Genomic DNA, 72,089 nt, shown 5'->3' with positions numbered 1-72,089 from the left:
CACTGCAGTGATCCGGTAGCCTGAATTTTAGTGTGATGTGAAGTGCCTCGCGGAATACTCCTCCACAAACCTTTCTTCTAACTTCGAACTGTCCACTTCTGCCTTGGTGGAATGTGAGTGGATAATGTTGGACTAAGCGAGGGTGTACGTTGACCACTTATTAATAACCGGTTACTAATGACCACTTTGAACTTCTTGGACAATTCTAGCTGCCTTTCCATCTTGTCGTGAACTGTCAAGCACGGTAAGGTCAGGATTGATCCCAGAATCGTTACATGTCCTATAAGATTGCCTTCTTTGTGATGGAATAGATTACCATTCCTGGTCCGGGCCGGTTCGCATTGCTCCCATTACTTAGTTTGGTCTACGTTTGGCCTCTATACCAGTGAGGAATAGGTGATCATTGGCACTATTATTATCTTATAAGACCATGCAATCATCTTTGTCCGTAGACCCCATGTTTTAACGTGAAGCCTTTGGCATACGTATATTGCTCTCAAGGCTTTATTTGTCATGTAGGATAACTGATTTTTCCAGGTCGAGGTTTTATCAAGGAATACTCTGAGGTATTTCATGTCCCCAGATAGAGTTAAGTCGGAGTCCCCTAGTTTACGGGCCCTAGAATTAATTCCCTTCTTCGGGTGAAGGGTACCACTCATGTTTTGTTCGAATTTAACGAACGTCTTTTCCCCCGACACCAGTTTTGCGCAATGTCGAGAGTTAGTTGCATGCGATCAGTTATAGAAGAGTGAAATTTGTCTCTAACCATGATGACTACATCGTCAGGATCAATAGCTAAAGCAGCGGTGATAAAACGCCTCCTTGGTGACATCCTTTGGTTGATTTGCCACATAATCTTTTTGGCCCAGTTTCAAAGATTGTCCTTCTATACCTCAGCATATTGAGAACCGACCTTATAATTAGTCTACCTTATCTCCTTCCTAACCATACATTGAGTACATGCAATTTATCTTTGTTGCTTCATGCAATTTTTTCGCGCAGTGTATAACTGAAATGCTAGCATAAGAAAAAGTTTACATTTTAATGAATGCTAAGCAATTCTTGCCTTGAATAATGTAAAGCAAAGAAACTGATTTTCATTATCATTTATTAACAACTCCTTAGCAAACTGACAGTAAAGCGACAAACAAGTTGTTTACAATCTCCTTTTTGGACAATTAAGAATTGTGTAAGATTTTTTTGTAAGACTTACGGCTGCGACATAGAAATACAAGGCCCTAAAATTTCTATTGTACTCGCAGAATTTTTTTTAAGTTTCTCTTTTTCTAAAGCGAAATAAAAACGAAAATTATTTAAATCATTCCACAGGCTTTCAACATTTTCCAGTCAAAATCAATTCACGCCAACATTTGAAAAAGTTAAAATCACTTTTCCTTACATTCAACACAACACCGTTGGGCAATTTTAGCGGTGATTTTGCCTTTTTCGTGTTTTTTTTAATTTTCTGTAAATTTTATTTCTTTATTTTCTTCTTCTTCTTTTTTGGTTTCTACTCAGTTTTGTCAGCAAGGCAGTTTCTATTGTGTCTTTGTGGCGCCGCATTCGGCGGCTGATAGCTGATGGCCAACAGTAAAACACACCAGTCACAAAGATGACGGCAAAAATTTCCACAAAGCGCACGGTTAAGAAAACCAACAAAAACGTAAATGTGGACACAAGAGAAACGCACACAAATGGAACGATAAAAACGTCAGACGGTAGTGTAAAAACAAGTGATACAAATGCGAAGCTGAATGAAAAGTTTTACATTAGACGAAATGAAAAGGCCAAGTTGGAGGCGACGGTTCATTGAAGCAAATCTCCACTTGACTTGCAGCAACATTTTCGACATTTTCTCAATCGGCCAACAGACTTTGTTCATTGGGAACAAATTTGTAGAAACCACCAAAAATGCTTGAAAATTGTATGACGTTAGATGCAAGTGAATAGCTTAACGTGCGGTTGAGTAGTAAATTGTAGCTTTTGTGGAACCGATAGCCAGTATGTATGTGTTGGGCATGAAATCCCGTGATAGCAATAATGTGGGATCCCAAACATTTCGGGATAAGTAGATTAGAGTGCTAAGTGTGCTCAAATGTGAGCCAGTTTATATTTTCAGGAGTGCTCGCAGCAGAACCATCTGAAGCGAAATAATTAAAATACGATGTTTAAAAGTTTGCTAAATGAGATATATCCCGCCAATTATATGCTGGCGTCCTGCAGGGTGTCGCGGCGTCTTGAATCACAGATCGAAGTTAACAACTATAAATTCGATGTGGTCAAGGACTTGATCTATCTTGATTCCGCTATTACCAGCAACAACGATATTAGGCATGAAATCAAACGAAGGATAACTCTTACCGGCAGATGTTACTTTGAGCTAAGTGCGCTATCGAGTGCGCTACCTTCATCGTCCTGTTGCCATAGAGAAGCGTTGAAACTTGGACTATCAAACAATCAGATGCAGCCGCTCTTGCAGTTTTCGAGGGGAAAGTACTTCACAAGATTTTTGGTCCTGCCCGCGTAGATGACAGTAACCGCATTCGAATGAACTATGAGCTGTATGAGTTTTGCGGGGATATTGACATAGTTAAATGCGCCACACTACAGCGACTAAGGTGGCTGGGTCATCTCGTCCGTAAGGAAGGAACTGCGCCGGCGAGGAAGGTGCTTGAGGCGGCAGTTGCCGGTTGACGGCAAAGAGGACGTTGTCGTGTCGAAAGACCTAATTGAAGATAACCTGGCTTCTCTTGGCTTAAGAAACTGTAATAGTTAAAGTCGAGTAGGTATAGAAACCCGGCCTAGAGCAATGAAAGCTCAAATATTCATAACTTCGTCAATTTTACTACAATTTGCTCTACTTGAGATTTCGATTAAATATTCCTAAGACACTTAGCATTCATGTACAAAAATAAAAGCAAAATGCAATAAATTTAAATACGGAAATCAGCCTCTTAAATTTTCAGAAAAATTGATGTATTATTTAAACAATTGTGTGCCGGGATCGGCTTAATAAGTCGACGTAAGCAAATAGTGACAGCCACAGCGAAAGCGAGGCCTGATCCAAGCACAAGTAAAGGTGCACTAGCCCGGCAGTCAACTGCGGATGCACAGCTACTGCTAGCTCCGGTGCCGAAGGATGGCCGCTCGTGAGGGTGGTAGACCCAGCGAAAGCGAGCTACGCCGCAAGGCTCCTAAGAAGGGTGTACGAAACTCCCCCAAATGAAAGCGAACTGGCGCAGGAGTTGAAAGAAACGATTGGAAGAGCGAAAGCGATCATTCCTGATTTCAACCCCGACTTTAAACCAGTACAATCTGCTCCAAAACGATAACGGTTCTTGGAAGAAAATAAGCCTAACGCAAAAAGGCACAAAACAATTAGCGTGACGTCCAGAAAATCATTTGCGGAGGTTGCAAAAGACCGCATTATTATAGGAGCTCTGGACGAAACCCATCCTGAAGATATGATCCTCAAGGCCCAAGGGAAATCTCAGGATTAGTTGATAGGAATTACTTTAAAGTGAATTAGTAGAAATACGCGTGGAGGTTTGACATTGTCTGCCTTAAAGCGACTGATATCAGAAAAGAATTTGTCTATCATTTGGTTTTTCGTGCCCGTGTTTTCGAACCCGACCACTTCCAAGTTGCGCACCAACCTATTCGACTACGGCGACCGCTTGAAATGTATTTATTATACTTTACCTGCAGAAACATTCTTCTTATCGACTGAATTTAAAAAGTTAAATACCGGTATGAGTCCCGAAAATTCCTGGATTGAACTAAAAATATCCCGAATTTCCGGGATCAATAGTGCAGCGAATATTATTATCCCTACTAAGCACGAGAAATGTTTCGTATTGGCCACATCACTCATACGCACCGTTTCACCATCAGGTTGCCAAAAAAGCTGTTGGACTGCGGTGCGCCGTCAAACAAGCCACATGTGGTATGTGCAAAGGAAAATAGTTCGAATAGTTTGAGCTGAGTTTAGAGTATGCTTCCACACACACACACGTGCACTTCGAAAATTGACATACTCACAGCATTCATATCAATTGATAGGGTCAATAGCAAGCGATTACACTCAAAACACAGCAAATGGGGAACTATTTACCAAAATGGCAAATGTTAATTGGCCCCAACGCTTGACTGCGATGTGGTATAGTCTAGGAAAAAGTACAAACCACAAAAAGCTTGAGCTGCAAAAAGGCAAACCGAGGCAAAGAAAATACTTAAATTGTAATTGGGTAAAAATAAAGATATTTTGCACTAAAATTGACTTTTAGAGGAGGATTTTCCATTGTGGCGAAATGACTTAACAAAATTACCCAAAGGGCACTATTGCATTATTTTGGGTACAATTTTGGTACGGGAATAGCAGAAGTATACAAAGAGTTAATGAAAAAATATGTCGTCATATATTTTTTAAATCTTTGCTATTAAAAAACGTGTAAGGATACTTTTTAAATTTTTTGGTTTGGTGAAAAATTGCACGCAATCAGGTCTTAAATTTGAACAAAGCGCCCTTTGTACGCACTCACGCAATTTCTGATTAGTTGAAATTGAAAGCTCGGCGTTTCTATTTTTAACTTTTCATTCGAATGCACAGAAAAAATTGAAAAGAATTTTTTAAGAGCGAAATTTCTCATTATACTTGAGCCTTGGAAAAGAGGTAAATGAGGATAGCGAAGAATAAATATAAGAAAATTTGTTTCATTGCATTGAACTAATCAACTTCCGAGGACTTCTTAACATTTACATCTTGGAAGTTTACAAATTGAAAATTTCACTGATCCACTCTCCCCACATCTGTACGAGAAAGCATTAAATAAGTCATCAAATATTTTTTGTCTAATTTTTTGCGCTAAATCCCCTCAATTATAGTCACCCCCATTACTAACAGGGTCCAGCATTCGAAGTATAACCTACTAAAAAGGCCATAAATTCAGTTTTAATTTAGGAAAATTACTTTTATTCAATTCAAAGTAAAAAATATGTGAAAATAATACAAAAATAAAAATCAATATAATTTTGCTCGATATGACCACCTTTGGACTTGACTATGGCTTTGAGATGGTCCAGCAATGAATCGCCAGCTGCTCGAATATGACTTGCCGGTATTTTGGCCCAGTCGCGGACAATGGTTTTTTTCAGCGTCTCGAGACTGGGCAATCTTTTAGTTCAGACCTTACTCTCCAAAATAGCTCAAAGAGAATAATCCATCGGATTTGTGTCTGGTGATTCTGAGAGCCATTCCGTGGACGTTATGAAGTTCGGAATGTTGTTTTTTAGCCATTCTTGGTTCATTCGAGAGAATTTGTGAGACGGTGCCGAGTTCTATTAAAACGTCCATGGTCTGCCGCCGAAATGCTTGCTTGCCCACGACATCGAAGCAACCTCCAAAGTAATGTTCCGATAATATTTCGCATTTACTTTGACGCCAGGCTCAATGAAAATGATTCGAGAGCACCCATCTGCGGTTACAGCAAGCCAAACCGTTACCTGCGGCGGATGCTGCCTCCTGGTGGCCAATCGATGACTCAAATTTTCGTATGAACAGTCGGTCAAATAAATTCTATCGTTTTGGGAGCTTACGAATTGCTCAATTTGAAGAATTTTCTTTTCAGAAAACACAATGCTCGGAAATTAACCGCTTTCGGCCAAGCAAAGCAACTCCTTCGCTCTTTCAAGTCTGACTTGTTGCTGCTTTTGTGTGAGATCATGCGCCTTTCGGATATTTCGACGCTTAACTTTGAGACTCTTTTTCAGTATGCGACGGATGATACGGTCAGGTACTTTCAGTACTTTCGCCATTTGATTGGCACTTCGTCGGGGACTGCGCTCAAGTCGCTTCTTTGCTTTTAGAGCCATTTCACATGACGTTGCAGTCTTTTAATGACCACCTCCATAGCGTTTCGCGATGCTAACAGTACCATTGTAACGAGTAATGGTGCGATAAATAAACACTTTTTAAACTTAAGGTGCTCGAGCTCACGAACAATCGCTGGTTGTGATTTTCCAGCCGAATATAATGCAATCACAGTTTTACATTTGAAATCCATTACTGATTTTCTTTTTTCGTGTTTACTCTCGGCAAAATTCTTCCGCGCGCTTGTAAACAATGCTCTGGACTGCCATTTAGCCAACTAACAAACAGCTATTGGCCGTGCAGCAGCTGCGCAGGCGGTCTGAAGTTGATTACACTTCGAGTGCCGGACCCTGTAGACTCATATCTGCATACAAAAATATAGCACAATGGCCTTTCTCGATGGCTTTTTTCTGTGTTCAAAAAGTAACGCGAATTTTGCTGTTTTTCAAAAATTATTTATTTATTCATTAATATCTATTTTGTCCCCTTCAAAGTAATCCCCTTGAGTTATTATGCACTTGTGCCAACGTTTTTCCTATCTGCGAAGCACTTCAAAAACTCATTCTTTTTATTTTCTTCAGCTCCTCCTTCGATGCCGTCTTCATCTCGTCAATCGTAGCGTAGCGTCATCCTTTCACGGGCCTCTTTAGTTTCGGGAGCAAGAAAAAGTTACAGGGGGCCAGATCTGGGAAATACGGTGGCTGTGGCATCAGTAGTGTGTTGTGAGCTGTGAGCAGGGGCGTTATCGTGGTGCAAGAGCCAATTTTTGTTCTTCCACAAATTCGGTTTCTGGGGGATTGCTTCGCGCAAATTGCGTATAACTTGGAGATAATATTCCTTATTGGCCGTTTTACCCTGTGGCAAGAACTCATGATGCACAACGCCCCTGCAATCGAAGAAAACGGTAAGCAAAACTTTTACATTCGACCGAACTTGGCGCACTTTCTTCGGTCTTGGTTCGTGCGGCAGCTTCCATTGAGATGATTGAGCTTTGGTTTCCACGTCATAACCATAAACCCACGATTCGTCACCAATTATGACCCTCTGGAGCATTTTGGGTCGTCGAGGACAGAGTCCAACATCTCATTAGCAATGTTCATGCGATGCTGCTTTTGGTCAAAATTGAGCAGTTTTAGTACGAATTTTGCGTCGACACGTCTCATGCCCAAATCATTGGAACAAATCGAATGGCACGAGCCAATCCATATGTCTAGGTCCTCAGCAACTTCTCTAACGGGAGTTCGACGATTGGCCAATACCATTTTCTTCACTTCATCAATTTTGAAGTGAAGTTCACATCTTCTCGGCCTTCTGAGAACATTTTGTACCACCGATACACGTTGATTTGGTCCAAAGTAGCTTCTCCGTATGACACAGTCAACATTCGAAATGCATCCGTGCACTTTATTTCCTTTTTCACACAAAATTTGAGGTTCTTTGATCCATCTTTTTAAATAGGTACAAATCGAAGACGAGCCGAAACACGTGCAAGCAAAGCAGCTGTCGACAATTAACTGAACATTCAAAATGGCCGAACTCGTCGGAATGAGTGAGAGACGTGAGTACCAACATATTGTCACAAAAAAAGTGAAACTCGAGTATACGTAACCGGCGAAAATTCAAAATTCGTGATACTTTTTGAACACAACGTGTATCTCAAGCCTTTGACTGCATGGCTTTGGCATGATGGCTTACTCTATAGCAATAAAAGATACTCTTTCAATAAATGATTACATATTTATTAAGTCCTACCTCGGAAATCAATATCGCTTTAGAAAAATCCAGAAGGCAGAGGAGTGTTCGATTACCATTACCAGAGGCAGAGAAGTGTTCAATTATCATTACCAAATTGTGTCCTAGTGTCGTCACTTACTTTCAACAGCGCTGTAGAGCATCCGTATTTAGGGCTAAACCCCGATGGTGATGCAGGCAGAAGCTCACATACTTTAGAAAATAATCATATATGTATAATGACTGAGATCAGAAGCATTATTCTTGGAACTGGAAAAATGGCAGCCTTTTTCCACTGTCCTATAAAATGTGCGATTGTAAAAATACACTGGTACACATATGGCTCGAATACGGCATAAAGGTGCAGGAATATATGGCCCCGGGATAGTCCGGGTCGATTTGTGGGGGGCAAAAAAATCGCCCATTGCTCTGTGAAAATCATATTCTAGGGATCAAAATAAGAAACTTTGCCGAAGGAACTATACCTCTAAAACGAATTCTGATGTCCCCCAATTTGGGTCGAACTTTTTAGTTTCTTTTCTCATGTAAAGGCCAAAAACGGTGATATTTTGAAATGATTGTATGGGGAACCCCCCAGGGGAGTTCCAGGGGGTGTGCCACTGACATGGGTGGATCGACCGTCCAAAGTTAGTGGGGGTCGGTCATACATTCGGACTCAATTGGAGCACTCTAAATAGGTCAAAGTGGGATTTTTCGTTCGACCCAAATTGGGGAACATCAGAATTCGTTTTGGAGGTATGGTTCCTTCGGCAAAGTTTTTTAAATCGACTCCGCGACCAAGCGATCTGTGTCAATGCGCAGTTTTCTCACGCATCTTCCAAGGGGCGATGCGTGGCATCTGTCTATATACAGAGATCAACTTGTACAGGAATTTCCAGAACAACCGCATTGCCAGTCTAAGCGACGCATAAATTACAATACTTGGAATATTTAATCATACAACAAAAACAAATAACCAAAGGAATTGCCAAGGCTTCGTCCTTGTGGCTTAATGAAAAATTAACAGTTCCTTAAAGAAAAATCCGAATGCACACACGCACATAAACACGCAGGCATGCACACCACAGTCCTTAGCAGCAGGCAGTGCCTCCAAAAGTTGCTGGTTTTATGGCAACCAACAAAAATTGCACTCAACGCAGCTTGCGGCAATAATAGGGAAAATGAAGAAGCGGAATGGTGCGCCGCAATTTTAATGAGTTAAACTGAAATTAAATTTTTAATTTACTATTTTCGATAAAGCAAATCAGCAGCAGCGCATTTAAATGCGCACAACAGCTTACAGACAAGCAGTAATAGGGCGTTGGAAGGTAGCGTAGTGGCGCATGGACTAGCTGGTTGTGCTTCTAGTTAAGTGTTGCAAATGCGGCAGCAGACCAACGCCTGCCACCGCCAACTGAGTGGGGTGTCCGAAGCACCAAAATTTCCATTTATATTAAAATCTTAATATTTTTATACATTTTTTTCTTTGCTTTCGCTCTCGCCAGCGCAAGCACTTAAGCACTTGAGTACGACGCTTGCTGCATTCCATCGAATCACAGCGATTCTATCAATTTTATGGTGCTGCCGCGGAAGAAGAAGAAGAAGCAGAAACAACAATAACATTTTGCATTTTTACGCTATCATAAAGTTTTTCAGGCATCTTGCCTTTTTTTTAGTTTTTCTTATTTTTTCTTGCTAAACGGGCGAAAGTCAACATGCACTTTTTTGGTCTACATAAAATTGTTCCTAACAATTTATGCGCTCCTCTCCATATTATTTAATGCCTCATATACTTAGTTTACTCTCTTTTAATATTCTTCTTGTTCCTCGTGTTTCGCCTTTGTGCACTAACAGCTCAACATGTTGTTAATTTTATGACCAGCCATCAACACAAACTTTCTTCACGAGTCAATTTTTTATGTTCTACGCGCACAACACAAAATGCATTCTTTCGTTGCACTTCCCCTCAAGCAATCGCGTATGTGTGTGCGTTATAGCTGTGTTAGTTGCGTTTTACACTTGGATTATAAAGGCAACGGTTTACATGCAACATTTTGTTCGACACTCATTTTCAATATTTTTTTTCACTTTTTTTTGATAATAATTGGCCCTTAAAGTAGTAGCGATCGTAAATTTCATACTGATGGCAATAAAGTTCAGAAACGTTTAACTTAATTTTCATGTGCAGTTAAGACAGCTACTTTGGCAAATAGGAAGCGATGAGGGACTCAAAAGGGGACGGAAACCGCGGCAAAAATGCTAATTGTGAGCGATTGATTACCATCCGTATATGAGGCGTGCATGTAAGTGCAAATAAGTTTTGAGCAGATTTGCAAAAGAAGGTGGAACTAGCATTAAATCGTATCGTACCATCTTTTTAAACATACATTTTTCTCCACCATTATTTATTGCTTCTGTGAACTGACTTATGCGACTGCATTCAGCTATTCGACCGCCAACAAAAGTCTGAGCTCAATAGAATAATTCGAGCGGGGTTTTTCTTTTTGCTGTCTTGTTTAATTCTTTTTTTTTTTAATTGAAACTTCTTAGGCGTCGATGGACGAGCGAGAATGGAGAGTAAAATTTCAAGGACATGCAACATTTTGGGCATTTTCGTTCCGCGAGAGAGAAAAAAGATTTAACATAGAGGAAAAGGAGACAGAGAGCTATACCTTATATATATCTTAGATACACTTTAGGCTATGTTTCCTGAGTTTTTCCTTGTGGTTGCTAATTTCTAGTGAGAAATAACACTGCCTACTTTTTGGCGCTTATTTGCTGGTGCAGACTTGTAGGAAGTATATTTTTGGCGCCTACTTTTTGGCGTTATAGTTCCTTGGTGCCTACTATTTGGAGCGTTTTTTTGGGCGCAATTTTTTTGGTGCCTACGTTTTGGCGCTTATTTTCGTTTCCTGGCTAGTGCTTATGCGTACTATAAAGTGCTATCTGTTCCGGCGTCGGATTTATTTGTATTGCCTTGGGGTAATTTGTGCCGTTGCTGCGGTCCTGGAACCGCTGCGTTTGTGCGTTTTTTGGAAATTTTGTCTATTTGTATTCTCTGCAAATGTTGTGAATTTATTTAGATATATATTCTTTCTCTCTATATCTCTCTCTCTCTCATTCTCTCTCGGGTCTGCCTTGAAAGTTTCACTTCTGTTATGTGTACGACGCTACACGCACTTTTTTTTTTTGTTTTTCATTTACGACGCGTAAAAGCAATCGAAAGTATTTGGCAGTGAGGGACTTTAACGCCACTAAAACCGCCGCAAGTGCGAAGGTTCTGCCTACAGAGATACCGATTTGGAAAGTACGTCTGGAGGAGCAATAAGCGCAATCGTCAGTTATATTCGTTTGCTGTACTTTTTGTTGAATTTTATTAATTTTCTCACAGCTGCGCTCGTTTGGCATCATTCCTTCGCCTCCAATCAATGTTGCGAAGTTGAACGATCATTCGAGTTGCAAAAGCTTGTACTGCCCTTCACTTTTCATCCAATTCAACCATTTGTGGGACTAGATTATTGGGCGTTAGAAACACACCAGTTTAGTTTGCTAGGTCATTGCGTTCTTTAGCGATTCGGCTGCAATAAAAACCCACATGTTCGACACTCCCCGCCTTGTCCACGCATTTTGGGCAATAAGGACGACCAGCCAAGTCGAGGTGATGTATATTAGATATTTTTGGAAACATCCATGTCCGCTTAAAAGATGCGTCAGAAAAAAATCAAGGTGTCCGTGTTTTTGACAGATCCTCTTGTTAATCCCTAGAATGAACCTATGTGACCACCGGCCTTTTGGTGGCTGGTCCCATTTCGATTGCCTGGTGAACCTGTGCGCGGATGGCTCGAAGTTAAAAGGAAGGTTTGGCCGAGGAGTTCCTCATCTGGCCTAAATTCAGCTTACCGAACCACTGCAGTGTGTCCTAAGCAGGGGTAGGCGAGCTATCGAGGTGAAACGTTATGCTTGTTTGAGTTCCTCTGTTAGCTTGGAACCTTGCGAACAGTACAACTCTTCTGTTAAATTGCCGGATGTTTATAGGTATTTTGCAAGTTATGACGCAAAGGGCATCGTCCGTTATCGGCCTACAGGTGCATGCGGTCCTCAACGCACTTGTTCTACTGACCTGCAGTACTTCTTGACTTCTTATTCACATTCCCCTCTTTGTATTTCACTACCAAATCCAGAAGATCACTTCGGCTTCTGCCTTAAAATCTTCGTATTTTTGTTACTTTTGTTGGACTCATCCCCCTATTGACAGATCAATGGATACCCTCACTTAGTCCAAGTTCCATCAAGGAGAAGTGAAAGGCGGCTACACTTGGAGACAGGGCCTAGTGAAAGTGTTCATGGATGACTCAAAGTTGGAAGGAAGATTTGGCGGAAGAGTTTTCTCCGAGGAGCTCCCCATCAGACTCAAATTCAAGTTACCGGAGCACTGCAGTGTGTTCCAAGCAGAGGTGGCCGCAATCAATGAGCAGCTGATTGGCTACTTACTTGCAAAATAACTGTTAAGAAGGTAAACATTTACTCCGATAGCCAAGCGACAATTCGGGAACTCACTCAATGATGGCATATACCAAACTGGTTAGGGAATGTCAGGCTTCGCTTTCAATTGCTTCCGAATTTTTCACATAAGACTCATCTGGATTTCTGGTCACAGCGACTTTGCGGGAAACTGTGAAGTGGATAAGCTGACCAAACAAGGGACTTATGAGGTGATTTCCCACTAAAGGAGAAGATTAGGGTCCCCTCGGTCACCTGCGGTATGCACTTAAAAAGATGGACTTTGCGCCAACTCAGCCAACGCTGGGCAATAACACTTGTAAGATTGCGAAATTCACCTGACTATGGGGAAATCGGAGGCATTTGATACAGCCCGCAATAAAAAGCCACCTCAACAGTTTGTCCAGTTTTTACTATTTTGCTTTCTTCTTCTTAATTGGCGCGATAACCGCTTACGCGATTTTGGCCGAGTTTGACAAAGCCCATCAGAATGTTTCTTTCTCGTGCTAACCCGTGCCAGTTGGACACATCGATTGAAGCCAAGTCCTTCTCCACCTGATCTTTATAACGCAAAGGAGGCCTTCCTCTTTCTCTACTACCACCAGCTGGTACCGCTTCGAATACTTTCAGAGCCGAAGCGTTAGTTTCATTCGGACGACATGACCCAGACAACGTAGCCGCTGGATCTTTATTTACTGCGCTATATCTATGACGTCGTAAAGCTCATAACTTTCACTAATTTTGAATGAAAAAGTAGCTCAATAATTAATATTAAAATATAGAGAAGCTATAGTTTGTTCTGCAAGTAGAAAAGAATGGTCGTAAAAAAGAACAAAACTTATGAGAATACAAACAACAAACACACCTCCTCTTGAACTTACTACCAACGAAAGCGCCATCATTATCGGAAACCTGGATGAGTTTTGCTACCTCGGTAACCAAATCCCAAAAGATGGTGGCGCAGTTGCAAATGTGGCAGCTCCCATTTGTGCTGCAGCTCGAAGTGCGTTTCATAAGCTTGGTAGACTGTGGCTATCCCGCAACTATCCAACAACTAAAATAGTTTGTTCGCAGGCTGTATTTCACTCAACTTTTATTGCGGCTACTACCTTGAGTTTTAATCGCAACTTGAGGTGTTAAAACGCCACATTTCCACTTATATTGGAGTTGTAATCACTCGCCACTACAAGCAATCAACCTGGTCAACCAGCTGGCTGCTGCGATTATTTTAACCTTCGGAAGTTTATTCAATGGTAGTTCCATTTGGTTTTATTGCGTAGCAGTTTTAAAATTGTGATAAATTACAGTTCAGTTAGCTGGCAATATTTAACTAGTCCCTGATGCGAAAGCTGCTTCACCGTTCGCATTTTTTAAATTGTCTTTGCTGCATGAAATAATTATTAGAATTAAAAACTTTTTGTTTTTTGTAACCATTGCCCCAACTTCAGTGATTTGCTTGTTTTCAAATGCATTAGGGCATACAATTTATGTGTCTTTGGGACAGCAGCAGCAAATGGAAACTATATCACGAAAAACGAAACACACTCTTTACAAATATATGTGTTGCAAATGGAGGGGCCTACAGTTTTCAGCCGACTCCGAACGACAATAGGTTTTTTATGAGGAGCTGTTACATGGCAGAAACTCACTCGGAAGGGTATTCTGCTTGTTTAGACAGGCGACCGCTATTAAAGAAAAACATCTCCTATCATTTTTGGGTTTCTCGAACGGAGACTCGAACCCACGCACTTCTGAATGGTAGTTAGTGGAATAAAATATGAAACGAAAGTGCATTCTCCCCAAAACTAGAAGTAAAAATATACTCCATTTGACATGATTTCAGATCAATAAACGCATTTTTTACATTTTTCTACTTCAATATTACCAAGTCTGATTTATATACAGGGCATTAGTTTATTATGCTCTTCTTCTTGAAATAGTTCCAAGGAAAAAGTTATCTTAAAGAATTTTTGCTATTCAACATGTTCAGGCCCCTTTCCAGTAAGTCATACCTCTCGATGAGTACGTCGCCTGAGTTGAACTTGCTAAGTCATGTACGTGTGGCATTACGCTTTTTATTTTAAAACTATTTGATAGTCCAATGTTTGCTGATGTTAGTTGAGAGTTACAGCCCTCCAAAATGGAAGTAAAAAAAAATTATTTATACTCTTCAATAAAACTAACACTTAAGTGAAAAATCGTCACATGTGGCGTAAAAATATGTTCTATAGTAAGGGTTTTCCAATAACAGGTATTATTTCCGTAAAATACCAATGATTTCGTTGCTTGTGTGGCACGTAGCGCCGTCTTGTTGAAAATAAACGCTGTCCAGATCAATACCATCCAATTCCGGCCATTAAAAATTATTAGTTATCTCTCGATAGTGCAATCCATTCACCGTAACTGTTGCTTCAGCTTCATTTTCGAAAAAGTAAGGTCCGCCGGACAATAAACCGTACCAAGCAGTCACGCATTGAGGATAGCGAGGCTTTTCATAAATAACTTTTGGATCTTCTGGGCCCCAGATCCCACAATTTTTCTTGTTGACGAAGCCACCGAGGTGGAAATGGGCAACATCACTCAAGATGATTTTTCGATGGAATTCCGGATGATTTTCATGCATTTCAAGGACGCAATCAGCAAGAACACGACGTTGTTGGTAATCGGTCGGCTTGAGTTCTTGTGTTAACTGGACTATATAAACCTTAAGGCCCAAATCTTTCTGCAAAATGCGGTGTAATGACGTTTGTGGAATGCCTAATTCCAAAGAACGACGAGGAATGGACAAACCGGGTTTTCTTCAACACTTTCGGCTACAACAGCAATATTTTCGGCTAGGGTTTTATTCTTCACATCACTAACCTGTCCCAACATCTCAAATTTGTTTACCAATTTCTGTATTGCGGTCCGACAAGGTGCTTCACGATGACCCAATAATGTTCGAGTTTTATGAACGGTCTCTGCCAAATTCTCACCATTTTTATAGTGAATTTTAATAATTTCAATGCGTTGCTTAAGCGAGGATCGTTCCACATTTATTATTGGCGTAGTTTCTATTTGTCAAATATCAAAAAAAGACAGCTTCAAATGTTACATCTACCGAAATAGCGCGATATTCAAAATAACACCTGTTATTGGAAACCCCCTATTTATGGCGTTCCATTCTGGTAGCATAGACTTCGAAGATGAAACGTACGGTGCATAAAATTAGTATCAAGAAGAAACTCGATGTAAGGGTACTTTGCGAATTGACGAAAAATCGCCTTTTCAACTGAATTAATGTTGATTGTCCTTTGCTGAAAGGTAAAGAAGTCGATTCATATCTGAAATGGATAGTAACTGCCGTTGCCGAATAGGTTGGTGCATGATTAACAATCGAAAGTGCGCAGGTTAGAATCTCCGTGCGTGAAACGTCAAATGAAAAAGCTTTGTTGGCGATCATCAATCGGCAGGCAATGACAAACCTTCGAGTTTATTTCTGCCACGTAAAAAAACGTCATAAAAACCATTTGCTCTTCGGAGCCGGCTCAAAGCTGTAGGTCCCTCTATTTGTAGAGTGGGTGTAACGCCAATTTGTATACTTACGAAAATAATAATCGAAAAAATGTATAGTCAAATAGTGACGAGTAGACACGATCACCAAGCTCATATTAACGACCAAGAACATTTTAAAGTGTTTTTGATTCGATGGGAATGCGCTACAACCATCGATCTACAAACTCAATTCAGGCCTTTACTGTCAACAGCAGACCAAATTAAAGCAGACCATCAACCAGAATTGGCGCATGAAAAGTAATATGTGTCTCGACAAGACAACAACAGGCCACAAACACCTCTAACACAGACAGAATCTCAAGAACTTGGAAAACATTTTCTTTATAAGTAATCTATAACACATGACGTTTAGATCACAGACAGAGATCAATGGTTAAGTCCAGAGAACCTATTAACGAGATATCAGCACATTTTGTACACCGACGGAGCCAACAAGACAGATTGCCACGGTACTCCTTACCGAAGTCTGTTCCATCTTGAATGTGGCGTACTGGCTAATTGAGAAAAAGTGACGGGGCAACAGTATTGGAATTTGTAGTGACAGTCAAGCAGCATGGAAAGCCCTTGCTAACCCACGCTGCTCTTTGAAGTTATTCGGTGAATGTACGACAAAACTGAACAGTGTTGCAAAACACAATAAAGTTAGTCTTATTTGGGTGCCTGGACATTGTGGTATTGCAGGGAACGAATTAGCTGATAAATTGGCAAATGAAGGCTCTGCAAGTATGCCACTAGGCCCTGAACCTTTTCTAGGTGTCAATTCCGCATCGATTCAATGAATTGACGACTTCTTGAAGTCTACTAACAGAGGTCGTTGGTCTGAGTTGAACTCGTGCACAGTAGCCAAGTGCTTTGTGAAAGAACTAAACAGGAAAACAGCGACCTTTCTCCTAAAACTCAGCAGGAAGGACCTGAGAGTACTGGTGGGTGTAATCACAGGGCACAACGTCTGTGCAATTTCTCTGTAGCTGTCCTGCATTTTCCAGAATAAGACTTAGGATATTGGGTTGCGAAACACTGAGTATAGACAAAGTTCATACACTTCCTCTTCCAGTTCTCTTCAAATCCATCAATGAATCCAAGATATTTGTGGAAGAGTGACCTCAAACTAATTTATCCGTTTTTACCATCCACCTTTTATCTTTCCTATCTCTATTCTTTCTACTGATATCTATCCGGGTGTAGTACAATGGTCTACTGACTGGACTGTTCCAACCCCCCAAAAATCTAATCTAATCTAATCTAATCTATAACACAGGCTAAACAATTTTCACCTATTCAAGCATTGCAAAACTTTCTTGATGGCAAAAAGCTGGCCTCAGGAGAAATCCGTGAGAGCCAGTCAAAATGTTTAACAGCTAAGAGGAAGACATCTTCAACTGGCAAAACGGTCCATATTTGATCGGGAAGATTGTTTAAATCTCGCCCTCATTAAGGGATTGCATGAAAATAATGGGTGATAGAGGAGTTTAAAATTTATGAATTTTAAATCAACTAATTGCCTGAGAAACCAAAATTTTTCCCAAAGCGCATTCATTGAAGGTGATGGCACTCATCCAACAACAATGTTTTATAGAAGAAAAAGAAAAAGAAAAAGAAAAAGAAAAAGAAAAAGAAAAAGAAAAAGAAAAAGAAAAAGAAAAAGAAAAGAACAAAAAACGTTGAACTGCCGAAACGCAGTTGGAGTTAAAAGCAAACCTCGATAGTGCGAATGGATTGGCTAGCATCTTAATATAGGTCAATATCAAGTAAAATCTTTGAACTCCCTGTGCATGTGACTTGATTTTTAAGTCACTAAAAAAACTATGAGGTGTGCAACTAAGTTCCCGCTGTTTGTCAATGGATCCCTCCAGCAGTGTGTGCTAGTCGATTCTAACATAACTTAAACGTCATAAACCAAGCTTAGACATATGGTAAACAAACTGCTTCGACATATTAGAGAATTTGGTTTGGTATCAAACGAGTATACTTTTCGTTTTGTGAAAATGTCTGATTTTGTGGCGAATAATCGTCATTTGCGGGAAGTGTTGATTTTGAATTTATTCGAAAACTGATTTGAATATAATTCTTCCAACCAGTTTTTCAGGTTTTCTTGTAACATATCACTATGAAGGATTACTTTTTCCGACCAGTTTTTCAGATTGTGTTGTAGCTTTCACGTGAGAAAAATTGTTTGAGGATGTGCGCGCATGTTGTTGGTAGTTTTTTGAGGGTATCAACTAATAAATAAAGCTGTACACCGCGAAAGAAGAGAAAAACAAATCAGCTGGTTTGGTGATATCACCAAAATAGCTAAACCATTCCACGCACTGCCAGAGAAGATGTCTGGCCGACTCGTTTTTCTTATCTTTTATTCTTTGTTGGGACAATTAGCAATTTTTTGTCAACTTTTTTTTAATTTCCTTTAAATCTACTCGACCTCCAAAGAAATCTGAGTAGATCTTTTGGTGTCAAGGAGCCAAGGTACTCGCTTCGTAACATATCAGTGCCAAAGACCTCAAAACTGATTCGAGAGAAGACGGGGCAGACGCACAGCAAGTGGTCTGTCGTCTCATCCTCCTCTTCATAAGCTGGGCAGAGTGTATTGCCTGAGATCCTAACCTTCCCATGTGCTTAGCCCATAGAAAGTGGCCCGTCATCAGTCCAGCCAGCTGCCTACAGCCCCTTATGCTTAATAACAGGAGAATCGGCGATTATCGGTCAGACATGACTGACAACATCAGTTTTGTCCATCTCTTCCAGACTCTTCCTCCTACTCATCCTTGAAGTGGCCTGTTTTTCCTTGACCGCACCTTTCAGCGGCCGACGTCTCATTTTGGTCACATATTTCGTGCTGGCGGAAGTGATTATGTTACTTGTGCTTCAACTTACATTCCGGGACTATATTTGAAGAGGTACGAGCCGTTTGACTGTGTTTAACTTTACTTACTTTTTTACTTTACCTTACTTACTTTAAACTTCTATAATAAATAATAAAATAAATAAATAATAAAAGTCCGCCTTACTTTGGAGATCCCCTTTTATGTATTCACTTTCCATTTCCTCGTGCACTTTGCTGGCCATTTATGTGCACTTACCGCAATTCTTTAAGAATTCCACCCACAATGCACTTTCACCTGTGCATGGCTCTTTCATGGTTTTTTCATGGCAAATTTCTCTACTTACCAGTGCACTCATGCGCACGCACATTCCCACACAAATCGTTCGCTTCACTTGCGGAAATGGCACGCACTTGCCTTGGGCCACTTAGCCTCACCAATAGCAGTCAACCAGATAGCAGCAAATGGATACGCTAATCAGCTTAAATGTAAATGTCCTTCGTCCAAAAAACAGCAACTCGTTCCCGCAACTTAGTCTTTTGCTGACCTGCATCCCTTGACGGAGGCAGCTTAGCCGCAATTATTCTTGCCCCACTAACTGGTATTGCGCGCAGCTTGCTGGTTTTTGTAACTTTGTTTTTGTTTTTTTTTTTTGTTTTTGGTACCAGGGTGTAGAACATGGACGGTCGTGTTATCGTTTATCCAAGCAGCTCTGACGGCTATTCATCATAGTCAGTGCGTGGGTGGCGCGCAAAGCCATTACTGGTTAGGCTGGGCTACAAATACAACAATGTTGGGTTGCTATTATTGCAAGATTGTTGTTGTTGTAACTGACTTTTGTTGCTCCGTTGTTGTTTTTTTTTTTTTTGGTTCATCTCGTTTTCATATCGCTGACCACCATCATCAGCATCAGCATTAGCAACAACATCAGCATCAGCATTCCAATTACCGTTACCACTGTCATCTCGGCAGCCTGCTTTGTTGTTGCTTAGCTTTGCTGTCGTCGCCACCATCATAATGAATAATTTCTGAAATTGAAAATGCTTCGTAATGGTAGGGTTCGCCAGCCATTGTGTCGACCTGCATACGAAATTGCCAGCAAAACGAAAACATTCTGCCGCTTTTGCTCAAATCTACATACAAATAAACGAGTATTTTCTGTTCTTGGCCTCTACTGCCGCCGTGACATCTCTTCTTCTTAGCTGGTGACAATGGCGTTTTTTTGCCTTCGCCACTTCACGCTTTGGCGGCAGGCATTCGACTTCTTATTGCTGGTATAGCAAAGATGGGCTTCGCAACGTAATTCAGCAAAGCAAAATAAATCGTTTTAGGTTTTTCTTATTCTGAATTAATTTTGGTGTAAGAAAAATGCTTTCAGCGAATAAATAGCGGATGAAATGACTAAGGGAGATAAGATAAATCAGCGATTGATAGTTGCGCACAGGTATTATGGTATGATGGCTGGCAAATTGAGCAGGCATTCTGCAAAAACAGTTATATTTTATTTACATTGATTTATAATAGCATTCAATTATTTCTGAAATATCTCCAATAAAAACAAGGTAGGTGCCGAAATATTAAGACAAATTTGATCTTTCATTATTCTGAGTCACCTGAATCACCTGAGCTCCAACCACTATTTCATTGCACCGAGCACTGCAGGATGGTAGTAGATCAGAGAAATGAAGAGGTTACAGAGTTGTGCGCTTTTAATTATATTTTAATGAGCGGTATAAATTGGATTCCATACCAAATCCGCCTATTCGAGCTTAGAATAAACTGTGTAATTTTTTGACGCGATAACGTCTTATAATTCGATTTAACAGGCTGCACGCACGAAAAAATGTGTCGTTACCGTGCTCATTAGTGTTACCTTGCTCATTTGTCGTTACCTTGCTCATTTGTCTGTCCTACTTGAGTGAGCATATATATGTATGTATATGCGCATATGTAGGTACATATATAAATTCACATACTTACATTTGCATATGCCTTTTTCCTGTGTGCATGGTAATGAACCATTTCTCTGTTGAGAATAGGACGATGATAGAAAAAGTAGGAAATGAAAGGGAGTGTTTCGAGTGTAAAGTGTCTTGAAAAAGGCAAATCGATGATGGTGCCTCTTAGTGTTGTTGATTTACTAACGTCTGATGCACAATCGAAATTGAAGATATCTTTCATGAATTTGATAAATGTTTCGTCATTTTTCACGTTTGTGTAAATGTAACTTGACCTATTCCATTGCAATTCCATTTACCTCCTCCTCTATATCCATACAAAATATCTATCAAACAAATATATTAAAATTAAAATTTTGTTTTGAAAATTGCAACCATTCCATCAATATTTTCTTATGACGTTGTCAGTAAACCGACTTTACAGACAACCTCTTTTTTTTATTTCCGCAAAGGGAAAACCACATCGCCAGTACATAAAAACTTTTGTGCTGTGGTGCCGAAGCCTTAAAAGAACGGCAGTATCAAAATTGATTTGTCAAATTTTGTTCTGGTGATTTTTCACTCAAAGATGAAAAATGCTCTGGTCGTCCAGCTGAAGTTGATGGTGCCCTAATCAAAGCATTAATCGATTCAGTTTGTCACAGTACAACACGTGAGATTGCAGAGCAGCTTCATGTTTCACATAAATACATTGAAAATCACATACTTGGATTCCTCACGAACTGAAAGGAATGCATTTAACGCAACGCATTAACAGCTGCGATTTGCTAAAGAAACGTAAAGAAAATGATCCATTTTTAAAACAACTGATAACTGGCGATGAAAAATGGGGTTTTTACAACAATATCAAGTGGAAAAGATCGCGGAGCAGGCCAAGTGAACCAATTCAAACAACATCAAAAGCTGATATATATCGAAAGACGGTTTTGTTATCAGTTTGGTTGGATTAAAAAGGAATTGTCTACTTTGAACTCTCACCACCCAACCGAACGATCAATCCTGATGTCTACATTGAACAACTAATGAAATTAAACAATGCAGTTGAAGAAAAGTGGCCCGAATTGACAAATTGAAAAGGTCCATCACGACAATGCAAGGCCACACACATCTATGGCCACTCGGCAAAAATTATTGGAGCTGGGTTGGGTTGCTTTGCCACATCCACCATATAGTCCTGACTTTGCACCATCTGATTACTTTTTGTTTCGATCTTTACAAAATTCTTTGAATGGTAAGAATTTCAATAATGATGATGATGTCAAATCGCACCTGATTCAGTTTTTTGCTAATAAAAACCAGAAGTTTTATGAACATGGGATTATGATGCTGCCTGAAAGATGCCAAAAGGTCAGTCATCAAAATGGGCACTACATTACAGAATAAAGTTATTTAGTTCCACTAAAAAATTGTCTTGGATTTTCTAAAACAAAACCCGCAACTACTTAGTTGCCAACCCAATACATAAAAACTATATCATGCAAAGTTTCAAACTTTGTACAAAATTTGAAAACATTTTCAAATTTTCGAAATTGTTCAAAAATCTTTTAAAAATTTTCAGAACTTTAAATTTTTCAACCAGAATTTTTACAACTTTTCTACATATGCAGTTTAATAGCACATTGGATTTAAGTATAACAAAGTGCACGTTTCAAGAGACCACAAAATATCATTGATTTTTGACAACTTTTTTCGCTGAGGTGTCACGCCTTTTCTTCCGTAGAAAGTAGAGCAAAAGTTAAATACTTTTTTATGAAATTCATTATATTTAAGTATATTCGTTTTACTTACAAATGTTGCTCTGTGTTAGTAATCAAACACATTTTTTTAGTTCCTGAACAGATGGCTCAGTATTCGGACTGTGAAAAAATTCAATATATTTTTTTAATATTTATGGTACAGAAAAGACATTTAACGAGCCTAAGAGAATAGCGAAAAGTGTCTGACTACTGGTACATTAAACCTACATGCGGGGTTATTTCAAACGTATTTTATTACTCCTTTTTTTGTATTAGGTCCGGAATGAAGCTCTCTTTTATTCTGAAAAAATGGTTACAAGTGAATCATTGAAAGTATTTCGCATTGATGGCTACTACTTTTTCCATCTTTCTGGTAGATCTCGTGCACCGTCGCTGTAAAACTGTTCATCTTTTGTGGCCATCCACGAATCAAGCCTTTTTTTGATGTCTTTATCTGAATGGAACTGCTGGTCAGCTAGACCATGTGCCATCGATCGGAGCAGGTGATAATCGAACGGCGCAATATGTGGAGAATTTGGCGGGTGGGGTAGGATTTCCCATTTCAAAGTATGCAGGTAGGTTGTAACGGGTTTGGAAACATGAGGCCGAGCGTTGTCATGCTGCGGAGTCACCTTTTCATGCCTCTCCGCGTATTGCGGCCGCTTCTCGCGCAGTGCTTGGCTCAATCGCATCAATTGAAGTCGATACCGAATCCCAGTGATGGTTTCGTTTGGTTTTAGGAACCCAAGTCCCCTGTTTCTGAATCATTCCCAAAGCATGCAATCGCTTGGAAATGGAGGGACAGGAAACTTCTAATACTGCAGGAAGCTTTCCGTGCATTTGACATGGATCCTCATTGAGTAATGCCTCCAATTCAGAGTCTTCGAAGGTTTTTTCCTTCCTTCATGCGGACGGTCCTCAACATTAAAATCATCGTCTTTGAAGCGATGGAATCGATCTCGGCACGTTGTTTTACTTAAAGCAGCGTCGCCTAAACTTTTTGTAGCTCTGAAGCTCATCTTCAGCTGCCGTTTTTTTCGAATGAAAGGGGAAAATCAACGCTTCCCGCAAATGACGATTATTCGGCACAAAATCAGACATTTTCACAAAACCAAAAGTAAATGATACCATGATGATTAGTGATGAAAATCACTAATGTGTCGAAGCAGTTTGTTTGCCAAATGTCTAAGCTTGGTTTATAACGTTTAGGTTATGTTAGAGTCGAATAGCACACACTGCTGGCGGCATCTATTCACAAACAGCGGGAACTTAGTTGCGCACCTAATATTTTCCTTGAAAGGCGCAAAAATACCTACTGAGGGATAATATACTCTACAGAAGTTATCCTTGCAGTATTCTTCATAAAATTGCTGACCATTTTTCTTACCTCAGATTTCAGGATGTTGTGAGTTCGTATGCCATTTTTTTCTACTAAAGGATAAAGTAAGGCCCTAAATAAATCGGCCCTAAATCTATAAGTATATCACAGTCCATTGGTGCTGGAGATTGAATTTTATCAATATTTTGAATTACCACCTGATGATCAGACGGTTGGCTTTCTTATTTTCGTTGTAGTGCAATGTGCAAACTTACTTTATTCAATTTACCTGCTTATCTGTTAGAGGAGTTGATATCAGCAATGTCTCGGAATCACAACAATTTCATTTTTTCAAAATTTAATTGCCTACCTACGAATCGCTAGATTATTTTTCATTAACGCTGTTAGAGTGTGGCACTCATTACCCGCACTGTGAATACTGGAAATAACAGATATAACTAAAAGGTACAGGTCTACGATTACTTCAAAAGTGTTTGATTGCATGAAATTAGGGCATATTCTTTATTCTCTAATAACTAATTTGTTTTCTTCTTAATCTAGCTTTCCTTTTCCTACTATCAAAACCGTATTTTATTCTTATTGCATAGTTGCATTGTATTGATTTGTAATGGAACACTTGTAAAAATTTTATTTAAAAAAATTCCATGTTAAAATCATTCTAGTTACATACAATAATACTGAAGTACTATTAAAGGACCTACGCCTTACTTTGTACTGCTGATATAAATAAAATAAATAAATATTGTTTCACTTGGAGCCGATGAGGGAAAATGATAAAATTCATTATTTAAGCTCAAACGACCGAAATGCCCATCACAAATAGGAGAAAAACATTCAGAAATATATTGTTCAAATTATCACTAAAAAAATAGATATAACATTCTATCCAATTTATGATGTGCATCTTCATTTATTTCTTATACGTCTCCATTCGGAAGCTACTTCTGATGGGCAGTTATTCCAAGTCAAACATGAATTCGGAACGTCAGCTAAGTCAAAAAGGTGTTTATATTATCTGTTTTTTTACGTCGCCGTAAGCGCCGGCACATCGAGTAGTAGTCCTACTCAAAATCCACTGCACTGTGGCAACAAACATTTCCAGAAAAACACCAACCAACTCACATCACTCATACGCCATGTCCAACTAACGAGAATATCTCTACCAGCTTTGCAAATAAACAAAATTTCATTTTCCACAACTAACAGTTAATTATCGAAAAACACGTGTAACTTTCAAATAACAAAAGTGTTATAAGCTACAAAATGGCCAACGAAAATTCACTCAATTAAAGCAACAAATTAAGTTAGTAGAAACAACTTTTAATAACCACCACCGGCATAATTTCATTGCAACAATCAGATTAACGACCAACGAACAACCGCCGAATTCGAGTAATGAAAGTAACAAAACAACAACAATGCATTGGATGCCAAATGCCATTGAAAAATAGTCACATAAATATTTCAATCGATTATGCGACACAGTAATGAGCTCATTAAAGTGGCAAATGTGCGAACTAAGACCGCAGAATAACCAAAATACGCAACACTGGCCATCACGCACACTAATTATTTTATTCATAATGAATGGTTGTGGCGCGTGCATGTATGTGTGGGTATGTATGCTCACTTTTTGCTACAGCTGGTATTAGGGATGCAAAGGTGATGGGGATGAGTAGATATGGATTTTGAAGTGCCATTAAGTGAACTTTATTTATTGAGTTACTGCGCGGACACTAATGGTATTGACACAAATTAACAAAAACAAAGCTCATACAAATATTACTACGAAGATTAAATTTTAATTGAATTTTGCAAAGGAATCAAATATGCTGGCCACTGGTCGGTTTTAGGTGAATTTAATTAGAGTTTGCACACAGGTATATATATATTAGTACAAGTACAGTAGAAACTCGATTCTTGCACGTAATGAAAACTGGGCTGGATGCAAGTTTCGAGGTTGTCGCAAGTACTGAGGGTTTTTTTTTCATACAAATTAAAATTTTTTTTATAGGAATCGCTAGTTTTGGACGCAAGTTTCGAGAGTGTCGCAAGTACTATGGTGTTGTTTTTCATACAAATTAAAAATTTTTTTCAAAGGAATACAAGTTTTTTAGTTCTTATTATACTAAGTAAATATACTTAAAGTAAACATACTTAAAGCAATATTTTTCATTTCAAATTAAAGAACTTTTCGATTTTGGTTTTTTTTTGTTGTACACACTCTTTCCGAGTCTCTGCAACGTCAACACATCATTTAAACAAACATTTTTTTGCTCTGCCCAATCCAAGCTTATATTGAATGCTGACATTGACTCCTTCGATGTAATTTTATTTGTATTTAGCATCACGTCATTAGCTCCTTCTTTTATTCTTCTTCTTTCATTTTTATTCTTTATTTAAAGCTGGGATACCGAATGAAGCTCAACAATCCATTGATCGATTTCAGATTCGGAGAGTTGCGGCAATGGTTCTACTTCCCGAAGCAAAATTGCAATGAATTGAATATTGGATGCATCTACAGCTATCTGTAATCGTAACTCCGAAAGAGAAACGACATCGTCCCAATCCCAGACGCTTTTTCAAACAGTTTTTAAAACGATCAGCAACTAAGTCGAAGTTGCAGTCTAAGGCTCAATTGTGGTCAAACTCTGAAAATCACCCCGGCAAAGACTATTTTCGCATTTTCACGTTGACCCCAGGATGAAGCACAATTCCGGTTCTGGTGTCCACGTAGAATCCAGCGGGACAAAACTACACTTTGCTCTTGGAATGTATGCATCTGTGTTTCAAGCGATTCAAGAAGCAATGAACTTTGTTGTAGAAAACAGGAAGAGAGGCAAATCTGTATGTGTCTGCAACAACAACAAAGCTGCGCTCATGCTCCTAGACTGCCCTACAACCACTTCATGAGTCAAAAGTACTACAAATCCAGGCTGGATGTCGGATACATGATCCAGCTATGTCGGTAGACATAATATCCTGATGCTAACATAGATCCCGGGACACGTGGGTGTCGCGTGTAACGTGGGTAATGAGACCTCTGACTCTTCAGCTAGGATAAACTCAGAGGCCAACTTCTTCGGCCCGGAACACCCGTACTGCCACTCCCTTCTGAAGCCATCAAAGCTACGGTTAGCAAACGGATTACTTCAACCCATAAGTGAGCTTGGTAGGCTGAGAGATGAACAAAAGTGATATTACCGGTTATGTCACAGATCCTCTTGTCATTAAGTAGAAGGGACTGTAGGCAGCTGATTGGACTGTTGACGGGCCCCTTTCTATAGGCGAAGTACATGGAAAAGGTGGGCATCTCAGACAATGCACTCTGCCCAGCATATGGAAAGAAGGACGAGGCGACGGACCACTTTCTGTGTGTCTGCCCAGCCTTCGCTCGAATCGGGCTTGCGGTCTTTGGCACTGATGTGTTAAGAAGCGACCATCTTGGCTCCTTGGCACCACAAGATCTACACAGATTTCTTCGGAGGTCGGTTAGATTTAAAGAAAATTACACTCTGTCAGAAAAGTACCGGGAACTGTTCAATAAAACGCACATTCCCTCACAAACGTCGCATAACTTCCAAATAATATCCTTTATTTACCGTAGAACCATTTCGAACGAATTCCGTTATTCCGAGTGCACATGACTTTCATCTTGGCCGACTTTGATGTGGTTTTACATATGGGTTTGGCATGTGGATAGCGCCATTTAGCCACCTGTTGATTGGCTTGCATGCCAAACTCATATAATCACGTTTGATCGCCTGTTATGATGCGCTGGATAAACGTTGGGTTCGAATTCACTTGCTCAAACATGTCTTCAGCCACCTGCTTCCGATGAATTTTTTCAATTCGACTCTCTTGGAACGAGTCGAGCAGGCACGCGTCTCATGCCCAATTGATGGTGTAAAAAGGTGGGAATTGATTTGTGAGACACGCTAAGGTCACGAGCTACCTCCCTCAAACTTAAATGATGGCTTTTCATCACCATTTCCTTGACTTTGTCGTCGTTTTCATCTGTTGAAGACGTTGATGGACGATGATGATTCGGGGCAAATCTTTTACGACTTCTCGGCCCTCTGCAAAAGCCTTATACCACTCGTAGACCCGTGTTCTTGATAAAGTACACTCGCCATAGGCTTTCTGCAACATTTTCAACGATTCGGCATTCAAAATCCCGTTCTCTTTGTTCGACACTTTTATCCATAGTAAAAATCACAGAGCACACCTGCGATTGACTGATATAATTAAATGCCAAAAACAAACCAATTGACACTTCACGCTCAAACTCTGCGACGCTATAGAGAACAGTTGTTCCAACATTCTGGCAGAAAAAATTTAGACTTAAGTGTAACGCGCACGAGGAAAGACAAAACCAAAAATGTTGCAAGTATCGAGGTAAAAATGTGCTAATGTCACGCAACGAAAAAAACTGTGTCGCTCGTATCCAGTTTCCACTGTAGATGTGCATATGTATACATACACCTACATATGTACCTAATCATGTGCCACAGATGCCGGCTAAGTGGCGCATAAGCTTCATTTAAATTTCGCTTAAAATTCACTTTTTCTACCCTAACTAACATTTGCTTTCATACGCTCCGCTCTGTGCTCTCTGCTCTCTACTGTCACTTTGCGCCTCTTTCGTGTTGTTCGCACGGTCAACTAATCTAATTAATTAGCCAGCATTTTTGTGGTACATTACAATATTCACTCGTTTTACAGTATTTTTCCAGAAAAAAAATATTTTTAATTTTCTATTTTTTTTTACTTGTTACCGGATTTGGCTTTTATATATTTTTACTTACTTTTGCTTTTTACTTACTCTACACCCACCGCTGATCACCCGCTTGTGTCGGTGTTAATTAGTTCCAAAAACGACCCCAGCACATTTTAAAACGTTGAAGGCCAAAAACCGCAGAGGGAAATTTATTTGTATGTAAATTACATTACCGCGTCTGGCAATGTTGCAAATTGATGCCATACAGTTGCTAGCCGCAAAAGGACATCGACCACATTTGGGTCACCTCAGGGCTGGAGTTGTAAGCGACAACAGAAAAAAGCGAGCGGTAAATTGAGAACACACGGTTGGTTAAATGAAAAGTACATAAAGGCAGTTGTCATACAGTGAAATATTTATTGAAATGTAAACCTATAAAACCTAGCAGAGTCATTGAAGCGGATCCATTGGGTTGGGGGATCAGTTCGTGGCGTTTTGACCGCAGACTTTTATTTGAATAAAAAACAATAATTATATTAATAAGTTAGCTAGTTATATATTCGCAGTTGCTGTTTACAACCTCCTTCCACCTCTCGACCAATTTGTTGATGCCGGTTCGCCAAAATCCGCCTGGTCTGGTGTCAAAGAAGTTTTTGAGCCAGTTTTTAAGAACATCTTCGTTATCAAAGGTTTGACAGGCTGCGGAAAATATGGTAAACAGTCGATGCAATGATGCAAAGGAGAAACCGGTGGATGCTGAAAAACCTCCCATTCGAGCTTTTGGAGTGCGGCTTTGACGACTTGTGCAGCATGGGACCTGGCGTTGTTGTGAACGAGTATGGCTTGACCATGTCGATCAGGTCTTTTCAGCTGAATAGCCTCATTCACGCGGTGTTGCTGGGCAATTTAGAGCTCCTTGCTAACCGTGGCATTCTTTTGGAGCATTTCCCAATGCACCATGCCCTCCCAGTCCCACCAAATACACATCATGACCTTTTTTGGATGCACATCCGGCTTGACTCTAGACGTTGGCGTATCTGCTGGTGCCACTCACTCCTTTGTTTGCTTCATATTGATAAAGGCACCATTTCTCATCTCCCGTGACAATTCGCTATAAAAATCACTGTTTTTAACTGCGTGTTGCTCGATGGCGTGTGCGACGCTGAGAAGCAATTTGAAGGCAACTTTCTTTGTTTTTTTTTCGTTGAGCTCGTGAGACACCCAAGCTCCCAATTATTCGGTAAATCCCATTGAATGAAGGTGACTGAGAATCTTTTTATGATCGCAGTTCATTTTTTCCACCAATTCACGAATGGTTTGGCGATCGTCCTCTTTCAAAAGTGATTTGAGACGTTCTACATGGAATTCAGAAGGTCTTCCGCTGCGGGATGTGTCATCGACGTCAAAGTCGCCATTTTTGAACTTTGCAAACCATTTTCGTGCGGTAGACTCGCCTATGACAACTTCTGCATACACGTCGCCAATGTCCGGGGCTCTTTTGGCAGTTTTTTGGCCTCGTTGAAATTGTTGATTTTTCCGCCGAACAGATTTTTGCTTAAGGGCAAGCGCTTCTGATTTCAGAAAAAACCAAGTGTTTTGGACTACACCATAGATAGAAAATTGACTTGCACGTCAAACATCTCAGAAAGAGTTAGGAAAGCGAGCATAGCTCTTTATGCCTGTAAGAGAGCTTTAGGTAAAACCTGGGGAATTAAACCAAAGGTTTGCCCATTGGCTTTATACTGCACTTGTCAGGTCCATTCTTCTATAAGAAAATGTTGTCTGGTGGTGTACTATGCAGACAAATTTTTATTTTTTTTTCTCCTTGTTTACTCCTCTCGAGAGCATAGGGTCTCGACAAGACTCTTCTACCATGCACGGTGTGTTTTTTGGTCGACCGCGACCTCTACTCCCTTGCGGGTTCCAGTCCTGATGCTATCTTGTGGTTTTCTCACTGTGTGACATATCCATAGCCACTTTCTGCATTTGATTTGCCTAAGAATGGGTTCCTCGTTCGAAAAATACCTATTCTAATGTATTGAGTAAGGTGCAGCGGTGCGGAATTAGCAATATGTGGCTTCATAAAAACCACCCCATCAATGGCTTTGGACATCGAGTTATATCTGCCGCCCTTAAATCTCTTCTGCATGTACTCCGGGGCCTGTTCCGCTTTAAGGCTCAGAGTGAGCTCACATTGGAAGACTGTCACACATGGACATTCAACCATCTTAGACTCCTATACGGATATACCCAGTGATTGTGATTATCACCCTCCCATTCTCTGTTTCGAAAGGAATTTCTTAATGAAAATATCTTTTAGAAGAAGATCTATCACCCAACACACCCGTTAAGATATACACGGACGGATCTAAAATGGATACCGGTGTAGGATCAGGATTATATTACGTAGAGCTTTTTATCGGTGACTCCGTTAAACTACCGGATCTTCTTCTTCTTTTGAATTAAACTGTTTACACGATTTGGAAGAGTTCAACAAAGCGCGCCAGTCGTTTCTTTTTCATGGTAACAGGCGTCAGTTGGGTACACCAAGTGAAGCCAAGTTTCTCTCCCCCTGTTCTTTCCAACGCTGAGGAGGCCTTCCTCTTCCTCTGCTACCACCAGCCGGTACCGCAACGAATACTTTCAGAGCCGGAAAGCGTCCAAGCATCCCTTCATCGGATGTTGTCATCGTCCAAGCTTCTGCGCCATACGTTAGGACGGGCATGACAAGGGTTTGTAGTGTGTTAATTTTGTTCGTCGAGAGAGGACTTTACTGTTCAGTTGCCTGCTTAGTCCAAAGTAGCACTTGTTGGCAAGAGAGACTATTGGATCGCTGTAATATTTTTAAAGCAGAAGTAAACGCTATTCATGAAGCCTTAAGATAGTTAGAGATAAACGGAATATCGTCAACAATATCATCAAAAGATATCTGCATTCTATCAGACAACTAAGCTGGGCCCTGGATTCTTTCCAAATAACATCAAGGAGTGTCTTACATTATCGGTAATCTCTTAATGAGATGACTAAACAGTATCGCATTATCTTATGTTGGGTTCCAGGCCACAGAGATATCTCAAACATAAATAATCTTATGGAGGTACCTCTCGCAACTTCTAAGCTTTTTGTTATGGACAGACTAATAAATTCTAAAAATTAAAGATGTATTAGTGCCAATACCTGTGAACTAGCTAGGCAATCATGGCCAAGGCTAAATTTACTTCTATCCAAGAATATTATAAAATTGAGTAGACTTCAAATTAGGACCTAAGTAGGGGACCTCATAGAAAATTATCTCATAGGAAATCACGCAAGAAAGTTAGGCATTTACTTGCATAATTTCTGTCGTAGCTGTAGGAATAAGAGGAGTTGGAATGGGCGGAGTTGGAATTCAAGACCTTTTTTTGCACAGGCCAGGCTCTAGCCAGAAGCAGAAATGGATATTTAAGGTACTACTTCTTGGGGAATTGGATGATCTGTACTCTTTAGGTATGAACAACCTTTTACGCTTTGTCCAAAGCTCAGGATGGTTCAATATGGAAGAGGAAGCGTAGCCCAGCCTCTGCCGCTCACAACGGATCCATTTCGTGGTCTAAGTGGAATCGCTGTTGCTGTGTGCAAAGCGGCTGCCAAATCTAACTTCACTAACTAACCTAAACCAATGTTTGAAATTTTTGTTTGGTAAAGTTAAATTAAAAACGAAAAGAAGGTTACATAAAATTCCAAACCATACAAAGTAATTTTTTCATGCCCATCATATTTTTGTTTCAAACTTTGAGGCGCTTTATGGCGCTGAGTCATTTCATAAACGAAAATCAATCTGGCAACACTGGTTGTTGGTTGGCTGGCATTCTTGTAGCCAATATTTGATTTTGAATATAATTTTCTACAAGAAAGAGGAGCTTAAATGCTTGAATGGTTATAGTTAGTAGAGAAGTAAATCTATTTGATGGTGGTGGCGACACGATGATGCGCATAATGGGGGGGCATAAAAAGGCCAATGAACATAATTTACTTTGATTGTATAGGCGGCTGGCTTTAACAAAAACACACAAAGTCATAAAAGTGAATGTCGCAATGATATAGCAAGTGAAGTTTGGAAGTTAAAGTAAAGCAGTGAAGTCAGAGAATTTTCTCATTCTCATCGTAATTTTTTGTTTTCTTCTTTTTTTTGTGTTAATATTTCATTTTCCTTTTCCCTCGAAATAGATTCGATTTGCTCAATGTTTTTCGCAGCTTTTTGTTGTTGTGTTGTTGCGCTGGCATTATTCTTGTATATATTTTTCTATATTCTTGTATATTTTTGCTTTATCACCTTGGCAATTTATGAAGCTCCTACGACCGATTTACGTTCACAGCAAATAAATTCTTTTCAACGCCAACATTGGCCTCTGGGCTGACCAGTCAGCTTTGGGTTGAGAATGAGTGGGCGCTTTCGTAGCGGAAACCTATGCGTATACCCAAAAGTAAATATACGACTGTAATAAAGACGAATATATGGAGCGAAAATTAGAATGAATTTTGCTGTGCGAATGAGTTTCTGAAATTATACAGGCAGTGATGCTCCAATGCGTTCTGTAATAAAAGTACATTCAACATTTTTGTATATATTTCCGTAAGTTTTTAGGGAAGCAGATTTCATTCTTTGCTCACTTCTTTGCTTAATTCCTAATATGTAATATTGGGACTATTTAGATACTGTTCGGAAACGTAATAAATTATTAGTATGACATTTGCCCAAATTAACTGGAATTTATGATTAGAAAATATTGAAAGCTCATGCGGACTCTGAAATTAAAAATGGCTGTGCAAATATTTATATATTTTTTTGTACTTACTTATTTATTCATTTAATAATCTAAAAATGCAGTATTTCTTACAAACTATATAAAATGGATGAATGCTAAACAATTCAATCAAAAATAAATTCAGCTTATAATTTACTTATTTCATGTTGATAAATGTAACATTTTATTTGGTTTAGATTTATTTTACAAAGAAAGAATATTCGAGAATACTTAAAATATAGTTGAACAATTAATTTGCTAACATTTTGAACTCGTCCTTTGTGGAAAAAAATCTAGGTCGATATTATTTGAAAGCGAACTAAATTCTCTCAAAGTTATAGAAATCGACGTATTGGAGGCATAATTAGTTCTAATCATCCCTACCGAGAAAATATCATGATTTCGTAAGCTTTGGCGGGGATATAATGAAATTAATTTTCACGGGTAGCGATTAGGACTCAATCGCCCCACTTAACAAATCGAAAAGGAAAGTGTGGGAGAGAAAAGTTCTTCTAATATTTAGTGTTTTCAGATTAATGAGTAAGCACCCACTTTTATAAGATAGAATTGGGTCAGTGAAATTCGAAGAATGCAAAGCATAACGGATAAATACTTTCTGGATACACTCAAGCCTACTTATATGGCGAGAATAATATGGTATCCAAATAAAGACGGTGAGGGGTATTCCAACTTCGAACGCACCAGAGAGGTATAGAGTACATTATTCAACAAAGTCCAAATAAAAGCAAATTTTTAATATGACTTTGCATTGGTGCAATTTAAATGTCTTTGAAAAGGGAATCTAGAGTTAAATACCACAGCAAGATCAATAATTTCACTTGGATTGGATAAACTAAAACCATCAATGTGACATGAGGTAGGTGTAAAAGAAGAAGATTTAGAATAAAAGACATAAAAAGACTTGCTTATATTTAAATTTAGTTCATTTCTTTTTTACCAAACAACGATGTTATCAAAATCAGATTGAGGATTAATAGAATCTGCTGTACTTGCAATCACCGAGTATATTTTTAAATTATCTGCATACAAAGGAAAATTTTCGTTATTAAACAGATTAAACAAATGAAATGTCATTAACAAAAATTATAAACAGTAGGGGACCCAGGATACTTCCCTGGGGTACGCCGGAGGACGCAATAATAGAAATAGATGACGCACCAACAACATTAAGAACACATTTCCTAGAGGAAACACATGATTTAATCCAATTTAAAGAAATGAAAGGAATCCTATAGCCCTCAATTTGGAAATTAAAACCATGTAAATAACCTTACCAAATGCTATTGAAAAGTCTGTATCCACAGTGTCAGCTTGAACTTTTTTTGTAAACTTAATATAAAATATTCAGTAAAAACTCCAAGATTTCAAACAGTGGATCTACTTTTCAAGAAACCATGTTGGTCTACAGAGATTAAACAATAAACTGCAATTTTTTTCACTATAAGTTCAAATAATTTTATTTAATGAACATTAATAAAAGTAGAAAAGCAACTGCAGTGCAGTTCTTAAAAATATAAATACAATGACAGCCCTTCTACTTCAGATTTGTTTGATGCCTTGAGCTGCCGAATTCCATCTTCAACATCAGAAAGCATTTATGTTAATGGCTCAATATTAACTAAGGAATTCATGTTTAAAGGGCACTCATAAATAAAATACGAATCTACTTCAAAATTTGAGCAGAAAGGCTTAGCTATACGTATAGAAGAATATGCTTGAGTTTTATTATAGTAGACAACGGACGGAAAACTTCTGCATGATTTCCTAGATTGAACATATCGCCAGACGGAACTACTAGGAAAACTGGAAATATTTGCTTTTGAAGTTTTTAAGTTTTCTCAGTTTCTTAGTATTCCAAGGTACTTTATAACTAATCTTTTTTATCCCAGACCAAAATTTAAAATTTAAAATAAATAAATAAATTTTAAATTAAAAATATTCAAATCATTTAATAAAATATTATAAACCAGAAACATTTTGAAAATCAATTTTTACAATTTTTTAACCATTTCTTCGAGTCAAAGAGATTATTTTAAGAGTTTTTATTTATGTGAAAAAAATGAAAAGGTCGGTTTTTTACGCACTCAGGCCATACATCCGCATTGAGCACCTTTTCAAAACAACATTCTGATATACCCAATTTAAAATTAATATTTACGTGTACTATTCGTAATACCTGAATTGTCAAATATTTGTACTTACTTATTTTGTTTTGTCTTTTTTCATTTCATTGCATTCAATGAAGTTTCACAGATCGCAGTATGAAGTCTTACAGCAAAAGGATAAGCAAATTAAGGACAATTTAGTTCAATAGCAGGTTTGCGCTCAATATCAACCGTTATGAAGATAGAAGTACAGGGTGGACCAAATAAGACCTACTAATGTTAAGCAGGCCAATGGTGGGCCAATGGCGGAGCAGTGTCCTAATTTGTGGTTTCAACAAGATAGAGCAACTGCGCATACTACTAGGCAAACTATGGACTTGCTGCGTAGGTCTTATTTAGCCCACCCTGTAGTTGGCAACTTTATTTTTACAGCATCGTGCATGTGGGTTATGTTTCATGAGCAACTATCCTTTGGTCCACATCAGTTGAGAAGCAAAGTATGCGCATGCAACACCAAATGGCAGAAAAATTTGTTCTAATAGCAGTCGTCAGGTAATAGCAGTGGCTACAATTGAATGTGACTATGGATTTAACCTTTACTGCGGATATAAATATGACTACGGCTTTAATTATGACTGCGACTGTGACAATGAGTATGATTATATCTGTCACTGACTATTAGCAAAGCTATATCCTGCTTTTCCATTCTTCTATCGAATGCAGTCTTTCTTCAACTTTTTCTTCTAATGACGGCTTAGCCCATCGGCGGCTGAAGATGCGCTTCAGAGCTACAAAAAGTTTATGGAGATGCTGCTTTAAGTGAAACAACGTGCCGAGATTGGTTCCGTCGCTTCAAAGACGGTGATTTTAATGTTGACGACCGTCCGCATGAAGGAAGGAAAAAACCTTCGAAGACGCTGAATTGGAGGCATTGCTCAATGAGGATCCGTGTCAAACGCAAGAAGAGCTCGCTTCAGTATTAGGAGTTACCCGCCAATCCATTTCCAAGCGATTGCATGCTTCGGGAATGATTCAGAAACAGGGGACTTGGGTTCCTTAAGCGTTAAAACCAAGGAATGTTAAACGTCATTTTTTCGCCTGTGAACAACTGCTCCAGCGGCAAAAAAGGAAGGGTTTTCTTCATCGCATCGTGACGGTTTTATCACCATCAATGGATTCATTACAGCAATCCCACGAAAAGAAAGTCATTGAGACTGCCCGGTCATGCTTCTACGTCGTCGTCTCGGCCGAAAATTGACGCTGCCAAGGTTACGCTATGTATTTGGTGGGATTGGGTTGGTGTTATTTATATTGAACTGTTTAAACTAGGAAACCATCACTGGGGGTCGGTATCGACTTCAATTGATGCGATTGAGCCGAAGCCGCGGAGTCGCATGAAAAAGCGATTCTACAGCATGACAAAGCTTGGCCTTACGTTGCCAAACCCGTTAAAACCTGACTGGAAACACTGAAATGGGAGATCTTAACCCACCCGCCATATTCTCCAGATATTGCGCCGTCCGATTATCACGTGTTCCGATCGACAGCACATGGTCTGGCTGACCAGCAGTTCCATTCATATGAAGACATCAAAAAATGGCTTGATCCGTGGATAGCTTCAAAAGATGAACAGTCTTACCGCGACAGTATACGAGATCTACCAGAAAGATAGGAAAAAGTAGTAGCCAGCGACGGGCAATACTTTCAATGATTCACTTGTAACTATTTTTTCAGAAAAAAGTTGTGTTTTCATCAAACAAAACAGCGAGAACTTAGTTGCGCACCTAATATACCATATATATATATATATATATATATGTTGCGAGTTTTATGATTTAAGGGTTTTTCAGAAATTTATCGCGCATAACCATGACTTTCAAAGATTATGTATGCTTGCAGTTGATTGGAATTTATTAAAAAAGAAGACTTTTTAAGTTATGCTTTTCCTTATTCATCTCAGTTAGGCCACTTGAGGAATCTCCCTGTCTCACGTTTTAGGACCTCAGGTGTCATTCTACTAAGCTGCAAGCCTATGAACTCCCTTCCTCTTTATCAGCAATAAGAACAGCGTACAAATCGTACCACACAGGTCATTGCCCTCAGGCTTGCCCCATTTCACTTTAAAACAAAAAATCCACTGAATCATCGTGACGTGCCTTATTTGGCAAGCATTGAAGAGGCCCTTGCATTTCAATTTAAACTGAATCCCTAAACTGCATTTCCAGTTTGCATGAGAAGTAAACACTTTATGCTTTATTTGCACACTTACAAACATATTTTATTGAAGAAAAATTTAATCGTCCGGCGACAAATAACTCTTGCCAACTTGAAGCCAAAAGTGATATAGAAAAGTAGTTTAAAGAAGAGCAGGCACCACCCACTCCTCCTCCAATTCTGTCTGCTGGACTTATTCTCCATTGCAGCGAACTGATGCGTGACTGTGGCTAAATAGTTGGCACCCGAAGTGGCGGAAATGAACGAAAAGCGTTCGTGTTTGCGCAGCATTCCACAAAATCCAGTGAAGCCAAAAATAGAAAAAATTAAGAATAGAAATAGCAAAGAATACAAGCAGAAGAGAAAAGACCGCATTCTCGGCAGCGGCTGACCCATATTGTGCATGATTTATGTTGTGAATGGGAAAGTTTACCTCCACTCTAACTATCCAGGCAACAAACTAGTCAAGACTGTCAATCGAAGTGCTGCTTGTGGTTGATGCGACGCTGGCTTGCACGTTGGTTAGTTGGTTAGTACGTTGACAAAGTGTGGGCACCCTCGGTTGGGCGACGACTAACGGATACCACTGCTTGCTGTTAACAAGTTTGTGATTGTGCGTTCGGAGCTGGGCATGAAATAGTAAGTTGATTGTTGACAAGACGCAGTTTTATATTTTTTTTTTATTTTCTGGTCTGCCAAACACTTCAAGTTTTGTTTTTTGTTTGTAGAGCTTTCCGAAAACTTATTTGCAATGAAAGGTTTAACAAAAATTGATGCCATTGAAGGAAATTAAAGTTAAAGGATTTCTGAATGGGGCGTTTTGCAATGATTATTAAAATTATGAATTATTAAAAAAGTTTGAAGAACTCTAAGTTTAAATATAAAAATACGACTAAAAAATCGCAATTAAAAAAAAATTTTTTTTTAAATTGTAAAAATTCAACCACTTTAAATTAGGCTGTTTCGAACAATATTTATTACCATATTTAATTACGTAATTTATTTGCCTAATCAGCTTAATAAAAAAGTAAAGATTCATGCCCACACCCTCACAGCCACCACCCACACATTAACGCAGCACAAATCGCAATTATCAAAAATACCTATAAAGCTATAATTTATGATAATTTACACCAGCCTTTTTACCAAAAATCGAATCTCTTACATCCACTGCTCACCACTCAAAAATTAATATAGCAGCATCATAAATTATTTATTCATTTGTGCAGAAAGTGAAAAACATGCACGCGTAGGCGTCTCGCGATTGGCAACGCATGGCACGACTGGCCTGAGGCAAGTGAAAGGTAGGGAAATTTTAAATGGGTACGAAATAAAATATTCAAACACAGTTTGGATTCTAATCCCGATCCCGATTAATATGAGCTCCTGAGCTCATTGAAATAAACCTTTTTCAAATTTAAAATAACGGTTTTTGAGTAACTATTTTTCTCAATTTACTAAAATTATTTTGCTATAAATTTTGCGATTGGCCCCTAATGTCAGTTCTGTTTTGACATTTGTGTACACTGCTCCAGAACCCGGAATATTGCTGACTATTTATTTGACCAATAATCGGTCGGTGACTTTGGCACAACGTGAATTTCGTCGCAGATTTCCTCCCCGTCCAACGTCTACTGGTGAAACACTGCGACGTTTAGCCACTCGCCTCGAAGAGACTGGCACAACACGAGATGCTGCCAGGCGTGGCAGACCCCGGAGTAGCCGTTCTGCAGAGAATATTGCAGCTGTAGCCGAGGATGTCATGGAAGCGCCGTCGACATCGACCAGACGACGTGCCACTCAAATAGGTATCAGTCGACGGTCTTTACAGGAATTTCGGTACAAGATTTGAAGATGTTTCCGTACAAAGTCCAGACGGTGCATCAGCTATTAGCTGCTGACCGCCAATCGCGTCCAACATACGCTCAAGCCATCCTTAATCACCACCAAGAGGAAGATGATTTTTCATCAAAAATAATCATGAGTGATGAGGCCCATTTCCATCTTAGTGGGTACGTAAATAAGCAAAATTTACTCTTCTGGGGCACTGAAAATCCGCGTGTAACCCACGAAGAGCCATTACACCCGCTCAAAATCACTGTATGGTGTGCTGTTTTCTCTGGAGGAGTCATCGGACCTTTTTTCTTCGAAGACGTCGCGGGCCAAACGATTACTGTGAATGGTGAGCGCTACAGAGCAATGATAAACGAGTTCTTTTTGCCGCAACTTGATAAATTGGGATTGGAAAACATGTGGTTCCAGCAGGACGGTGCAACGGCACACACTGCACGTGCCACAACCGATATGCTGAAGGATGCATTTCCCCGGCGCCTAATCTCCCGTTTTGGCGATTTGCACTGGCCAGCAAGATCGCCTGATTTGACCGGGGGGTCTTTGTGGGGCTTTTTGAAGTCGCGGGTTTATGTCAACAAGCCTCAGACTCTTGCAGCTCTTAAACACAATATCCGTCAAGAATGTGAGGACCTATAGCCGGAAGTTTTGGGCAAAGTGATGGAAAATGCCATAAAAAGGGCTCAAATGGCAATCAACTGTGGCGGCGGCCATTTACATGACATCATATTCTCGACTTGATGTAAAAAAACTAAAAGACCAACTAAAAATAATCCACAAGAAGAATCAAAGACTTTGATTTTTTTTTTTAAATTACAGCCAAAAAACATCGCAACGTTACTTTTGCGCCACCTGTTATGTAGAGAGTAGGGCGGGTCATGTTAAAAATCGCTCATCGCTCTGTGAAAATCGTATTCTAGGGATCAAAATAAGAAACTTTGCCGAAGGAACCATACCTCTAAAACGAATTCTGATGTCCCCCAATTTGGGTCGAACGAAAAATCCCACTTTGACCCATTTAGAGTGCTCTAATCGAGTCCAAATGTATGACCGACCCCCACTAACTTTGGACGGCCGATCCACCCATGCTAGTGGCACACCCCCTGGAACTCCCCTGGGGGGTTCCACATACAATCATTTCAAAATATCACCATTCTTGGCCTTTACATGAGAAAAGAAACTAAAAAGTTCGACCCAAATTGGGGGGCATCAGAATTCGTTTTAGAGGTATGGTTCCTTCGGCAAAGTTTCTTATTTTGATCCCTAGAATATGATTTTCGCAAAGCAGTGGGCGATTTTTTTGCCTCCCCACAAATCGACCCGGCCTAATAGACAGAGACACCATCAAAAAGGTAAAAAATACAAGTTGGCAAAACCTCTCAACATGCGAACTAAGCAGTCAGACATGGGCGAAAGCGGTCGATCAAAAACTTGTTAAGATTTAACAGAGAAGCTATAAGAAAAATAATAGGGGTATTAGCTGATCATTGTCTAATAGGCGGCCACGCTAGAAGGTGGCCGTACTTCGATTTCTGTAGAAGCTGTCTTAATACAGAAGAAGAGGAAACCGTCAGGCACCTTTTATGTGAATGTGAAAGCATAGCGGCAAGGGGGCTCCGCACTCTTGACAGGCCATTTTTAAATGATTCCGCTAAATCATACATAGCGCATCTAAAATTAAAGAAGCTTTGCTCGTTTCCTAAAGCTACCGGATGGTTTTAAAAGGAACCCATCGAATAAGGATGAGTTTCAGTGGTATCACAACGGACCTATGAAAGGTCTAAGTGTGTCATTGCGACAACCACCCCACCTACCTACCTGCCTACCTACGGTTAATTTGAAATCGAAAAATACTCAGAAGTTGGGGTCTTACTCGAGCGTCCTGTAAATGGCAGCCATTTTTTTTTAATCTTGCCTCACTGTGAAGGTGTGTGTAAAAAAGACGTGCACCTTTAAATGTACAATTCGCTTATTTACTAATATTTTCATTCAAAGCCAATAACACGCTGATCCTCAAGAAAGGAACAAACTGGACTTTGCCCTTATCGACGCTGTGTTCACCAAGCCAACACTCTTCGCATCATAGTAGAACATTCAGTTGAGTGGAGCCCACCGCTTTACTTGCTGTTCGTTGACTTTAAGAAGGCATTCGACACAATCAAATAAGACTCAGTGTGGCTGGCGTGCAATACAAAGGCAGCTCTCGCTAAGTTAAACCGCCTCATTAGAGCCCTTTTCGACTGCAACATCAGCGACCCATTTATCACCAACGCGAGCGTAAGGCAAGGTTATCCGCTATCGCCTATTCTCTACGTCCCGTTATGTGCTAATTGTCCCTGCACAAAAGAAGCATCGTATGGAGTTTCACTAGACATCTCGAAGATCTGGACTTTTCCGATGACATCTGCCTCCTCTCTCATAAACTAAGTGGCATGGAATCGAAGGTGGACTAGTCTACACATGCAGAATATAGAGTGAACCACAATAAAGCAAGATCTATAATGGTTAGCTGGTTTCCGGTGAAATTTCTCGAAAGCAATGCTACCTCGGCTGCACTATCACAACAGACGGCGGAGCAGATGAAATTGTCAACTGCAGGCTAAACAAAGCAAGCTTGAAACAAAGCTCGGGTGAATGCATACAGTATGGGCGAGTTCGTAAATCTCCAGGCGGACTAAACCGCGAATATTCAGCTCATGTGTGAAGTCAGTATTATTGTACGGAAGTGAAACATGGCTGGTCTCCAACACCATCACACAGAGGGTGCAATCTTTCGCCTAGAAATGCGTCCGCATCAATTGTAAAATATTCTAGCTGAACACCATCAGGAACGATGCGATTTGGACATGGGACGTATTCCCACGACAGTCGATTCTACGTAATCGGAACGACCCGCATTTTCTTATATATTCGGCTAAGGACTGTCACTTCAGCAGCATTCCCCGTATATGTATGGAGAATATTTATGTTGCTACAACAACAACAACGACGCGCTATGGAGTCGAACGAATGAGAAACCCATCCTAAAAAAAAGTAATTTAATGGACTCAGCAGGTAGTCCAACATAACGGAAACTCGTTAATATCTATCATAATTTAAAAATTCGAAAAAAGTTCTGGTGATAATTTTTTGCTCCTATATTTCTTGTCTACTAAACCTCATTTTTCACTTTCTTTCTCAAAATTTATTTGTAATGCAAATAATTTTGTTTTTTCATTTTTATTTTTTCGTCTATAGTGAACGCTATTTTTTCAAACCTTTCCTCTTTCCGTTCCGATAATCACCTGCTCATTCCCAATTCACTGAGTACTCCCACGCAATCAAACAAACAAAAAACAGAAAAAAACACAAACTTGACAATAGGAAACGTGACAATGCCAAAAAAGCAGAGCGAAGAATAATTAAAAGCAAAAGCGTTAGCTCAGCAGTAAACGAGCAATGAATAAAGAATGAAAAACAGAGAAAAACATCTAGGAAATTATAGGTACGTACTTTGTTGCAAGCAAAAAATGACAACTAAGAGTCTCGCAATTTATTTCCATATTTTTCATCTGTCCTCTTGTTTTCCTCTTCTTTATCACACACCGCCACGAAATTAGAAGTCAGTGCATTTTACACTAATTAGAGTTTAAGAGCGCGCGTGTTTGCGCTGAGACAATTACATACACCCAAACGCATTTCTTGGCTACAAACCTTATATGTAAATTATCTGGTTCTACAGGGCGGATGAGTAATTTCACAAACAAACTTTTCGCAGTTAAGGCGCCCCCGCTCTTGTGAAATGGAAATGGGTTTAATTTATTAGAGAGTGCACAACTAAATTATTTTATAAAGCATTAGAGAAATTGAAGTTAGGTGTTGGCAAAGGGCAGACTGCTAGGGATAAAAGCGAAAATTGTTTAATAATTATTATAATTGAAAATTGTTAAGTAATAGATAGCCTTTTAAATTATAATTTTTTAGGGATCAAGTTGAAATGTTGAAAATGTCACAACTGTCTGTTTTACTTATTAGAAAGTTTTGTGCATTTTTCACAGGAAGGTTATTGCTTCAGAAATCAAAGGTTAATTAAAAGATGTTCCGCTCAGTTGAGTCAATGAACTTTAAGTGCTCTTGGATTTGAGGCAGCGGCAGAGAGACAAAATTTTTACACAAAAAAGGTTTGTCAAAAAAGGGCAAGGAGAGGGTTGAGAGGTGTATTTGTTATTTTTTGAACCGGCAAAAGGCATACAATTTGCCCATGATTCAAAAAGGTTCTGTATTCAAGCAGCTTTCTCGCTCCCACATACAAAATCAGCTTCTTAATTGATCAATAATGTTGCTCACTCTTAAGTTTTCAGTTGTGATAGTAGTAAAACGTAAACTTTTTTCATACTAAAAATTCGTTAGGAACATTTATTTATTTGTATCATTTACTTTTTTCTCCATCATTCATATTTTGTTTTCTGATTAGCTGAAAATCTATTGAGAAAAAATCAACCGAACAGCAAAATGATAGTGCTAAAGCTGAGGATGACGCTAAAATATTCGTAATTTAATCGAAGGGGAACGATGATGCAGGAGCCGAGTTTGAAAACGAGGCGGAATTTGATAGTGAACGCGATATTGAGGGACGATTCAAGGCAAATCTAGCTTATTAGTTTTGAGAGTTTAGTTCAATTAGATCAATATTTTTAAAATTAAATACACTTCATTTGTATCAGAAACTTTTGTTTATATGGAGACTAACGGAAGTAATTTGAACTATAGGATCTTTTGACTTTGACAGCCAAATAACACCCGTGATGTTTTATCATTTTGAACAGTTTAGAAGTTGGTTTTCTCTATAGAGCAACTAAGTTGGTCAGTACAGCTTTGACCAAAAAAATGTATTCGAATAAAATACAAACACAATTTAAATTATTCTACACAAGAAACAATAATAAAAACCCTTTTTTTTGTCCTTGTTCCCTCCGCTCAGGAGCACTCAGGTTTCGTTAATCTACTTTGCTTTCTGGCAGGGTAGCAGATTAGCCTGCCGCTGCCAATAGTGCGAATGCCCACCTGTCGTTGCTTAGGAGCAACGCCTTCTAACTGTTCAAAGCGCCATCTGTGATTGGAATGAGAAATGAATTTTGTTTTGTTTTAGAAACTAGGAAAGTAGGGCAGTTTAGTCACATGTGGCAACAAAATGGTGCGGAAGCGCTAGTTGGATTCTGGAAGAATCAACACTTAAACCAACCAAACCAACCAGGTCAGTTTGGAAAAGTGCGAGAACCATGCTTTACGTGGGATTCTAACCCACAATCTCTGGGATGGTAGGCTAATGCACTTACGCTAGACTACCGAGAGCGCATAAAAATACATATTTCCCATTATTTCTACGAGGAACATAGGTTGGTTGGTTGGTTAGAGTGGTGATTCATCCAGAATCCAACTAGCGCTTCCACACCATTTTGATGCCACATCCTCGTTATAAAAATATTCCAATTTTCTTATTTTTCGTGTTTTGGGCTGCAAAAATAAGCTTCTCCAGGTATATGCTGGGCGTCCTGGCCTGCGGCTGTCCTGCGGATTCCATCCGATGACCATTTTCGTTAAGGGGTTAGAGGTGGTCAGAATTTTCAAAAAATTGGATTTGTTTTTTGCATTTTCTTAAAGCATAATATCTGAAAAATATTGGGTGAAACTTTGAAGTGAAACCGATAAATACTTTCGAACTTTAAATGCGTTTTTCTCAAAACTATATTTCTTGAACTGGTGATCACTGTACATTAAAAACCGCTTGGTAGAAGATTTCAATAAAATTTATGCTGCTTTTGAAAAACATAAAAAACTTGTGCCTGATCGAAGTATTTTTTACCGATTATTTTTTAAATAATTAACTATCGGTTTTTTTCTCGAAACCCCTGACATTCATTCCCAGAACATTGTTAATTTAAGAAAAAAAGGATTCGATCAGGCACCAGATTATCTATTATTAAACCAATTTCCCCTGTCCGATATATATTAGATGAATCTCCAAGGACTTGTGATGAACCCCGCAAGGTACTTTTGGACTTTTACAATTATACATTTTTCTTTTCTTTAAATGGGTATTTTAGTGCTTTTTTTACATCCAAAACTAGGCAACACTGCAGTTGCGAGAGAGGGAGAGATTTGTCTGCTTGAAGGCAAAGAATAAGAACAAACTTTGAAAAGAATGTAAATAAAGCAATGAAATATCAAACACAAATGACATACGAAAAGTGAGCGAATGATAAAAAAATGTTTACTAAATTACTGAAAGAACTTTGTATGCGTGAGAAATTGTCCACACTGTGTGCGTTTTCTTAATTAAATGTATTATGGCTATGTAGAATAGACTGTATGGAAAACACAGATATTAAAAATCCATATTTTTATTTAAAATTTATGTTAAGAGAATCACTTTAAAAAAGGGCCGAAAAAAACATGTTTGCTATATTCGAGGTTATGCAACAAGATAAGGTTCTACATTTTCCAAAAAGGTCGCTATGATTTCCTCAGTATTATTTGCAATTTTTTGTATATTTTCGCTATGAATAAACTGCTATAGTTTTAATTTGTATTCATTAGCTTAAAGGCCTTTTAAAATCTATAAAAATTTTAAGGAGAGTTGGAAGAAGAATATCCAATATTTTTGCATAACCTCAGAGGGAGCAAAAAATGAGATTTCCACTTTCATAATATCAAATTTTATAGGTAGGTAGGTAAGTGAAATGGTTGAATGTGACGTCACGTACTCTCTGATAAGAGCAATCTTGTTTCCATCTTTCTTGAGTAAACTCCACTGCCTATCTGCGATGTGAATGCTATCCCATTGGGTCTAGGACAGCAGAACTTCGATCTTGCAGAAAGTATTTTTCATGGCTTATTAATTTAAAATATGTAGTTTGTCATTTTTTAAATTCATAGTCTGGACGATGTAAATTCATTGAATAGTTATATATGGGTATGACGATCATCAAGATATTATAATATGCCCACTTACTTTCAATTCTAAAGCTCATTCTAAAGTCAGCAGCCGATATAAGCAAAACTATACTGGAAACATTTACAAGGTGTGTACTGAAAACAATGTAGACATTTCTACTGCCGGAGTTTGATCTCCAAAAGTCTTTCAAACCTCCTAATCACTGTAGCATATTTCAAGCTAAATTCTGTGTTAGAATGAGTACATCGAACATAAATCTCTGAATGCACAGTATACGGGGTTTGATTGAAAGGTAATGAGCCTTTCCGCGCGGAGCGTCTGCCAAGCGATCAACCAAATCGGCTGGTGGGGAAAATTATCGTTGGACCTTCCCCTTTCACTAGAAACCGGTCCCAGTTCATTGGCAACAGCGTGGCAGTCAACAACGCTCCGCGCGGGAAAGCTGTTTTAAAAGTGTGTTAGGATTTTGCAGTGGCGAATATGCAGCGATCGATAGAGCAACGGATGATGTTTCCTGCAGTGGAAGGACCTATACCAGCGGTGTATTGACGCTCAAGGGTCCTATTTTGAAGAATATTAGTTGTATAAAAGGTTTAATAAAACTGCTTAAAAAAAATAAGGCTCAGTACTTTTCATTCAAACCCTGTATATAGCAATTCCCGATCTCCGAATAATGCTACGAACTTTCAACACGAAAACAACCAACTTTATTTTATCACTCCCACGGAAAGAATACAAAATATTGATTCGAGTACCGACGCAACATTGTCTCTCTCCATATCACGCAGCTAAAATGGGATTGGTCCTGAACGACGCGTGTAACGCGAGGAAGAAACTAGAACACCTCCTTTTTTACTGCTCTGCTCTAAGCAGAACTCGTTACAACTGCCCTGGATCGGTATACTTTTCAGCTCTGAAGGCTATTGCTGACAAAAGTTTAAACTGTTTATTAAAGCTCGCCAAGATATGCATCGCAAACCATGTTTAACACGACTGCAACAACAATGGACCCCTGTGGTTTATGTGAGATCTATTCAGACCAACCAGATACCTGTATACCTAACTTCTTTTACTACCGGAGTAATCACTTGACGCTGCTTAATAAAAAACATTGAAAAAGCTGGATATTTCTCTCCGGAGATCCTTGAGCTATTAAAACGATAAAAAGAAGGCAACAGTATCTCTTCTTATCTGTCACTGTCCTGTACTGCCCAGAAACAGACATTTTCGGCCTTTTGGGGCTGTCTTCTGAGCCACTGTATACTGTTGGCGGATATCGATTGAAGAGGGTTGATGAGATTCATCAAGGACACTGGATATTTCATGGCCGTATATTTTAAGCCATATGTAATATCATGTGGATTTAGCGTTTATCACTTCTATCCAACAGAGCCAGACATACCGTATTTGAGATCGAAGTATTGGCAGTATTGGTGTAGTATTTCCTTTGTTAATCAAAAGCAAGCGCAAATTGTAGCCATCTTTTTTAGTAATTCGATTAGCTGTAATAATTCCACAATACTCACCGAAATAATAGATTTTAAATAATCCAAGTAATGTAGATTTGTCCTTCAATAACCTCCCACTAAAATGACAGCCAGTAAATAACCACACGACTATTTTTCTTTCAAATTTGCTAGTACTACCATTTGCCCAACTTTAGCTGATTTTCAATCACAAAAAAAATTATCTGAATTTACCTTCACTTGCCATTGGCACTCAATCAGTTGCCTTGTCAAAGTAGTTGGCAAAATTCATTGCAAATTCAAAGCGTAATAAACAGAAAATCAGAGAATAATTGAAGTTTGCATTTCTTTGAAAAACAATCCTTACACAAACACATACGAGCACTGCCACACAGCCCAACATATCCACTGCAAATACTTCTCTAATAAAACAGTTATGTGAGTGTATGCTTGGCAGTGTATCATATCTTGTTTTGCAAATTGCTACAGCTTCCTTAGCTACTAAATATGCATAGCCAATCCTCACGTAAATTTTGCTCAGATAATTGCAAATGCAGTACAGATGACAGCTGAGAGGACAAAGGACGCAAATAGCAATAATTGCTAGTATTCGTATTGGCAACCCTACTGAAGAAAGGAAACCTTACTAACTGTGGAATTGTGAGCTATTCAGGGTTTCAATTGAATAGTTAATCGAAGCAGAGATTTGAAAATTTGGTTAGCAATAGAAGCATTTAGTGGGCGTAGAAGTACAAACATATACGAGTATGTAGTATGATCAAATATGACTGGTAGAGTTGCACTACTGCACAAACAAATGGGAATGCAAATGAGGCATCGATTCACTCAAAAATGCCCAGACGAGATGGAAGTTTTCATGAGTGGAATTGATGTGACGTATCGATAAAATTCATAGCCGTTTTATAACCACCTTGCCCATCTACGTGGGTTAGGTTAGGTTGCGTTATACGACCACCTTTCGGGAGCTATAAAAGCAAATAAAAAATTTTGATAAATTTATAAAGTGATGAATTTTTGTCAGACTACTTTTGAAACTCGCTTACGGTCATGCCAACTTCCTAAAAATAAACCCACTTATTAGACTAAGAGTTGTTCTCAGAGTGAACTGTATTTTTTGAACCAAATTTATCTCATTGCTGCGAGATCAGCTTTAAAAACAAAGCAGTTATCCGTGAGGGGAGAAGTGACTGCTCTAATGAATATAAAACATTTCCTATTTTATATTTTAGTTTAATACCATTAGGTGGCAATATTCTCTAAATGAAAAATTAGGTGGCAACGCCCCTCAAAAGTATTTTTTGTTTTGTGCAGTTTATTTTAAATACCAGTAATTGTGTATCCATACACGAATGTTCAATGGAAAACATTTACCTAAGATAATTAATAAAAATATATGGCAGCACCGTTCGAACATAAGTTACTTATATACATACGTAGTCCAAATTTTTAACAGCTGTCGTTTTATATTCAAATTTTAATAGTTGCTTTCACAGTCGTTAAATACCCATATACGAATGTTCAATTCAGTTTTCCAACACATTTGTGTTTCTAATTAAAATAAGATGGCAACGCCGTTCGAACATATGTTTTTATAAAGAAAATGTATAAGCCGACATTTTAAATTCATATTTTAAAAGTTGTTTCTATATTTTTTTCTCGCAAAAATTAGGTGGCAACGACGCTCTAAATAAAAAGTCTAAAAGTTTTGATAGATACTTTTTTTTCGATGCCCACGTTCTTTATGATGTAAAAATTAATTTTTTTTAATTATCACATTACATATTAGGTGGCAACGCCGTTGGAAAATATTTTTCTGTTCAGGTCTCTCACATACCTTTTGTTCTACTTATATTCCATACTTGGTATTAATTAATACTTTTTTAGTTAGAATTAGGTGGCAACGCCATTTAAAAAAATTTCTTGATTAAATTTATAGTTTTTCTATATATTTCATTTGATATGAGTCAAACCACGTCAAGTGGGCCCCGAATTTTCCTTCAAATTCCCGATTTTAAAACCAAATGCATTTTTGGATAGAGAATTTGTCACATAATAATTGCTGTGAATAGTTTTTTTTATTTCGCTTTTTGTTTATGTTATTAACAATTGAATTTTTTTGCATGATATTCTTGTAAAATCAATATCTCAGAAACTACAATTGATAATTTGATGAAATTTATTTCGGTTACCGAAAAATGTTTACTCTACCGATTTAACGTTCAAAGACTGTGTATTTGTTGAAACAATAATTTTTAACAATAATTTTTATGAAATAGAAAATAAATAGAAAGCTTTAACTTTTTCAATAGTTGAGTTCGGAATACGTTTTCCGCGCTCTTATCAGGCACAGATCCAAACCCCCTTTTCTTTTTCAATTGTATGGCTTTTGATGCCATCCTTTTCGAAATTTTAAATGTTTCACGCATTTGTTTCGATGTTACCTCATCTGGTACCGTTGTTAAAATTTGAATTGTATCATTTGTATTTTTTTTTTTTCTCACGTAAAGCTGACTTTATATTCTCCACAAATGCTGAATTCAATTTTTTTTCCTTGTTGAATATTTACTCTCGCTGTATTTTTTTGTTTTCGTTGATGATTTCTGCTATTATCTCTTTGACATTCATATCACTTAATTTCGAAAAACGTCGTTTTTTTATTGGCGGTTCAAGTTCCTGTAAAATATTGTTCACCTTTTCTAATTTTAGGTCATTCTGAATTTCCTGGTTTTCAAAATTAGCTTCACTATCCGAACATTCTTCTGCATCAGAAAAAACTTCAGACTCATCGTTTTCTGCTCCTTGGTCAGCAGTAGAAAAAATTAATCAAAACTTTCTGTCACAAATTTTGAGAACTAATTGACTTTATTTGCCTAAGTAATAACTATTCAATGCACATGTGTATATAAATATCAAGATTATACCCACTATGGACTTGGACGTATATAAGCTGCACTTTCAGTAACACTTCCATCTCTATATATCTTCATACGACTTGATTTGCAAACGTATTTACCGATATATTGTTTGAATTTTACATCCCAGTGAGCGGTTATTTGGAATAAATTATGACGTACGCAATTATGACCTTTTTTGGCCAACGGATTGCAACACTCCTCAGGTCGAACCATTTTCATAACAATACAAAATAATTTTTTTCTAACCTCAAAGCATAGACAACATACTAGGAATCACAGCACACTGACACTAGAAGTTGCGGCGACTGTACGACTCTGCAAAGCCATGTTCATGCAAGTTCGTTTTCGTGCGTAGTGTCTCGACTGACAAAAAATTCGATATCTTCAGAACGGCTTGGATGAACAAAGTTTTTTTTACAGATTATTACAGGTGAGTATTGTGCGCTTAATCTGACTGTAATATTGTCCATTTAGAGCGTGAAGAATGCAAAAATATTTGCGATTTGTCATAAAAATTATTGTTAAAAATTATTGTTTCAACAAATACACAGTCTTTGAACGTTAAATCGGTAGAGTAAACATTTTTCGGTAACCGAAATAAATTTCATCAAATTATCAATTGTAGTTTCTGAGATATTGATTTTACAAGAATATCATGCAAAAAAATTCAATTGTTAATAACATAAACAAAAAGCGAAATAAAAAAAACTATTCACAGCAATTATTATGTGACAAATTCTCTATCCAAAAATGCATTTGGTTTTAAAATCGGGAATTTGATGGAAAATTCGGGGCCCACTTGACGTGGTTTGACTCATATATATTTCTCATTATTTGCAGCATTAACCTTTCTTTCAGGAAAAATTAGATGGCAGCATCCTTGAAATATAACTAGTTTAAATCAAATTTATTTGGTTTTGGTTTTAGTTTTTATTTATTTATTTATTTATTATTTATTTTATTATTTATTTTATTTTTATTATTTCATTCATAATTTTTAGTTATTTTGTATTACAAATAAGTAGCAATACTCTGCTAAAAATGATGTTCAAATAAAATAAAAATATTACAATCGACTTAGTTGCCTTTGAGTGATGCCATTTAGAAAAAATGTTGTACATTTTATTATGGTATTTGAGTTTAAAGCACAAACAGCTTCCGATATCTGTCCACACCCATTTTGAATTTTCCAGCCCAACTATACTTCGACGAAAAATTTACATCCCTGCAAATGCTCAAAATATTTGCTGCACATTTGCATGCCATTCCCTTCCAATTCCCTATTCAATTGAACCCAATGGCTTCACCTTTAAACGCCTCTAATTCAGTAAGAAACTGTCAATAGTAACAGACAGCAGATGGCCAGTCAGTGGCTGTGTAAGCTTGAGTGACTACGAAGTGAGCCATCTGCACACATCAAATCCAATACTGATTTGCATAATGGAATCTTCATCATCACCAGTGTCCTCGCTTGTACATATGTATGTGTGTATTGGCATTTGCTATGCGGAAAAGTAAAAAATCAAAATTCACAAAACCATGAGGAGCTGCCAAGTGCCAAGTACCTACTTACCGAAAAGATGCATGAAAATTGCATCAAATAAATGTCAATAAGCTCGCATTTGCCATGGCTGTAAACTACTAAACTGAGTGACTTTTATGAAGTGTTTAATATGTCGAAAGTAGATTTTTTTTATAGTTGTTGCTATTGTTGTGCTTGTGCACACCCCAATCCATGGCATTTTATTAGCTACATTTAAAAATGCGCCAAGGGAAAGTTAATATATTTTTAAAGCTGCAAGAATTTCAACACAAAGTACAGCAACGAGTAGGTATTAAATTCATTGTTGCAATAGCGCGGTAAAACTTTATAAACTTTATGAACCTGCCAGTTGAGCTAAGTACATGTATACATGCATACATACATACATATTTAAATTCATACAGAATTATATGCAAACTTTATCTCACTTCTCAAAAGTTTGTTTGCCTCTGGTGGGCAAGCAAGTTTTTCGCGCATTGCATACTTTTCAGCGCACTGCAGCTAGCAACTGACCGCGAGCAGTAGCTACCCTGCAGTTAAACCGAATAGTGCTGAACTTACATTGTCTGTGTTATACCAGTGAAAGAACTGGTTAATAATAAACACATAACAACTGGTCCAGCTTGTGACGAGAATCACCAGTTTCGATGAATTGAAAAAGTGAATAACAACTGATTAATTAATGTTTCGGGAGTATTTTATTGTTATATTTTTTTATATTATTTTTTAGAAACCCAATGGTTGCCTTCTTTATATAAATTCAAATTATTTTTTGCACTAAAACACTGGGATCATGAAATTTAAATTTAATTTTTGTTACTCAATCACATTTTGTATTTCATTTAAATTATTTGTTAGCTTGTAGTTTGCCCTTCGATTTGCGGCACTAACTATCGCTATATTTATGATGGTTTCATCACTTTGCAGATGATTGGCTCCCTAACATTTATATTCTATTTATAGTATAATTCTTCATCTTCATCGTCTCATTCTTCTTCTTCTCAATTGAGCGATTGGCCGAGTTTAAAACATCACACCAGTCGTTTCTTACTTGTTGTTGTTGTTTTACCAGCATAAACATTCCCCGTGCATATACGAGGAATGCTGCTGAAGTGACAGTCCTTGGCCGGATATTAATCCGGGTCGTTCCAATTACGTAGAACCGATTGTCGTGGGAACGTCGTTTCTTTCTCGTGCTAAGCGGCGCCAGTTGGACACACCAAGTGAAGCCAAGTCCTTCTCCAGCTGATCTTTCCAACGCAAAGGAGGCGTTCCTCTTCCTCTGCTACCACCAGCTAGCAGTGCATCGAGTACTTTCAGAGCCGGAGCGTTTGTATCTATTCGAACGATATGACCCAGCCAAAGTAGCCACTGGATCTGTTATGCGCACTGCGCTATGTCTATGTCATCGGAAAGCTTATACAGCTCATCGTTCTATCGTCTGGAATACCCTCCGTCACCAGCGCGCAAAGGGCCAAAAATCGTCCGCAGAATCTTTCGCTCAAACACTCCATGGGATTCTTCATCCGATGTTGTCATCGTCCAAACTACTACGCCGTCAATTCTGATGGCGGAACTGGTATTGAGCAACGTCATTTTGCATAGCCGTATTAGTTTTGCGGGGATACCAAATTCAGACAACGCGGCATACAAGCAACTTGTTTTCGAATTGTCGAATGCAGCTTTGAAGTCGACGAAATGATCGTGTGTGTCAATTCTCCTTTTATAGATATTTTCCACGACTTGGCATATTGTGAATATTTGGTCGATGGTAGACTTTCCAGGTCTAAAGCCACACTGATAAGGTCCAATCAGTTGGTTGACGGTTGGCTTCAGCCTTTCATACAAAGCGCTCGCTAGAATCTTATAGGGGATATTTAGAAGACTAATCTCGCGATAATTGGCACAGATGGCAGAATCACTCTTCTTATGGATTGGGCAGCGCACACTTAAATTCCAATCGGCAGGCATGCTTTCATCCGACCATATTTTGCAAAGAGCTGATGTATGCACCTTACCAGCTCCTCGCCGCTATGCATAGCTCAGCCGGCAGTCCGTCGACGCCCACGGCTTTGTTGTTCTTTAGCCGCGTTATCGCTATTTTCACCTCGTCATAGTCACGTAGCGGAACGACAATTCCGTTGACGACGGTTGGGGGTATCGGGATCTTCACATTTTCTGTGATAGGCGCAGATGTCACTATTTAGCAGGTTTGAGAAGTGTTTCCTCAATAATTTAAGGATGCTCTGAGTGTCAATCACCAGATCGCCACCTTTGTTTTTACAGGAAAACGCCCCGGTCTTGAAACTTTCTGTAATCCACCGAACTTTCTGGTAGAAAAATTTTCGGGCGTTTTCCCTATTGGCCAGCATCTCAAGATCCTCTTAATCAAGTTTTTCGGCCACTCGTATCTTCATTGTTATTCAAATTCTCCTCATCTTCATTTTTGCATACACCTCTCGTTTAGTAAAATTGTGGTCACTCTCGAACTAGTTTGACCTCTATCAAATACCAGCTCATGCACTAGAAAATTTGATCAGAACTTTGTCTTTTCACTGCAGGTTATGCATTTATATAGAAATATGGAAGCAGCCCGAGCATCTTCAGCGTAATTGTGCACATAATTAACGCATTAACTTTCGAACAAACAAACTGCACTCGGAAATGGTTCAGTTTAACACTTTGGCCCCAACGCGTACTGCGGAAGCAAGTTAAAGTAACTAAGCGCTGCGAAGAAGAAAAACATAATGCTAACTACACTAAGCTGCTTAAGCATTAGAGCCCTGCTTACTTAATCAACAGCACTAAGCTTTTTAAATAGCCAATTTATTGTAATAGAAGCAACAAAGCAGTGCGACGACTTTTATTACTTAGTTCATTAGTTTAGCAAGGGAATGACAAAAAGGGCACTGAAATCGTATGCCAGTAATCCCGCTTTTTGTTGTTTTCTTCTTTTTTTGGATTTTGTGCCTTTCTAACCTTTTGTATTCTGCTGCATACCTCTTTCGAACAAAAGCTCGGTACTGATTGCTTTTGGCACCAAACGAAATTACCAAATCAGCAGAATCGTAAATAATCTAAGCAATACAAAGGATTCTTTTATTCAAACATGTACACATAGTTTTCCTTTATGTAATATTAAAATGTATTAATGCTTATACATATGCACATACATGCATTAGTCCTGCAATAGGAGCCAACAAAGTTTCGGCACATAAGCATAATCTCACATGAAAGCCGCCAATCATTGCCGTAAGCAACAAAATTCATAGCCACTCATTTCGCCTTGTGCTACTTACACTATCTGCTATCGAGGTACATACATACACATGCATTCATTGCTTTGCTTTGCTTTCCCGTAGGCCTTGTGCTCGCATTGGGGCAACTTCTGTCGTTTCACCAGTCTTAATTGAGGATAACATAATATCCTGTGGGTATAATCATAAATCAAAGCCTTATAAACTTGTGGGAGCATATTAAGATGTAGCAGAGCTATTTTCTCACTTCACTGCTGCATAAATAGGGAGCATTTCGTAGAGACGGAAAGAGGTGCATGCGAAATAACGCAATACCCGCTAGCCTTACCCTCTGCACTTTGCCCTTGGTATCCTCTGTGTGGTCGGAGCATCAGTGGATTATTGATATATGGATACAGCTGCAATTGTAGCTGCTTGTGGAAGCACTGATGGCTGCTCAAAATAGCTATTTGTCGCCAGTGGCACATGCGCAAGTAGACATTTCACTAAGCCGGTGTATTATTTGGAAAATTTGGTTGCTCAAGTAGCCCGCTTTAAGAGCTGGTGAATGCATAGAATTTTCCATGAGGCTATCTAACCTACCTGGGTAGTGTAATTTCTACGGACGTAGGTGCAGTAGACGACATACAAAGCTCGTAGCGCGTTTGCTCAGCTGAACAAAATATGGAATTCTACATCGATTTCCACACATTTAAAGCTGCGTATTTTCAGTTCAATTGTAAAATCGATTCTTTTGTATGGCTGTGAGACCTGGCTCATGACAGACTTGCTCGCAAATAAGCTGCAAGTTTTTGTCAACAAATGTTTAGGACGTTTATTGCGGATTTGGTGGCCCAGAAAAATCAACAACAAAGAGATTTGAGCGAATTGCAAGCAACTATTCATCCAGACTGAAATAAAGCAGAGGAAGTGGAGGTGGATTGTTCATACTCCTCGAAGACCATAAAAAAAAAAAAAAAAAAAAAAAAAAAAAAAAAAATAAATAATTGGCGCGTACACTTCTGTTACGTGTTTGGCCGAGCTCCTCCTCCTATTTGTGGTGTACGTCTTGATGTTGTTCCACAAATGGAGGGACCTACAGTTTCAAGCCGACTCCGAACGGCAGATATTTTTATGAGGAGCTTTTTGAATGCAGAAATACACTCGGATGTTTACCATTGCCTGCCGAGGGGCGACCGCTATTAGATAAATGTTTTTAATAATTTTGCTTTCACCGAGATTCGAACCAACGACCTCTTTGTGAATGGTAATCACGCACCAACCCATTCGGCTACGGCGGCCGCCTCGAAGACCATACTCCCACAAAAATAAGCAGACAAGCACTCAATTGGAAACTGCAAGTCAGTAGAAGAAAAGGACGCTCTCTAGGTGCACTTGGAAGAGAACTCTCGAAAAAGAACTTATGGCTGCATCGAAATCTTTCAAAGAAGTCGAGGTCATCGCGAAGGATCGTGACCATTGGTACCGTTTTGTGGAGGTCCTATGTCTCATTAGGGGCATTCATGGTACATTTTAATATTTGTTTCTAACTAATTTTTGATGCAGCGCCACTCCAAAACATATATATGTTTAAATAATTTTGTGTGCTTCTCTTTAGATACCCATATTCTACTTTTTCATGTGATTTGGTAAAAATATTTTTTTTACCAATCATCACATTATATATTAGGTGGCAATGCTTTTGGAAATTTTTTTTCTCTTCAGGTCTTTCACATACTTGTCGTTCTACATATATTCTAGTATTTGTTATTAATTTATAATGTTTGTTAGAGTTAGGTGGCAACGCCATTAAAATTTTTTTTTCATTTTTTTTTATATCTTTACTCTAATAAATTTAACTGCAGAAACTTGTATTTGAATAGTGGAACTTTTATGTAGGTTAAGGGTTTTTCAAAACGCCACCTAAATCCACGCCTTTTTATAAAACATAAAAAAATTTAGTCTATTATTAATATTAAAATTCAAGTGACCACACCGTAAAAAATATTTTGTTATTCAGACTTTTTTAAACCTTTCGTTGTTTATCTATAACTTGCATTTTCAATTTCATATTCAATGCAATTCAAATAAAATAATTTCTTCATTATAAATAAGATGGCAACTCCTTTCGAGCATATGTTTTCATAACAAAAAATATTTAAGCAGCTGTCGTATTGCATTCGTATTTTAATATTTGTTAATAATTTATTTTTCTCTAAAAAAATTAAGTGGCAACGCCACTCAAAAACATATACATGTTTAAATGCAATTTTTTTAAAATACTTCTCTTTCGATACCCTTATTCTACTTTTTGATGTGATTTGGTAATTAAATTTTTTTTAATTATCACATTACATATTACGTGGCAACGCCGTTGGAAAATACATTCCATTCCAGTCTCTCACATACCTTGCGTTCTACATATATTCTATTACTTATTATCAGCTTATGATTTTTTTTAGAATTAGGTGGCAACACGATTTAAAAATATTTGTTTAATTTCTTATTCTTAAGGTTTTTATATCTTTAATTTGATATCCCCTTCTTATTATTTATAGCATTAACTTATTTTTCTTCATTAAAAATTAGGTTGTATCATCAATGAAATTTAGTTTCAGGTCAAAACTACCACAAACATTCTGTGTTTTTCCCCAGCAATATCAAAAACGCGCTCGAAATGCCTGGAAGCCCCACAGTTAGAGCGTCTGGAGGGTATCTCAAATATAGATACTCCTGCGCTGCTTAGGTTTGCTAAAAGCGTTGACATCCTAGGTGATGTTTGATTTAAATCTTAATAAAGGTCAGGTGGCCTAATGCCTGCCGGGTTAACATAACCTAACTTACCTCAAACATTTTTCATTTCAAACAATATTCAACTCAGTTTTGTAATTAATTTATACTTTTATATTAAAATTCATATATGTATGTATATACTCATATATTGTACATATATTTGATAATACGTATTTAAGTTAAAAATGCATTCAAAACATGTAAAAACTCTGATTCTTTCAGGTTTAACTATTTTTATTCAACACCAAACAGTTATATGTGAAAAATGGCATCGTTTAAATGTCCACCGAGAGCTCGTTTACAGATAAAAAATTCTCCAAATAGTCAATTCCTGAATGCCTAATTGCTGAGAACGTCGGGATATCGATGCTGAAGGTTGGTTGATCAGCAACACTTTTCGCTACAGCAGCAATATTCTCAACAGAAGGTCCAGTATTTGCTCTGCCAGTCCCTTTTCTACCTTCACCAAAACCAGTTTCTTAAAGGTTTTTTATCCATCTTTGAATTATAGACTCATTTCGATGATTATTTTTCCAAAAAAAATTACGAATTTTGCGATATGTTGTACTTAAAGATCGACAATTTTGATAAAAAGTTGGAATAATTTCAAAACGCGTCATTCTATCGAGTGAAATTAGATATCTGTGTGCTTGACATATATCACAAATGACATAAAAACGGTATCGTCTAGAAATTAGATATTCACTACTAACATCTAGGCACCACTTTTGAAAGACCCTTTATTAAATTTTTTTTTCGTATTTTTAAACAGCCCGTATATATACTGTAGTACCACAACATTTTGATCAGTGTGGACTTCTTTTCAAATTCTTTTTTACTTTTCCCAAAAAAAATTTTTATACACAACTTTTTTGTACAACAGAAATCATAAAAACTAAAGTTTTAAACTTCGTACAAGATTTATCAAAAATCGACAAATTTGAAAATGCTCTAAACAGAATTTTGAAAAAGTCGGATACGCAGTCTTATTTTATCTTTGGTCTAAAGTTCAAATTTGAAGTACGTGGTAAACGAAATCCATAACTTTTGCGTAAAATTTTTTCGCAAATGGTGTAAAACTGCCCCAGGGTTATGCTAGGACTACTAATATGATGGTCAAGTACGATAATTTCTATGATTTTATCGGCATTTTCGACATTATTATCGACATTTTTTTTTTTACATAAAAAATTCCTGAACGGCATCGACGAAGCCTAAATTGCACGTAAATGTAATTAGAGTATTCGCACCATAAACACCATTTACAGTTTCAGCAGCATTACACCTGGCTTGTATTTTCGCCTTTATCAAACAAAAACTGTAAAATGAACCGAAGTTTACCTTTTTTGACTTCCATTGTTAACACTCTGTAACCCACAACTGAATGGACAAACAAAAAACAGCAAACGAATTTTTTAGTGTGAAATGTCACTTTGACAAAGAACAAAAAGTGTAAATTTTGATCGATGCTTTACGAGATATCGGCTACTATAGCCATCTACCGAGAAAATAATAGATTTTTCCCCCCAAACTAATATAATTGGCGCTTACACCCTTTATTGGGTGTTTGGCTGAGCTTCTCCTTCTATTTGTGATGTGCTCCTTAATGATGTTCCACAATTGAAGGGGGAAATATTATTAAAAATCAGCATGCATTTTGAGCTACTTGCCTTTGATTATACAATATTAAAATTTAATTAACTATAAAACTATGTTAAAATGTAATGGCCTATAAAAGTTACAAATTACAATTTTATAAATCTAATAAAGGGAAATTAGACATATTTGCATGTGAATTTATATTAACACCTTTAATTAATCCCAATCAGGGAGGCTGGCATATCAAATTTGAAGCTTCCAGCTTCCAGGTGTAATATAAAATGAATATTTAACAGTTTAATGTTGCTATATTATAGAAGAATGCAAAAAATGTTGCTATATTATATAACAATAAAAAAAATAGTTTTAAAAAACTTAAAAACGTTTTTCAGGCTACTTTTTCCTATACGCTTAAAGGAGCGTAGACTTTCTTTCTGGTATGACGCCCGTGAAGAAGAAACTCTCAGTATCAGCTCCTAATTATTGTTGACGTCTACGGAACTCCTGTGTTAAGTGCGCACAAATTATTTGCTAAATAATAGCTAACTTCAACATACGTCTAGAATATTTTTCCCGTTTAAGAATTTAAAGATTACGCTATGCTCCCGCAGGCATTGGATCAAAACGTGTTCAACATCTTCTTCCCACTCCGTGCAGATTAGACAGTTTATTTATTTATTCATTTATTTATTTATTTGTTTATATAAATAGTACATAGTAAGACTAAGAACTTTTAATAGTACTTTAACAATATTATAAGCAACTTGGAAAACAGTCATTGCCAAATGGAGATATTTCTAATTCCCCGTTTCCTGAAATGAATTGCGTTGGTGGTAGTCGTCTTCTCTTTCTAACCACGATGTAAGGGTGAGTATTAACTCATGCGCCCATCTACCCTTGAGTGACCTGTTCCACGGGTTCTGCCAATGGGTAATAGAGCGGCGCCTATTTTCTCCAGCGATTTCTTTACGTATTGCTCTATCGTTAGCTTTGGATAGCCTTATAAATAATCTCTGCGTTTCTTTAGCCAAAATGTTAACGGGGAATAGTCTAACAATGGTGAAGGAATCGTCATCACAAATTATGCGGAAGCCGCAGATAGTCCGCAAAGCGCATAGCCGATATTAGCTTTTTTGCGTGGCTATTTATGTTCATTGCATGAGCCCAAATCGATGCCGCATACAAAAGGACCGAGCTGACAACTCTACTATATAGTATTCTTGTGCTATGACTAGAGCCACCATTGTTTGGCCACCGTTCGTGTCAGACAGGACTGCATTCACAGCGTTATATATTCTAGGAGCGTTTGAAAGTTTAGACGACTATCAATCATCACCTCTAGGTATTTAATGGTGAGTTTTGAATTGATATTTACAATCCCAACTTGTACTTTCATGAATTTTACTGCCTTCCTGCTGCGTATTAGAACCACATCGGTTTTGTGCTCAGCTAATTCCAGGGCAATAGATGGCAACCTAGCCTTAGTTCTACTTACTGATTAGCTGGCGATCTTCTCAATTTCTTAAATGTGTATTGTTACTATTACCACCGCGATATCATCCGCGAATCCAATGACTTTCATACTAGGAGGCATTTCTAGTCTAAGTACACCGTCCCACATACAGGTAAGGTTCCATAGTAGTGTGCATGTGGCATGAAAATAAGTTTCGTCTTTTCTTAGCCAAAGTTACGAATAATAAATGATTTTATGTGAAGTATGTATGGCGAATACGGCGGGTGGGGCAATATTTCCAAATTCAGTCCCTCTTAATATTTTTGAATCGATTTAGCAACGAGTAGCGTGGCATTATCATGTAGCAAAATCAGTTTATCATGTCTACCGTCGCATTTCGTTCGCTTTTCTTTGAAAGCTCGATTCAAACGCATTAGCTGCAGTCGGTAACGATCGCCAGTGATGGTTTCAGATCGTTTAAGGAGTTCATAATAGATTCAACCCTTCTGATCACACCAGATGCACAACATATCCCTTGAAGCATGGCTCCCACATTTTCGACGCTTAGGGTTATCATATCAACAATAAAACCTTTTATTTTCTGCCGTTCACCCCACATGTCACCAAACATCTCTCGCTATCCCTCTCCTTCAATTGATGTGGCATTCCAATCGCGTGCAAACGTTTACCGACAGTTGATCTGTCAACGTCCAACTCTTTAGACATGTCATTAAGGGTTCGACATGCGTCCTCATCCAATAATTGTTCTAGTTGAGTATCTTCGAATTTTGTTGGTGCCCCTTTGCGGTCTTTTTCGCTTACGTCGAAATTGACACTTTGGAAGCGTCGAAATCACTCTTTAAAAGTTGAATTTGATGGACCGTGATTACCGTAAATATTGATCAATATACGCCGCGTTTCAGTTGCTCTTTTCTTTAAGAGGTACTAATGGATCATGACCTCCCGCAAATACTGTTTTCCCGGGCGAAACGTAGACAATTTTCACGTCAGATAAAAAATTATCTTTACGCTTCAAACGAATGTCAACCACTGCGATCGGGGCGTTACATATACCATACACCTTCAAATCAGCAGTATATTACTAGAGCGAACACAAAAATAGTATCAGCAGCGACACCTCCTTTACGAGGGCGGAAACTTATTCCCATACCCAATAAATAATTGACGCGTACACTTGATGTGCGTCTTGATGTTATTCCATAAATGGAAGACCCTACAGTTTTATGGCGGAAATACATTTGGAAGTTTTGCCATTGTCTACCGATGTGTGACCACTTTTTCTATCATTTGATGATTCATGCACGGGGATTCGAGCCGTCGCCCTCCCGAATGTTAGTTACATACCAACACTTTCGGCTATGGTGGCTTCTAACCAAAGCATGCCAATAAAAACTATTGCGACAAACACCAAGCGACAGTATTCATATCAAAAAGTTATTTTAAATTTTTCCAAAGTTTGCCTAGAACTTCATAGTTAATCGTTGGCTTGAAAAAAAGCACGAACAATTTTATTTAAAAATAAACGTGATAAAAAAAGTTTGTCCGCAACCACGGCAAGCATAAATGACATGCAGCTGAAAGCTCTGCCATTATCTCAAGCCTGTTGGCAGCCTGCTGACACGACTTTGGAAAAGTTCAACATAGCAGCTAATGACGTACATAAATATATTAAATAGCAGGCAAACATATATTCTGAGTCATTTGGTAGTCACTGCACGTAATGTGCAACATATTTTCGGTGTAGACGCTACCCACACCAGCACCCGCACACAAAGTTGATTACAAAGCTATGAATGTGCACGCCTACACACATAGAGTCAAGTTGAAGGACATTGCGAACAGACAGTTGCCTAGCCGCAAACATTAAGCACAGCTCAGACCCCAAGAGAAAATAGACGCACACACACACACACGTAAAGTTTGGTCATTGATTATGCCTTACCATTGATTGTGCGCCTCAAAAGTTAATAAAAATATAGGTAGACTCGTATGTGAGAAAAGTGAATAACATAAATATTTTTCTTGGTTTAATCCACACCAGACGCTCAATGAACTGCAGTGCAATCTGCCAGTAGAGTCAATAAAAAACAAAACTTTAAAACGTTTTATAGCCAGACATTCCAGCTGCTTAATCCTTGCACACACTCGCACATGCATAACACACACACGCACAGATACATATTTAATATTGGTTTTTTCTGAAGCTGTGTGGCAAAGCTTTTACATAACCATTCAGCCATTTTACCACTGGCGCCGTGTTTGTGCTGCTTTTGTATTCTAATGACCCGCATCGAGCAAACAAATTTACTTTAGAGCTTCAAGCGAGCACAATTTCGTGTAAACACGTTAAATCCTGCGTTGCCACTCAGACGACGGTGGCAAACGTATGTATGTAGCACCCACATATGTAGGAGTAAAAAAAGCGACGCGGTGCGGATTTTTTTGTATACTCTTACCTACAGGCATTTCGTTGGATAACAGAAAAAGTAAGTTCATTTGAATTTTTCAGCTAAAAAAGCAAAATTTTGCCACAAAATTGCTTTGAATGCTTACTAGAGCCGATCAAACAAGTTTGAAAGTGGAGCGTATCTCGAAACAGAAAAAAAAATTTACAAAACACACAATGCATTAGCAAAGTGAAGTCTTGTCCTCAGAATTAGACCACCTTAAAGAAAATGCCAGAGTTGTTGATGTAATGACGTAATGAAAAGGCGTCTGGCTGACAATTCCAGATATTTATGGAGAAAGTGTCCAACACTGAAAGATCCCTATAGCTTTTGCAACAGGCGTTAAATGCTAAACCTAGCTTTTCCGCGACACAGCTAGAAGTTCGAAAATTGAATGGCGTGGAGTCCTCAGGACATTCTGAGTCTTTCTAAGTTTTCGAAATAGAACAGGAAGAAATGGATTTACATCACTTCTGCCCTTTCCTTAAAAATAATTTGTCCAATTCTCTTTTAGTAACAGTCACGGGGATGCAGATGACCTGGTAAAAGGTTTCTAAGACCAATTCACTCCCCTTTGTGGCAAGCTCGTCAGCAATTTCGTTTTCCTCTATGTTCCTATGTCCTGGAACTCAGATCAGGGTAATGTTATCTGCACACTCAAGAGATTTGATCAACGCCTTACAGGAGTTGACTAGTTTGGAACTGCACCGTTAGAGCCTTGAACGCGGCTTGAATACCGGAAAAAATGTTAATATCTCCCTTACCTCCTCGTTCGCTAAAGATTTTGTATGCCTGTAGGATCGCATAAACTTCTGCCTGAAAACACACGGTAATAGGAAATAACTAGATAAATTTACTCATTTAGGGAAAACCTCAGCTCCGACTCCCGATTCCAGAACCGTCAGGGAAGACAGAAGTACCAGCTTCGGTGCAGATTCTTCCCTCATTCCAAGTACGCAGGATGGCCTTAGCATGACCCTTAAACTCCAGTTTGTGAACCGAAAGAGATGTCCGAAGTTCAAAAAAATGCGGTGTTAACTGCCCAAAAATGCTAGGTTAGGTTAGGTAGTGATGGTTGCCCAGAGAGTGGGCCCACTTGGACGAAAGAAGTTTGGTTCATCTTTTGTGATACCATTGCAAGAGGGGAAAAACAGGTGAAGCAAAACGAACGAAACGGAAAGGAGGTTTGAGTGTTTGTGGGCTAGTCTACAGTTGTGTTAACCTCTTTATGCTGCTGATGAAGTTCATCAGATTATTGCTTTCAATACCTGCTATATCAGCAAGCGCAGAAAAGAAGTGAGAACCAAGATACATGAATCTTAGTCCCTCGAGAGCTGGGCAGCTAAGGAGCAGGTGCTGAGATGATTCCACCTCATCCTCCATACAGCTGACGCAAAAATGACTCGAAGCAATTCCGAGTCTCACGGCATGTATACCCCGAGGACAGTGCCCCGTGAGGATGCCCACGAAATTTGAGAGATGAGATTATGTCATCCTCAGAATATCCCTCGAACGCCTCCTATCCAAACGTGTTCAGAAGGACTTCGTGACCTTACACGTTCGTGTACTTGCCCAGCGCTCCGCAGCGCTGAATTGGTTCAAAGCCCATCCCTCCAGGAGTAGAGCGCAGGTTGTCCAGGGGATCCCGATCCTATCCTTTCGCGGGCACACTACTTCACAGGTCCCTTGTTTGGCCAGCTCGTTGGCTTCGCAGTTTCCAGCAATGCCTCTGTGACCAGGTACCAAAATTATGTTTATATCGAAGAATTCTTATGCAGTCGAGAGAGAGACCAGGCATTCCCTGACCAGTTTCGAATACACCATAATAGAGCCTAGGGCCCGAATTGCCGCTTGGCTATCGGAGTGAATGTTTACCTTCTCAACAGTTATTACGCAAGTAAGTAGCCAGTCAGCTGCTTCTGTAACACACTGCAGTGATCCGGTAGCCTGAATTTGAGTTTGATTGGGAGCTCTTTGCAGATTACTACCCCTCCAACCCTACCGTCCAGCTTCGATCCATCCCTGAACAGGTTAACTAGACTCTGTCCCCAAGTGTTGCCCCCGGTCCACTCCTCCCTTGGTGGAATATGGGTGGAGAAAACTCCGCTTGGACCAAAAATGCCACTATGTCCCTTGAGAGATTGCCTCCATAGGCCAACTTCCTTTAACCTGATTGCACTTTGAGCTGCGATGGAAAGAACGAAAAAGTCGATGGGAAGTAAGTGCAAAAGAATATTCAGGGCAGCACATGGGCACGTCCTACATGCCTCGGTGATGCCAATACATACAGTCCTTTGCACACTCCCCAATTTAGTGATAGTATAGCCCGAACAGCTTGCCACCAAACCAGGGAGCAATACGTTAAAGTTGGCAGAACTACTACGTTGTACATCCAAAGCAATTATTACTTCAACAAATAAAAAGTTATAGCTACTTAGCGGGTTTAGTTATCATCCATACAGATCTTCTGGCACAAGAGCACAAACGGAGATGGAAGCTAAAAACATCAGGAATTTCAGGACCATTCTTCTCCGACATTCGAATTCAAACACTCACATTTTGGGAGACGCAATGGAACTCTCAACGGTACAATAGCTGGACAGCGATCTAAAAAAGTGAGTAGAAAGAAAGCAGGATGAAGTTAACCATTACCTCACACAGTTCTTGTCCGGACACGAGTCTTCTCGAAAGAATTTGTGGGGAATGGGAGGGGTGAACCTACGAAATTGCATTTATGGAGATACAGATTGGTGTGTGTGCACCCGAAGAAATAATCGAGAAAATGATGTAAGGTGAAGAAAAATGAAATGCCGTCACAAATTTCGTTCCGGATATTATCCGAAAACGAGGCGTGCAATTGAAAGTTATACTGAAGAACAATAAGCCTTACGTGTTTCAAAACAGGCGAACCGGAACGCAGCAATGAGGAAGCAGTCCCGGTGTTTTAATTGTTTTTAGTGGAATCACCACACGTTTAATAGCGACGGTTACTGTATGGTGCGAACTTATTTTTCACCCAACCCCAAAAAACAAATCACAAAATCCAACATGGCGTTTTCAGGGTGATCATTAACAAATTTTCATTTTGCTTCGAGATATTTTCCACTTAAACTTAAAAAAAAACTAAATAAACAAAAAATGCCAGTTTATTAAGGGCATACAGTGTTGCAGATATCTCAAAGATTATTATATTTTCCTCTAAGGTATTTCTCAACACTCAGATATATGCCCCTCTAAATGCAATATTTTTTTTTCAAAAAAGATCATAAAAAAATCCTCTGCGTTAGCATTAAAAAAAGTTAGGCGGAAGAAAAAAAGTTTAGGATCACCCTAACAACCATCGAAATTGAAATTTTTTTATAACTTTTGCATTTGACGTCAATTGGCTTCGTAAGCTTTAAAAGAAGTAACACGAAAGAAAAAAAAATTGGGACCACCCTAACAACCATCGGAATGGGTATTTGTATAACTTTGGTTTTACTGTCAATTTGTAAAAGCCATATAGTCTGGCAGACATCTCAAAAATTATTGTATTTCCCTCATCACTATTGTTTCTTATCAGTTTCTATATAGTGAAGCCTTGTTCTCAGAGTTATACCCTCTAAATGGATTTTTTTATAAATCAAGGCCCTCACCATGCTGTGATGCATTTCTGCTTAATGGGTAAGTCGCAAGGCATTTGATTCGAAAAAAATGATCTGACAAATATGATTTTAGTAGGTTGTAATATTGTGTTGTTACCGTTAATCTTATTGAAAAGAACACCGTGGCATACTTAGTCGAAGGCGTCACGTCAGGAAAGACGGCGGAGCATACCTTTTTTTCTTCAAAGGCGTTTTCAATTATTCGAGTTGGTCTGTGGACTTCGTTGATGGTTAAATTCTTTGCGCGAAAACCAAATTGGTGCTTAGGAATTTATTTCTCTGTTCAATCATGTGATTGAGACGCTTAGCATGTAAGTTTTCCATTAATTTTGAAGTCATAGGCAAGAAAGATATGGGCCAGTATAATGTTACATCGTGTGTTGGTTCTCCTGGCTTGATAAACATGATCACCTTAGCTGTTTCCTAGTAGATGAGAATCTATTTTAATTTGAAAGTGGCATTCATACAGGTAGTTTTTGTTTTCCTTGATATAATATTTTGAGAAATTTCGCTGATAATTTGTAATTTCTTCACTTACTTCAGCATTTGTTGTTAGAGGGATTTCAGCGTTATTATCAGGGTGGGAAGATCAAAGGTCAAACTCGGTGCACTTGATATGCCATACGGTTTAAAAATGTCTTCAAGATACCATATCACAAGTGACGTTTTGTACTCACTTGTGGCACCCAATTATTATTTTTTGTTTTTGTTTTGCAAACCATCAATGCCCTCAAGGAATCACAAAATTCTTGCCCCAGATGAGCACCTCTTAAGTTTAAAAATAAACAGGCTGTTAACATTTTGAGATATTATAAGTATCAAAAATTCGTAATGGCGATTTTTCAGGTAGTCAAAAAAAGTTCTAGATAAAGTTATATTTTGGGGTGTTTCGTGGTACTCAATATTCAAGCTTTCAAATAGGTGGTGTTTTATTACAATAAAGCTTTTTATGCGGACTGACCCGGCTTACCGCCTCCATATGCACGGCGGAGGAATATATTTAAGCATTCAGCAGCTATCCAGCGAACTAAGAGCGATAAGAAAATATTACGATCTCTTGCAGCGGCTAGCAAAACAAGTAGAAAAAAATTAATACGTACATGTTAAAAAGTAAACTTTCACATGTTTTTCATGTAATATGCTGAAACTTAAAAAATTTATCATAAAAACTAACGTTTTTCACACGAATGCCTCCTCTTTTTCTTCCTCTTGTGCTATTTCGAAAACTCTTTGGCCACAGTACAATAGACGTAGGACTCAGAAGGTCTTGAAAATACCACACGATTCAATTTTCACACCCGTAGCTGTATTCACCGGCCATTACACGATCGGAACACACGTGGAAAAACTAGGGTAACCATTTAACTCCCATTGCAGAAGCTGTGAGGACCTTTCAGAGATGGAGACTGTTGGAAGCTTTCTCTGTAAATGTCTGGTCTTGGCAGTTAGACGATTAATATCACTTGGTGCCCCTTTCTTCGATAGCCTGGGGCAGTGCGCCAACCTAAATCCCATCAACCTTCTGCACTATATCAACAACTCTGGCTGGTTGTAGGTATCTGCCTGTTGGAGGTCTCATAATGGTGTCAGAACGGCCCTTTAGTTCTACTTGACGAATGCCGGAGTGGTACTTCAACCATTTCATCTACCTACCTACTATGAGTACATATGCCAGTCATGACCTCCACCAACTCCTATTTAAGTCCAGAAGTAAAACTCGCTCTACAGAGATGATATAACCAACCACTGGGCATAAAAAATGTAGTCTCTTCTTCACTTCTACACATATAATTTTTATTTTTTATTTTGCCACAATCATAAAATCTCAAATTATCGGAGATTTGATAAGTGCTTGTAGTCGCTTGGAATTTCAACTTTCATTCACTTATCTGAATTGTTATTTTTATCTCTTTTTTTATTACCAACAGCCTGCTTTATTCCGCTATTCGGTTTAATAGTGCACTAAATTTCAACAAGAAAGTGACCAAGTAAAATGGACACTCAAAAGGTTAGTGAAAAACTACATGGACAATGAATTTAAAATTTTTTTTATAGTTTTTCATGTCGGCTGCTACTTGCACATTACAATATGACACAAATCAACTAACGGGAATGCACTGGAATTCAGTACTTAGTTTATCAAAGTAAATATTTAATAAACTAAAAACATATCCCCAAACTGAGGAGACCCACAAACAGTACTTCGCCGTGTCTTCTCTCTCTCAAATGCGGTTTGCATGTATACCGATCAAATTTACACAATTTTTCTAAAGCCTTGTCTACTGACTGACTGGGCTTCTGAAATTGATGGTTCCATGAGCTTTCATAAAGCTTTTCCTTGGGCTTTCTCATAAAAAAGCAAAAGTCTACTCCGAGCTCCTTGTAAATACGAGAAGAAATTAAATAATTTGGGTCTGTAAGGTATTTTTCCCCAACTCATTTTCCAGTGGCAATCTTTAAAGCAATAACGGCACGGATGAGTTTTAAATCAAAAAAATCAATAAACGAAATTATGTGTGTTTTTTGGCACATCCTAGAGTACACTTGTCACATCGTTGTTGGCAGTTACTTCGAGTAACTCAAATAAAAAAGAAATGGCAGAATGTATTCCCCTGCTTAAGACACATTCAATCAATAACTTTAGTTAAACCTGGTATCAATGTACCTCAGGACCTCATGAATCAAAATGAGGCAGCGAAGGGATGAGTTATCACTTCAGTGGCTTCATAGGTAGGTAGGTGAAATAGTTGAGATACCACTTTGGAACTCGCCAAGTAGCACTAAAGGACCGTTTTGGTATCACTTTTAGTCTTCCAACAGACATATATATATATATATCTATAGCCAGCCAGAGTTGTTGAGGTAATAAAGAAGATTGATGGGCTTTAGGTTAGCGCATTGTCCCAGGCTGTCGAAGAAAGGGGCACCAAGTGATATTAATCGTCTAACTGCCAAGACCGGACATTTACAGAGAAAGCTCCCAACAGTCTCCATCTCTGAAAGATTTGCACAGGTTCTGCAATTGGGGTTAAAAGGTAAACTCAGCTTTTCCGAGTGTGTACCGATCATCCAATAACCGGTAAACACAGCTACGAGTTTGGAAATTGAATAGTTGGAGTACCCAGGACTTTCTGAATCTTACGACTCCTTCCCTACGGCACCTTCCCTGTGAGAAGAAAAATTTAGGAAATAGAAAACCGTCTACAGCCATCCAGTGCTGTTGATGTAGTGCAGGAGAGAAAATCGATCTAGGCTGGAGAATTTCTTCAAGTCATCCACAAATAGCACGCTAAGGAATCTCAAGCGCCTAGCCACCAGAGTCGGACATTTGCAGAGAAAGTGCTCAACAGTCTCTTTCTCTGCAATAGGGGTTATACGGAATTCCAAACTTCTCCGTATGAGTACCGATCACCCAGTGACCAGTGAACACCACAATTGTGCTTTATATCGTATTGAGGCCACAGTCTTTTCGAAATAACCGAAATAACACACGATGAGACAGACCTCCATCTGTTTTGCGCTTTTTTTAGAAAGAAATTGTGAGGTTTCCCTTTAACAACGGTCAAGGAGCAACCGATGTCTGAGAGGGGCACAGCTGAAACCGGTTCTGTCGACCCCTTGCTGGCAAGCTCATCGGCAATTTCATTCCCATCTATATTCCAGTGCCCAGGAACCCAGATAAGGGAAATGTTTTCTGCACGTTCGAGACGTTTGAGTTCCTCCTAACCAGAAAAGAGCTGCAAAACGACAACGACAGGCCTTGATCGCAGCTCGGAAAAATTATTAATGTCTCCCTCCCAACAGCGATCCCGCAGCATTTTGCATGCTTGCAGGATCACGAAGACCCCTGCTTGAACAACGCTGCTCGTTTTAGTATTAACTAATTTAGAGAAACCCCCCACTCCCACTCCAGATTCCATCTTAGATTCGTCAGTGAAAACAGAGGTACCTATATCTGTGCCGACTCTCTTCTCCTTTCAATCTTACATGCTCGGAAAGATAGCCCTAGCACAACCCTCAAAACCCATTTTGCGGATGGAGAGATCATTGCGAAATACAGTGAAAGGAAAGGGAGATCTGCTTCAAGATGATACTATGTCCTACAGGAAGTTGCTTCCAGAGGCCAATCTCGCAACCTAACAGCGCTCTGAGCAGCAATGGATTTAACTTGCAGATCCACGGGAAGTAAGTGCAGAATGACGTTGAGGGCAGCAGCGGGACATGTTCTACAAGCACCAGTGATGCCCACACATACAGTTCTCTGCACTCTCTCTAGTTTAGTGGTAGTGGTAGCCCTTCTGAAGAGCTACCCACCAAACTAGGCAACCATATTTCAAAATTGGCAGAACCACTAAGTTGTACATCCAAAGTACGACACGTGGCTTGAGACCCCATTTTTTGCCGAACATAGATTTACAAGCGTAAAAGGCTATATTTGCCTTCTTAACTCGATTTCTATGTGCGGCTTCCATTGGAGCTTGGGGTCAAGTATTACACCAAGATACTTGTCTTCCAATGAGAGTGTAAGACACTGGTTGTTTAGTCTTGGAAGCTTAAAAGGTGGAGGCTTGTATTTCCTGGTGGATAGCATCAACTCCGTTTTGTCAGAGTTGACTCTGAGACCGCAACTGGCAGCGCAACTACTGAATGTAGCCAGTCCACCTTACAAAATTTCAGCCATTACTGATGGGAAGGGTCCTAAAACCATTAAGACCAAGTCATCGGCATCGGCTACCATCCTTACACCACCCCTGTTTAAGCGAGTTAAAGCTTCATCAGTAGCCACTAGCCAAAGGAGAGGCGAGAGGACGCCGC

Source organism: Anastrepha ludens, chromosome 3 (genome assembly GCF_028408465.1).
Source record: "Anastrepha ludens isolate Willacy chromosome 3, idAnaLude1.1, whole genome shotgun sequence".
NCBI lineage: Eukaryota > Metazoa > Arthropoda > Insecta > Diptera > Tephritidae > Anastrepha > Anastrepha ludens.
Note: the sequence above shows the minus strand (reverse complement) of the source record.